At 38.0% G+C, this 72089-nt stretch overlaps 2 long non-coding RNA genes across 3 annotated transcripts; one reads left to right on the forward strand and one right to left on the reverse strand.

Moving 5' to 3' along the window:
* Positions 1–5006: 5006 nt before the first annotated feature.
* Positions 5007–59579, forward strand: LOC129058473 (uncharacterized). 2 transcript variants are annotated; one of them, XR_008523596.2, is made up of 5 exons: positions 5007–5367; positions 8076–8215; positions 57431–57533; positions 58024–58212; positions 59482–59579. It is a non-coding gene; the product is annotated as an uncharacterized LOC129058473 (long non-coding RNA). The 2 variants fall into 2 exon arrangements; XR_008523597.2 differs by lacking the exons at positions 5007–5367; positions 8076–8215 and adding an exon at positions 54387–55435.
* Positions 40636–42114, reverse strand: LOC129058472 (uncharacterized). Its single transcript, XR_008523594.2, has 3 exons — positions 41508–42114; positions 41288–41372; positions 40636–41131 (listed from the first exon to the last, which is right to left on the reverse strand). It is a non-coding gene; the product is annotated as an uncharacterized LOC129058472 (long non-coding RNA).
* Positions 59580–72089: the final 12510 nt, after the last annotated feature.

The raw sequence follows: 72089 nt of genomic DNA on the forward strand, positions 1-72089 counted from the left end.
CTTTTCATGTGTTTGCTTGTCCTTTGTCTATCTTTTCTTTAAGAAATGTCTATTCAAGTTCTTTGTCCGTTTTTGAACTGGGTTTTTTGTTGTTGTTGTGTCTTATGAGTTATCTGGTAGTTCATTCCTTTATTGCAGAGTAGTATTCCATTGTATAGATTTATCACATTTTGTTCTCCATTTCTAGTCTTTTTAAATTAGAATGGCTTTTATAGTGTTAGTGTTAACAAAAAAAGATGGTCACTGAACATCCTCATGTGACCACTACTGCAAGAAAACCACTCATTCATTCAACAAACATCTGTCAAACATCTATAATATGTCGAGAACTGTGCTAGGCATACAATTTTCATAAGGACATGGATTTTAGGCCATAATATACACAAACATTCGAACATCTCATGCTTCTCAGGACTTAATACCTGCAAGGAAATAGTTTAAACACATCTTAGATTGATATTATCACAGACTCTTTGAGTAAAACTTTTCTAAAATCTAGAGAAGAAAGTGACTACATTTACCTAGATTTCAAAAGAAATGGCATGTTCAGGACTTGTGATGCAAATACAGGGCACCTTAAAGGTACTGGTCTCTGCACAAAATAAACTCTGTCTCTTCTGCTCCTCATTTACCATAGAGTCTTCTATCTTAGTTAGGCCAGGGAAGAGACTGGTCTATTTTGTGATGATACCCGAAATTGAGAAAAATATGTTGAATGATTGAGGAAGGCTGACTTTTCAGAACTCAATAAGGCTATATAATTAAGATTGGACAGAAGCACCAACTAAAGAGAATGACCAACCCTAGAATGGGACTGACTTCTCTATATTTCATGGGTTTTAATCAATAAATTTAGGCATTTTGTTTTTATTCTTTTTTTCTAACTCTTTTACTGTGAATTACTTACCAGCCTACTAAGAGATGCTCATTAGCTTAGAGATTGTCACTTCATAATTCTATTTATAATAAAAATGGAAAACTAACAAAAATAAACTCAATTAGTGAGCTTGTAATTATAAAAATAACTTTTTCTCTTAAAGTTATGCTTGAAAATATTTTAGAAGCTAACGAAGGGGAGTGTGTATTTAGATCTGTATCTTATGTTCCTAAACAATTTAAATGACCTGTAAGTGACAGTGAATAGAAGCCACAGAAGGAGTCTTGCATTCCATATTTCTCCATATTTCAATATTTTCCCAAAACTACACACATTTCATGACTCCAGGACTTTTATACTGATCTCTACTTGTTGTTATTAGCAATTGAGACTGAATTGTGTCATGATCCTTCTTACTTTTCAACCAGTGAAGACTTTAAGTTTCCTCACACAAATTATAGAATGACTTCTAGATATATACCACAAGGAAGAGAAGGTCATCTTTTTATTTAAAAAAAAAAAAAAGACAGCAAAATCTTACTGACTCCAAGTGTCCAGGGGAAAGAGAACATGAATTAATATACATTGGTGAATTGTACCATATAAAGAAACTAAGCTTTATTGATTTCAATTGTCCAGTGAATCTGAAATTTAGGAACATATTGCCAAGCACTGGCCCCACTGAGATGAATAAATTAAAATTGAAGAATGCTTTATGATGAACATATCAAACCCCTGCACACACAGCTTTGGTTCTCTTTATTTCTCAATTACATTTATTTATAAGTAAGCTGCCTTCTCAGTTCTCTTAAATGGGTAAATCATCTTTTCAGCTAAGTGTTTACTTTTGTCACTTTACTCCCTAGCTTACTCTCTTTATGAAGAAGAAAGACAAATTTTCCTAGCTGCAGTCCAGTTCATAGAGAGTTAGACTTAATGACTTCTAAGAGCCCTCCTAACACTGAGACACTGTAAGTACGGTGCAGCAAAAATTAAAGAATTTCTACTGGTACTCACAATCTGAGTTAAAACATTCTTCCGTATTTGCTGACTAAACATTTCTTCAGCACCTATTTGTGCCCTTTAGGGCAAAGATTGGGAAAATTTTAAAATAAAAGTTGTTAAAGCAAACTAAATATGGCCTGAGAAGGACTCTGTACTTCTATATTTGATGCCTTGTGGATGAACTGCAACCTAATTTAACAAGTAGACAAGATTGAAAACCTAACTCAGGAGTATGTGCCTGTAACAATAGCGGAGTGTTGGCCAATCCCAGCAGCGGTACTTCAACCGCTGATACACTGCTGAGTGTTCAAACTGTGTTCAAATAAGCCAAATGCCAACTTCTGACCAATCCAGCTGTTCCTGCACCTCACTTCCGAGTTCTGTATGTCACTTCCCGTTTTTTGTCCATAAATTTGTTCTGACCATAAGGCATCCCTGGAGTCTCTCTGAATCTGCTGTGATTCTGGGGGCTGCCTGATTCGTGAATAATTCATTGCTCAGTTAAACTCCTTTAAATTTAATTGGGCTGAATTAACTTTTCTTTTGCAAGGCCCAGAGAGTAAATATTTTAGGCTTTGTGTGCCATATAGTCTCTGCACAACCACTCAACTCTGGTTGGAGATCTGTTGCCCTTTTATACACCGTTCTTTACCTGGATAAAGGCACCAGGATAAGCTTGCTTCCACATTATTATTCTTTAAAATTAGGACTAGTTAGCAGTTTATAACAGTCCTTCCAGGGTTTGAAATCTGTTTCCTTGTTTTATTTTCAAAGTTCAAAACAATTTAAAGTTTTAGTTTCTTTGGGACGTTTGAGGTTTCTTCTTAAATGTGATGAAATGGACACATTGTAGAGGCTGACTTTGGAATCTTAGTAATAGCATTGTATGAGTAAACTGGACCTATTAGTTTTCATTAGAACTCAACCTATTCAGTTCTCCCCATATTTTCCATAACGTCAAAGTTCTCCTAACAACTCCCAAATGCTTGTGTCCTTTACTCTTTGTTCGTGATCATTTCCTTGAAGCTGACTAGACTAGCCTCTGTAAAACCTGTATGTTACAATTCAGTGTAATCATACTAGAGTTGTTGCAAAGGAAGTCCATCTAGGGCAAATATTTTTGTCAGTAATGAGAATCTAAAACTATTTTCTAGAAGACAAAATAACAGCAGAGGGAGAGGCCACAACTGAGAAAACAGCCTTTTAAAAAAATTTTTACCTTAGAATAATAGACGTCTTCATTAATTAAGAATGTTTGCAATGCAATGTGGTAACGTCATTAGCCAAGAGTATACAGAACGAGACTGCTATGCTAGCCCTCAGTGGCTAAGAGAGAATGAAGCCATAAAGCACGTATGTATATATAAATAAGTGCACTATGCTGAGTGAACTATTATATATGTGCCAATTTTATTGGAAATTATTTCAGAAATACGTAGTGTTAGATCAGCGCTGTGCAGAGGTAAAAGGAACATATATATTATATTTTGTGAAAGTCATCTGAGAACAAAATCTTTATACTCATGGAACTTGTAACACAGCAGCCTTTAAAAGTGGGGATAACATATTCAAATATATATAAACATATATTTAATACTTCAGCAATTTGTGGTCAGCCTGAATATAACCTTTTTTGAAAGAACCAACCTTAGAACGTGTAAGACTTCATTTGTCAGGCCTTTTTTTCCACGGCTTTGCTTATATTTGCTCTCATTTAGCTCTTTGTACTGTTTTGGAAACATAATAGTTATTCACTGAATATGTATTCAACATCTGTCTTGGCATTTCCCTCCATACCAACTTCCTCTCTCTTTCTCCCTCTTCCTCATTTTCCTTAATTTCCCCTTTCCATTTCTACTTTCTTTCTGGGTATTATTTTGTTTAGTTTGAGACTGGAGTGCAGTGGCATGATCAGGACCCACTGCAGCCTTAACCTTCTGGGCTCAAGCAATTTTCCCACCTCAGCTGGAACTATAGCTGCTCGTTTTTCCATCTCCCTTGCTCTTACCTGTATGTCTTTCTTTTTTTTCCTAACTTTAAGGCTAAACAAAGAAACTGAACTATATTTCTAATTACTTCTTGAAGGTACTGAATTTACTGTCTGAACTCTGTTTCTAATTTTGAAGTAAATGATGATGTTATATATGTGTATATGCACATATATACATACATACAGACACAACCACATATATAGTCATTACCTATATCACTTAATCTATGTGTTCACATTATATGTGTTGCTTAGCAACAGGGACACATTCTGAAGGATGCATCATTAGATGATTTTGTCATTTTATGAACATCATGGAGTGTACTTATACAGACCTAGATGGCATACTCTACTGTACACCTAGGCTATATGGTATGACCTATTGCTCCTAGTCTACAGACATACACAGCATGTTACTGTACTGAATACTGTAAGGAACTGTAACACTGTTACAATTCTATGTTTACATTCTATGTATCTAAACATAGAAAAGGTATAGGGAAAATACCATATTGTAATCTTATAAGACCATCATATATGCAGTCTGTCATTGACTGAAGCATCATTATGCAGTGCATGACTGTGTATATAAAATGTTTTGTTTTTCTTTAAAAACAAAGGCAACTAAATGGAGTTAATTTTATGTATGGGGCATTCCTTTGTGTTTTTTTTCTTTTTCATATTGTTTCTTCCTGTGGTCCCTCCCCTAACATAGCGTCTTAGCTATTCAGAAATAACACCTTGACCTATGAATCTGCTCCTGACCTTTCAAAGATCAATACATCTCTACATTAGCCATTTTTTATCCTTTGAAATCAATGGAAACTAATGCCAAACTTTCCCTTTGCAAACATAAGCATTTTGGAAAGGTGAGAGGAAAGAACTGTTCAGTCTTAAATTTTACACAATTAAACAATCTGCCACCTTGGCACAGTACACCAGGAAAATATATCATACCTCTGAATGGTTCTTTTCTAATGTCATTATCTACTCCAGCCACACAGCATCCAAATACCTCCTCCATCAGGAGAGCCCAGGCCCCTTCACGTAGTATAGAGCTCTATGACATTACAATACTTCTTATCTCACAACCTATTTCTGGGCTCATTTATATGCATGCAAAAGAGGGTTTCTGTCCTCTGGAGAGCTGGCAGCCACCCTGCGGTCTGATTCCTCTTGTCCCTGAACATTAGACACTCTGTTGCCAAGAAAAGCCACCAGAGAAATCATGTAGATCGACAGTCTTAGAATTTCCACTTTTATCTCAGTCGATTAGCATGTTTTTTTTCTTCCTACTGTCAGCACAGAAAGATGACAAGTTAAGGAAAATGTAAAGTTAATGCTGATGGAAAGGCAACTTAGAAACAGAGAATTATACAGCTCAGTTTTCAGGAGCGAAAAGACACATTTCTACCACTAGTTTCTCTCCCACAGAAGATTATAGAAGTTCCAGCAACATCTCATCTTTCTATTGTCTTTGATTATGAAATAGGAGGTGTGTTATACTACAACACTTTAATTTCTCTTTTCAGTGCCAAAGTTATTAAGCTAGGGATCCATGTTAATTGCCCTCACATTCCTGCCTGAATACTCCCTGCTGTGTTCTTACCCCTTCTGCGTTATTGAATTCTTTCTCAAGTGTCACCAGTGACCTCCTATTTATCTGATGCAGTCTCTCCTCAGTTTTCATCCTCCTGGCCTCTTTATGGTTTTTGACACTGTCGAGCACCTGCTCCTTCTTTCTTAGTCTTCTCTTGGTTTCCATGACACTGTACTCCTTTGTTCTCCAATCTTGGCGAATGATTCTGCCTTGTCTTTGTTGCTGGCTCTTCTCCCTCCTCCCACAACTATAGATTTCCTCCAAAGCTATGATCTCAGTCTTCTACTCTTCTTCATCTTCTCATCTTCAAAAACCATTCATATATATATATATATAGATAGATAGATAGTGTGATGTTGGGCAAGTTCCATAACCTCTCTAGGCATATATATATATATGTATTACATATATAGTTGTATTTTATATCTAGATATATAATATATATATATTATATATCTAGATATATAATATATATATATTATATATCTAGATATATAATATATATATATTATATATCTAGATATATAATATATATATATTATATTATATATATATATATATATATATATATATATATTATATATATATATATATATTATATATCTAGATATATAATATATATATATTATATATCTAGATATAATATATATATATTATATATCTAGATATATAATATATATATATTATATATCTATATTGCACTCCTGTCGGTGATTGGGTGTATAGATAGAGAGAGAGTATGTATATGTGTGTGTGTGCGTGTACGTATATATACCCGCACTGGAGTATATAGACCCCACCAATCACCAGTTCCAGTGCTGCTCATACAAACTACAATATCTTAATTCAAACTATGTAACAGAGCATATTTACTTGGATATAGAGCCACTAACATCTTAAATTCAACTTAATGTCAATGTGCTTAAAGTTTCCCTGCTTATTTTCCCTTCTCTTCTCCCATTTGGTGCACTGTAATGTTTAATTTCATGTTTTACATTGACTGGGCTTAGGAACACCCAGACAGCATGTAAAATATTATTTTGCAGTATGTCTGTGAGAATGTTTCAGAAGAGATTATCATTTGAATCAGCACACTGAGTGAAGAAGATCAGCCTCACCAAATATGAGTGGGCATTGTCCAATCTGTTGAGGAACTGAATAGAACAAAAAGGCAGAGGAAGAGTGAATTTGCTCTCTTCTGGAGCTAGGATATCCATCTTCTCCTTCCCCTGGGATATGGATCTTCCTGGCTCTTGGGGCTTAGGACTTGGACTCGGATTTGCTCTATTGGCTTCCCTGGTTTTCAGGTCTTCAGGCTTGCTCTGGAATTATCCCCAGCTTTACTGATCCTCCAGTTTCAGGCAGCAGAGAGTGGGACTTCTCAGGCTCTATCATCACATGAGCCAATCTCTCATAATAAATCTCTTCCTGTATATCTATATAGCTCTTATTGGCTCTGTTTCTCTGGAGAACGCTGAGTGACACATGCACTCTACGTCTTCCCCAAACACCATCCGCCAAAGGCAACCTACTAAATAATCTCTACTACATCCTGCAAACTGCTGCCTTAGTTTAAGGAATTCTATGACACTTTAATGCCAGCTTCATAAATTCAAACTCTTTAGGGTGACTTCTAAGGCTTTCAGCATATGATGTTAATCTATCTAATCTTGATTTCCATGACTCTTCAATATGGGCCATAATTGTTGATGAAGAAAGTCTCTTCAATAGGCATATTGAAGAGACTTCTACATCAACCTCTACATCAGTTCTGATTCTCCAGCTTTTGCTCTTTCCTTCTAGATGAAACTACTTTGCCTAGTTAATTTATCTATTGACTGATTCTAATTTCTCATAAGACAGACAGTTGTGTGATAACCAAGTATCACCTGGCAATAATCAGCGGTTTTCTGGAGAGTCATTGTTTACTAGTGTTAAGAACTTAGCCTTAAGAGTCAGTCAGGGTTGTGTTGAAACCCCTGTTCTGTTATTTACTTGTGATGTGATGTTGGGCAAGTTACTTAACCTCTCTAGGCCCCTGTTTTCTCATTTGTAAAATGAGAATAATATACTACCTACCACACAGGTTATTGGGAAGAATACATGAAATAATGCATATATTCCCCTTAGAAATAATCCTTTAGCACAGGGCCACCCCTCAGTAAGTGCTCAATAAAGTTAGCAATTATCATATTTTTTTAAAATTATACTTTAAGTTCTGGGGTACATGTGCAGAATGTGCAGGTTTGTTACATAGGTATACATGTGCCCTGGTGGTTTGCTGCACCCATCAACCCATGATCTACATTAGGTATTCTCCTAATGCTATCCCTCCCCTAGCCTGCCAGCCCCCGACAGGCCCCTGTGTGCCATGTTCCCCTCCGTGTGTCCATGTGTTCTCATTGATCAGCTCCCACTTATGAGTGAGAACATGCGGTATTTGGTTTTCTGTTCTTGTATTAGTTTGCTAAGAATGATGGTTTCCAACGTCATCCATGTCCCTGCAAAGGACACAAACTCATTCTTTTTTATAGCAATTATCATCTTAAATGTATCTGTCTTCACCCTGCTTCACCCAATTTTATAATTTGTTTATTTCACAGATCAATTCTATGTGGGACTGAACGTAACAATAAGCATTCTTTGGAGACTGAAAATGTACAAATGCTGGATGTTAATGAGTTGCTAGAGACTGAAAGGTCATACAGGCGCAGGATGGCGGGCAGATGCTGGCACCATAAGGGTAGGCTCTGTCTCTGTTTTGCTGGTCACTGTATCTAAGTTGGGCACAGTGATTCAAAAACGGTTAGCTCCTCATACATATGTATTGAATGAACTACAAAGAATCCCCAAATCTGAAATTTGAATTTAAAACAATGAATTCCTCAAGTTACGGCTTCTAATTAATGCATTTCTGCTAAGCCAAGGGGAGCCCCTTGAGAAACTGGTCCAGAGTTCTTTCTCATTGTGGATCATAAAGAGCTTCTCCCATTGGGTGACTGAGTGGATGGGAGGAGTCACTGGGTTTATGTTTGGGATCTTCATTCACTAGCTTGGCTTCTGACTTCCACTGCATATTGTTAAAAGGTACTGCTTGAAAATAGTCCAGCAGTAATGTTTTATAAATGATTACTAGTTTCAAGTAGTTTCTTAGGAAAGAACATGATGCAACCACAGAAATGTACGTGATAAATCTTAAATGATTCTGAAACATTTATTTTCATCAAAGTATCTTCAACATCAAAATTAAGATAACAAGATATTCTCATTGCTTTTCTAATTATGTGGAAGCAGCACTTTGTTAGTATCCTTTACATATCTTTCTGGATGCTTCTTCCACATCTTAAAGGTAACTATTTTTTTTTATCTGTCTCACACTTAAACACAGCTCTCAGGCTGACAGAAATAAAAGCCACACATGGTATTGCCCTTGTCCATCGTTTTTTAGGGTTCAATATCACACTTTCTTTTTTACTGTCCTATTCTTCCTTTGCTGACATCTCCTATGTTCAGCAAGAGCTGAACAAAAAGACTTATCTGATTATCATAGTAAAAACTATTGAGGTATAAATGACTGAGAGGCTCAGCATTCTCCGAGAGGCTTTTAAAATATGAGCCAATGAACACACTTGAATCTCTAACTTCTGAGGAGTTAGAATCTTAGATTTGGATATTTCACATAATCCTCAATAGTCAAATGACTCTTTGAAACTTTATTACAAGGAGGGGATTTATCACTGACAATGCTATGAAGGGCAAGCTGATTAATTGTTCTCAGAGTCATTGTAGCAATCCATTTAGTGATAGCTCACTATCAGTAAGCTACTCCTCCTCCTACATGCCATCCTATTTTTGTCGGTTCGGTTTCCTAGGTGCTTCCATTTACAGAGAATTTTTCGAGGTACTGTCATACATGATTATTAAAAATAATAATAAGACACAATCTCTTCTTTCAAGAAAGATTAGTCAGTTTTCCATTCTAATTGTTCTAGGATGGGGATTAGAAAACACAGTTTGAAAAGGTCCAGATTACAAATACTTCAGGCATTGTTGGCCAAGAGGCAAAATCAAGGATTTTGTATGTAGGTACTTACATAACAAGAGAGAAAACAAATTTTTGCACATATTCTATTCATGAAACTAAAAACTTTATGAACACTGAAATGTGAATTTCAGTGACGATATTATGTGTCACAAAATATTCTCCTTTTTATTTTTTTCCCAATCATGTAAAAAGGTAAAACCCATTCTTAGCTTGTGCACTGTACAAAATCAGACTGGAAAGGGTGAATGGGAGTAGTGCTAGGAGTGGTGAATTTGGCCACAGTTTGTCAAAGTCTGCTTTAGGAAATGCTTAGGTTGCCCAAATTTATTAATCCAGGTTCCAAAGGAAATACAATTTACCACCAAATATCTTAGAATTGGGCATCTGTGATATGCTAGGTTCAGTAAGTAATTTACATGGTATATTGGTCAGGGTTCTCTCTTTAATGGTTGCAAATCACAAAAGGCTAAATTAAATCAGCAGAAGCAAAAAAGGGGACGTATACTGGCTAAAGTAAAAGGAGCAGTGGTGGAGCTGATGTTAGGGACGATTTCAAGTGAAACTGAGGCACTCATTGTCAGGATTTTCTATCCCTGTCTCCTCTCAGCTTTTCTCTGAGTACAGATTTCATTCTCCGCCACTGCAAAAAGGTCTCCTCCATACAGTGGAGAATACAGCTACGGGCAGCTTTAGGCTCACATTATGCCAACTCAACCCATGTCAGGAGGATGGTTTTTCCATCCCTGCTTCAGTATATCAAGTCCCATGCAGGATAGCTGTAGCAAGCACTGTCAGCACTTCACCCATATTTCCTCGAGGTTAGGTCCATTTTCAATGCACATGTCTCCCACTGAACCATCACTCCCAACAGCCAGCACCTGCATCACTTTGTTGGAGGACTTGCCCTCAGGCAGCTGGAACCAGCTGAGCCTGAACATACAGATTGCTAGAAGTGCCTGAAAATCTATGTCCCTGGCAGGTAGCCTTTAAACAATGACTGACAGTTAGGGAAATATATTCCACCTCCTGCATCCAAAAGTGAGGGATAAGCTATACAGTTTTCAGAGCTTTCCTATGGTATTGAGCCAAAAGTACCTGTGCAGAAAAGAGTTAACATAGCAAGGCTGAAAATGCTAGCCTTAGAAAGGTCTGCTTGCAAGGTTAGCCCTTGGCTGGCATCTGGGAATTTTATTTCAGGAGGATTTCCACCGTTCTCTGACAAAAGTCACTTTTCCTAAATTATTTGTACAAATAATGTGATTTATGCTAACACCTGCTTTCTTTTAGGGAGCTTGAAATTTTTGTATGTGCTTGACAAAGCGGCCCCTATGTGACCTCAATAAAGGCCTTGACTCTCAACCTCTAATGAGCTTCCCTTTTTTGGCAACATTTCATAAGTAGTCACAATTTGTTTACTGGAAAAATTAAGCGTGTCCTGTGTGACTCCACAGGAAGAGAACCCTTGAAAGCTTATGCCTTGTTTCCTGTGAGCTTCACTCTATGCGCCCATTCTCTTTGCTGATTTTGCTTTGTATCCTTTCATTTTAATAATCATAGTTGTAAGTACAATTGTATGCTGAATCCTGTGAGTCCTCCTAGTGAATCATTGAACCTAGGGGTAGTTTGAGGGACTCCCCCAATGCAGCACCCATCATGGGCCACTTCTTAACACTGCACCTTTGCATGGCTTTCCTAGGACCACTTCCTTCCTCCCCAACTTTTCTCTAGATTTTTCTTGAGAACATTTCCTATTAAGTCACTTTTACATGACTCCCATCTTAACATACACTTTCTGGAAACCACGCCTAAGATTAATTCTGATTGTCCCAAGTCTTAACTAATTACTGTGATCAGGAAAATGAGGTCCTATGACTGCCCAAATCTTTGCCATATGCTCATAACCATTGCCAGGAAGAAAAGGACTTTTCACCAGAAGGTGGGGGAAGGAAGGGCAAGTGCTGGACTAACATAAATAATAGCTAAACCACAGGCAATATGGTCATGTTCCAAAATATAATGGCTTATTGGCTTACATAACATAATATTCTCAAGTGAATAGTCTCACATGATAATTAATGCCTTTCTTCTCCCTTATTGGCTTTTTTTCCCCCACAAAGTGGGATTGTACTATTTCACAAAGACTACCTTATATGAAATTTTTTAAAAAACTAAAGCTTTATTGAAATGAAATCAAGTCCTCTTGCAAACCTTGCTAATAGCTAAGTGACTTGCTTCCCATATACCAGCTTTTTAGCACCTAACTCAACTGGGAAAATGATCAATTATTTGCATCACAAAATTTCAAAGAAAACTCTGAATGTTAAACCCATAAAACACAAAGATAGAAAGCTAAAATTTCATTATGAGTTTACTAATATTTGCGTTAAGAAAAAAAAATCGTCAGGAGGTGGAGTTTCACACATGCCCCGTGCATCCCAAATCCATAAGCATTTTCTCAGTAGGTGTTTCTCTCCTATCCTTCAACAATTCACTCCTGGAGCATCTGCCTCTTGTTTTGCTTTTTCTTAACTAGGATTTCTTTTATCCTTTTTTGAAAAAATCTAATTACAAAAGAGATACATTCACATTGAAAACATTTCAAAAGATACAGCTATGTGCAAATGAAAAATAAAAGTCCTTCATAATCTCACCTACCAGAGATAAGCATTGTTAAGGCTTTTTAATGAATATGTATTTGCTTAGAAAGAAAGGATCATACTACTAACACCATCTTGTGATTCACTTTTTTACACTTAAAAATATGTCACAAGTACCCGCCTAGGTCATACTACTTACATAGAAATCCACCTCATTTTTTATGATAACCACATAGTATTCCATGTTATGACCATCATCATCATTCATTTAACTATTTCTCTATTATTCGTGGCATTTAAGTTGTTTCAGATTTTTAACCATTCAAACAACCACGCAGTAAAACATCATGGCACATATTTATTTATAAATTTGTGAGAGGTTACTGTAGGGCAATTTCTGCAAGTTGATTGGCTAAATCAAAACATGTACTTTTAAATTTTTAAAAATAGTTTTTAAATTGATTCAAAAGAGACCAGACTTATTTGAATCCCCTGAGTAGTATATCAGAGTACCAGTTTCCCTGTACTTTTAGCAACGTTAAACATATTTTAGGTCTCTAAAAACGTTTTCAACCGTGTAAGAAAAATATAGTTCTAATTTGCATGTTTTGATAATTAGTGACTTTGAGCATCTTTTCAACTGTTTGTTGGTCATTAATATGTCTAACTTAATGTTATTTTTCATGTAATTTTTCTATTTAAAATTATGCTGAGCACTTTTTTCTAATAGAAGGACTTTATACATTTTGGATATTAACACTTTATTGTTCATATATGATAGAACATTTTTCTATTTTTATTTCTCCTTTAGTGTTTTTAATGCAAAACATTTAAATTTAAAACTCTAAAATGTTTCTGTTATCTAATTTGTTCATTTTACTCTTATGGCTTCTCATTTTGTTGCCATGTTAATAAAGTTCTATCCCATTTCCATATTACAAAAATATTTTCCTGTTTTTATAATAAAACTTGTACAACACATGCGTCTTTCTCTTTGTATCGCTTTACTTCTTTGAAGCTTCACCTTTAAAATATTGTCCCTTATCATCAAATTCCACTTAATCATCACTTAGTCTAGCTAAGTACATTTCTTTCCTTTCATCTTTACTCAAAGCCTATCCTCCATTCTCATAAATTCCTTATCTGAATTTCACCCAATTTACCTAATTGGTTCCTCTCTATCCATCTAAAGCTTAAGGGAGTGAGTGTGCTTTTCAAGTACAGATTCATTAGCTACAAGCAGAGGATAAGTTCTCCCCTTTTTACATAATGCTTTCCTTTCCAACTAAATTAATGGGGACAATGTTCCCTGCTATATCACACAAAAATTTCAATTTGCACACATGTCTCTTATGCTTCCCTTTTAATGAATCAGTTATGCCAAAAATTGAAGCACTGTCTTCTGTCTCTCCTCTTCTCTTCACATCAATTGGGTTCCCACTCTTGGCTTCCTTACATTTATTGATGGCATTTAGTTGCCTAGTGTATTAGTTTCCCGAGTCTGCCATAACAAAGTATCACAAACTAGGTGGCTTAAACAATAGAAATTTATTTTCTCATCATTATAGAAGCTAGCATCCAAGATCAAGGTGTCAGCAGTGTTGGTTCCTTCTGAGGGCTATGAGGGAGAAATCTGTTCCATGCTTGTCTCCTGGCTTTTGGTGGCTGGCTAACAATCTGTAGTATTCCTACATCTTGGAAATGTATTGATCCTCCTAAATTACAACCGGTAAACTTTCAGTTACTCTTCATTACCTATAAATAAAATGAAAGTGGTTTACCTTGTATTCAGAGGTTGATTGGCCTTGGCTCCCCTGAAAAGCAAAGCCTGAGACAAGGACTAGAATTCATTTAAATTATTTTTGGAAGATATCTTAAAGAACATAACTGTGATCTAAGAAGGATGAAACCAGAAAGGAAGAAATGCCAATTCAAATTGTGTTATCGAGCAGGTTACTTACTGCTGTGGGCAACTGGGGCTTGGTCCAGGCCTCTTGAGGACTCTGAGAACGTCCAGGGAGAACAGGCCCTAGAAATGTCTACCTTATAGGCAAAATAAATGAGCATTTATTCATAAGCTCCCAACCCCCCATTCCCTATTTGTCAAAGGTTGCCCTGTATACTTGTGTCAGAATGGCTGAGCAGGTTCTGTAGAAGTCCTGTAAAGCCTAGGACCCCAGATCAGGAAGTGAGAGAAATGTGGTGCAGCTAATTTAAGGTGTCTTCAGGTTATAACTTTGTGTAGCTGGTTGCCGTAGCAATGGCTGGAGTACCTAGGTGGACCACTAAGATGTGAAGTGGGGTATTAGGGGTATGCAGCACAAGTGGGAAGAAATACAGGCTTTGCCTTGAAATCAAGTTATGTGTCTCCACAGCCCATGTTTGTAATCTGCACAGAGACCACAGATGAAGTCACCGGAGAGGTCCTTTCCAGCTCAGAAAAATGATTGCCAGTTTCCTGGAGCAAAATTTGAAAAGTTTTCTTGCCTATTGACAAAACGGAACATACAAAACACAGAACATGTTCCGTATGTTCAGATTTGTCAATAGGCAAGAGAATAAAAAATTTGATATTCACGTTATTGATGCTGGTGGGGTCCTAATAAAAAATAGGGAGCACAAAACAAGAAAGAGATATGGGTAATGAGAGGAGAAAAGATGATAAGTTATGTTTGGGGACTGTTGAGTTAGAAGTGCCACAGAGAAGTTAAGATGGCAATATTCATTAGACAGAAATAAAAGCTTAGGAGCTTAGATGTGGCTTGGAACTGAAAATGAAAGGCCATTTGCAAACTTGTCTTAATTTTAAGAATTCAGCATTATGGTTGAGATTATCAATGAAATTAGATAGAAGAAAAAGGAAGAAGCCAAATAAAATAATTTAAGTAATATTTATATATAGAGTTTGGAAAGATGAAGTATCAGAGAATGAGTCACACGATAGATGAAAGAACTAGGGGAATCAAAAAAGTATTTTGTCCCAGAAGCCAAGGGAAATAGGAAATTTTAAGGAAAAATAAGAGGCCAATAATATCAAATGCTGCAGAGCTGCGAAAACACTAAAGGAATTGAAAGTAAATAAGTCTGCTGTTGTAGGTTTTTTATGCTGATACACCAAGAGGCGTTGTTGGAGCAAACATCTGGATAATTTACAAAACATTTATTGAATGCCTACCAAGGACTCAGTATTGTGCTACTCACAACTTCATGTATCCTCTCAAAAAGCATACATTATGATTGGGACTGGAAGACTAGAACCTATTATATCAGGTAACAACATAATCAAAATAAGCTCTGTGTACTTAACATTTTAGGGATTTAGAGAGAAAGTTGGCTATGTAGTATCCCACGTATTAAAGCTATAATTTTTTAAAGAAAACTTTTTCGATTTTGAGATAATTATGAATTCAAAGACAGTTGTAACAAGTAATTCAGAGAGATTCTGTGTGCTCTTTACCTGGTTTTTCCCAATGTTAACGTATTGCAAAACTGTAGTAAAATATTACAACCAAGGTATTGACAGTGATATGGTTAAGATACAGACATCTCAATTCTTTTTTATTGCTGAGTAGTATTCCATGATATGAATTTACCACAGTTTGTTTAACCATTCACTATCTGGGTTGTCTCCAATTTTGACTATGATGAATAAGGCTACAATAAACATTGGTATACAGGTTTTTATATGAACATATCTTCATTTCTCTAGGATACTCAGGTGGACAATTGCTGGGTCATATTTAGTTGGATGTTTAGTTTTCTGACCATTCTTCCTTTAAATTCTTTTATTTATTTATTTATTATTATACTTTAAGTTTTAGGGTACATGTGCACAATGTGTATGTTAGTTACATATGTATACATATGCCATGCTGGTGTGCTGCACCCAGTAACTTGTCATTTAACAGTAAGTATACCTCCAAATGCTATCCCTCCCCCCTCCCCCCACCCCACAACAGGCCCCAGTGTGTGATGTTCCCCTTCTTGTGTCCATGTGTTCTCATTGTTCAATTCCCACCTATGAGTGAGAACATGCGGTGTTTGGTTTTTCGTCCTTGCGATAGTTTGCTGAGAATGATGGTTTCCAGCTTCATCCATGTCCCTACAAAGGACATGAACTCATCATTTTTTATGGCTGCATAGTATTCCATGGTGTATATGTGCCACATTTTCTTAATCCAGTCTATCATTGTTGGACATTTGGCTTGGTTCCAAGTGTTTGCTATTGTGAATAGTGCTGCAATAAACATACGTGTGCATGTGTCTTTATAGCAGCATGATTTATAATCCTTTGGGTGTATACCCAGTAATGGGATGGCTGAGTCAAATGGTATTTCTAGTTCTAGATCCCTGAGGAATCGCCACACTGACTTCCACAATGGTTGAACTAGTTTACAGTCCCACCAACTGTGTAAAAGTGTTCCTATTTCTCCACATCCTCTCCAGCACCTGTTGTTTCCTGACTTTTTAATGATTGCCATTCTAACTGGTGTGAGATGGTATCTCATTGTGGTTTTGATTTGCACTTCTCTGATGGCCAGTGATGATGAGCATTTTTTCATGTGTCTTTTGGCTGCATAAATGTCTTCTTTTGAGAAGTGTCTGTTCATATCCTTCGCCCACTTTTTGATGGGGTTGTTTTTTTTCTTGTAAATTTGTTGGAGTTCATTGTAGATTCTGGATATTAGCCCTTTGTCAGATGAGTAGATTGCAAAAATTTTCTCCCATTCTTGGAAAAAACTACTTTAAAGTTCACATGGAACCAAAAAAGAGCCTGCATTGCCAAGTCAATCCTAAGCCAAAAGAACAAAGCTGGAGGCATCACGCTACCAGACTTCAAATTATACTACAAGGCTACGGTAACCAAAACAGCATGGTACTGGTACCAAAACAGAGATATAGACCAATGGAACAGAACAGAGCCCTCAGAAATAATGCCACATATCTACAACTATCTGATCTTTGACAAACCTGACAAAAACAAGAAATGGGGAAACAATTCCCTATTTAATAAATGGTGCTGGGAAAACTGGCTAGACATATGCAGAAAGCTGAAACTGGATCCCTTCCTTACACCTTATACAAAAATTAATTCAAGATGGATTAAAGACTTAAATGTTAGACCTAAAACCATAAAAACCCTAGAAGAAAACCTAGACAATACCATTCAGGACATTGGCATGGGCAAGGACTTCATGTCCAAAACACCAAAAGCAATGGCAACAAAAGCCAAAATTGACAAATGGGATCTAATTAAACTAAAGAGCTTCTGCACAGCAAAAGAAACTACTGTCAGAGTGAACAGGCAACCTAACTTCTTCATTAAAATGATCACTTTCTGCAATTACTTTATATATTCCCTTATTTGTTTTCATTATTTGTATCTCCCAGTGGTCTATAAGGTCTGTAAAGGTAGGAACTTTGCCTTGCTCACTGCTGCATTCCTAGCACCTAGAACAATAGTGGTATATAATACACATACAATAAATATTTGACAAGTGAAAGAGTAAAGGAGACTTGTATGTAATGACATGGAAATATTTTGAAAAAAAATTTATTCTTAAAATCTGATCTAGTTTTTACCTGGTGTAATAGTTTTCTAATTCAGATCACACAAAATAAGTTTTGAAAATAATAGATAACTATAGTTATTCTATGTTCTTTTACATTTTTAATTTTTGTCGGTATGTAATAGGTTATATATTTATAGGATACGTGAGATATTTTGATACAGGCATATAATGTATACACTTCAGGGTAAATGGGGTACTCATAACCTCAAGCATTTCTCCTTTCTTTGTGTTATTTTATCCACTAACTTACACATTCAACAAACCCTTGCTAACACTTGACACTGTGCTGAAGTCTTGGAGAGATACCAAATGGAGTAAAGCTCTGACACATAAGTAGCTTCAAAATTGTTACTTCTGTCCTTGCAACATGAGAAAAGCTGAAACAGCTGAAAATCAATAACTGTTCTTGGGCAGGCCTATCAAAGAATTGAAGTATAGGAGCCAAGACTTGGCCCTGTGAAGGATGGTTATACAATCAATTCATGAAAGTGGAGAAAAGGCATACAAATTTATTTAAAGTGCATATGTGGGAGCCTTCAGAATGACAACCTAAAGATACAGTAGAAATTGTCCATTTTTATGCTTAGGTTCAACAAAGTATAGACAGCATGTAGAAATATGATTGGACAAAAAGGATGTGCTGTAATGCTAATAGACTGAGTGGGGACACTCAGCAAGGCCTGCCTATCCTGATTCTTCCCGGCCTCTTTGAGTTATGTGTTCCTTCCTTCTGGGTATGAGGCAAGACTCTCTCTGGAATGAGGGTCTTAGACCTATAGTCAAACAAGATAGGTCAGATAATTTCTTTATGGCCAGTTTTTACACAGAAAGGCAGAGGAAAAATTAGAGTAATATTTTTAGGTTTTATGGCTGGCCATAGGGAAAGGGGGTTCTGGTTTCTATGATCTGTCTTGGAGAAGAGGATTCTAGTTTCTATGGCTAGCCTTGGAGGAGAACATGACCTAAAGACAGCAGGGCAGGAGAAGGTCAGAGAAAAATTTTTGCTTCTGAGGCTGCTTCTGAGGCCTTTATTATGGGGTATTATCTTCTTAGCCCCAACACAAGTCACTGGGCAAGCTGTCATCCTGAAATCTGGGGAGACAGGAAATTACAGAGAATTACAGCCAAGAGTATTTTATATGAAGTAGGAGCCACTGGAGCCAGTCACCGGTAGAAATGCTTAAATTGTAATTTTGATGAATTGCTGGAGGCTGAGAGTAGACTATCATGAAAATGAGAAATTCCTAGAAGCTTCAGTCTTAGGGAGGCCCCCATACTTTAATGGGCTTATACCTCAAGGAACCTTATCATGTTCTCATGGTGATGAGCCAAGAAAAAAAAAATTACCATTTCCCTGGTAAGGGGAAGGGAAAAGGGCATTCTCCATCACAGAACCTACTTTGTAGTGAAAAAGACTTTATCAGAAGCCTATCTCAGCTGAAAGGGAGACTTTTCCCCAAAATTCAATTTCATCTAGACTTCTTGTCTTATATAAAGGGTTGAGGGTGAAAAAATACATTTTTGAAGGTTACAGCCCATTGGCAGAGGCACCCTATAAGACTGAAATTTAATAATAACATGTAGAATAATTCCTCTTCCTCACTCCTTACCACCTCATCAACAGGGCTCTAGTGTAATAAAATGGATTATAGCTGAAAGAGCTGCAAGGCTCAGACTATGATTAAGAGGGAATTCCTGGCAAATCTAAAGACAACAGGAAAGAAAAAATAAGGACACTAGAAAAATTTGAATCTCCTAAAACCTACAGCTATGGCAGATATTAAAACAGGCTACCTGCTGACCAAATTAACATAAAGCTTCACACTATGGGCCTATTTACTTCAGTTCCTGTCCTATTACCCTGTATTTCATGTCTGCCTTTAAACAAAAAATTATACAGCATACTAAAAAGCAAGAAAAAGTACAGTCTGAAGAGAGAAAGAGAGCATCAGAATCAGACCCAGATTCATGCAGGTTTTGTAATGATCAGACAGGAAATTTAATATAAGTATGATTAACATGTTAAGGGCTTAAATGGAAAAAGCAGACAACATGCAGAAACAGATTGGTAATACCATAATGGAGATGGAAATTTTAAGAAAGTATCAAAAGGAAACACTAGAAATCATCATAATAATAAGAAGAAGGTGGAGTAGGAGGAGGGAGAAGAAGAAGAGGAGGAAGAGGAGGGGGAGGAAGAGGAGGGGGAGGAAGAGGAGGGGGAGGAAGAGGAGGGGGAGGAAGAGGAGGGGGAGGAAGAGGAGGAGGAGGAAGAGAAAGCTTTGTAACACAAATGAAGAATGCCTTTGATGGGATCATTAGTAGCCTGGAATAGCCTGGTAATGAATCAGTGAACTAGAAGATATATTGATAGAAACTTCTGAAGCTAAAATACAAAAGGAAAAAGTAATTTTACAAAAATAGAATAGAATATCCAAGAACCATGGGACAATTTCAAAAGATATAAAATTGCATAATTAGAATACCAGTGGAAAAGAGGAAATATTGAAGTAATAATGGCTTAGAACTTTAGCAAACTAATGACAGACATCAAACCACAGATCCAGGAAGCTCAAAGAACACAGAGAATGTATACCAAAAAGTCTACACCCAGACATATAGCAGACTGCAGACAAATCAAAGAAAAAGAGGCTATCTTAAAAGAAACCAAGATAATAGGGAGAACACTTCCCTTCTAGAGGGAAAGAAGTTAAATATTACATCAGACTTCTCATCAGAAACCATGCAAGCAAGAAGAGAGTGGCATAAATTTAAAGAGTTAAAAGAATCAAACCAATAACTTAAAATTCTGTATCCAGTGAAACTATCCCTTAAAAGTGAAAGAGAAATAAAGACTTTCTCAAACAAATAAAAACTGAGGGAATTCACTGATAGCATACCTACCCTGAATGAAATGTTTAAGAAGCTTTTTGGGGAGAAGGAAAATGATATAGATCGGGAACCTGGATCAATATTAAAAAAAAAAAAAGCCTCAGAGAAGAAATAAAGTAGATTAAAAGCTTTTATTTTTCTTATCTTTCATTAATCTAATGGATAGCTGTTAAAAATAATAACAACATATTGTCTAATTATAGTACATTGATAAGCAAAAATAATTGTAGTAATTTCTTAAGGGATGGGAGAGAGGAAATGAGACTACTTCATTAAAAGGTACCTGCATAATCTGTGAAGCAGGATAGTGTTATTGTAAGGTTTATTTAGAGTAGTTATAAATGTACATTACAAACTCTCAGGCAACACTAAATTTTTTTTCTTTTTTTTTTTTTTTTTTTTTGAGGTGGAGCCTCGCTCTGTTGCCCAGGCTGGAGTGCAGTGGTGTGATCTCAGCTCACTGCAACCTCTGCCTCTCGGCTTCAGCCTCCTGAGTAGCTGGGATTAAAGGCATGCTCCACCACAGTTGGCTAATTATTTTTGTATATTTAGTAGAGACGGGGTTTCACCATGTTGGTCAGGCTGGTCTCAAACTCCCAGCCTCAGATGATCTGCCGCCTCGACCTCCCAAAGCGCTGGGATTACAGGCATGAGCCACTGCGGCTGGCCCTAAAATTTTTTGAAAGAAATATAATTCATATGCTAAGAGAAAGAGGAAAATGGAATAATATAAAATGCTTAATTAAAATGAGAGAAGGCAGAAAAACAGGAAAAAATCAAAAGAAACAAAAAAGTGCAAACAATAGAGAATAGTATAAACATGGCAAATATTAATCTAAATATATCAATAATCAGTATAAATGTGAATGGTCTAAGTATATCACTTAAAGACAGAGATTGTCAGAGTGGATAAAAAACAAGCTACAACTATACATGCTGTCTACAAGAAATTCTCTTTAAATATAAACACACAAATAGGTTAAAAATAAAGGGGTGGAGAAAGACTAAGACAATGAGATTACCTATATTAATTTTAGATGAAGCAGACTTCAGGAAAAGGAAAACTATCATAAAGAGAGGCATTACTTATGATAAAGGGGTCAATTCCCGAATAAGGCATACAATCTTTAATGTGTATATACCCAACAGAACATCAAAATACACGAGGAAAATACAGACAGAACTACAAGGAGAAATAGACAAATCCACTATCATAGCTAGAGAGTCAACACTCCTCTTATAGTAATTAGTAGATCAAGCAGGCAGAAAATCAGTAAAGATAGAGTTAACCCAAACAGCACTATCAATCAACTTGATCTAACAGACGTTTTTATAGAGTTCTCCATCCAACAACAGAATACGCATTCTTCTTAAGCTCACATAGAAAATTCACCAAGATAGACCACATTCTGCGCTATAAAACACACCTTAACAAATTAAAAAGAATAGAAATCATACAAGTATGCTCTCAGACCTTAATTGAATTAACATAGAAATCAATAATAGAAAGATAGCTGAAAAATCCCAAAATGTTTGGAAATTATATTATATACTTTTAAATAACACATAGATCAATGGAAAAAACCTCAAAAGAGACTTATAAAACATTTTGAAGTAAATGAAAATAAAACATTAAGATGTGTGGGATGTGATGAAGGCAGTACATAGAGGAAAATTTATAGCATTAAATGAAAACATTTGAAAAGAAATAACAAATTAACAGTCTAAGTTTCCATTTTAAGAACAAAGAAAGAAGAGTATCTCAAGCCCAAAACAATCAGAAGAAAAAATTAGAGCAGAAATCAAGGAAATTGAAAACAGAAAAACAGTAGACAAAATCAACAAAATAAAATTTCTTTTTTAACATCTAGTAAGGCTAACCAAGAGAAAAGGAGAGAAGACATAAATTATTACTGTCAGAAATTAAAGAGTGGCCATCACTATTGATCCCATGGACATTAAAAGGATTGAAAATAAATACTATGAATAATTTTACATCCATACATTTGATACCTTAGATGAAATGGACCAATTCCTTGAAAGACACAAACTACAAAACTGAAAGAAGGAAAAATAGACCATCGTAAGAAGATATCTATTAAAAATATTGAATCAATAAATAATTATCTCCCTAAACAGAAAGGACTAGGCCCAGATGTCTTCAGTGGTGGATTCTACCAAATGTTTAAGGAAGAAATGATACCAAATCTCTACAATCTATCTCAGAAATTAGAAACAGAGGGAACATTCCTATTTCATGCTATGAGGCAAGCATTACATTAACACTCAAACCAAATAAAGACATGACACAAATAGAAAACTATAGACCTATATAGATGTAAAAGTCCTCAACAAAATGTTAGCAAATCAAATTCAACAATGAATAAAAAAATTTTACACTATCACCAAGAGAAGTTTACTTTAGGTATGAAATGCTGGTCAGCATCTGAAAATTGTATATTGATAAAATTACATGGAAAATTAGTGTGATCTGCCACATCAACATGCTACAGAAAAAAACACATATGATCACATTGATTCACCTAGAAAAAGCATTTGACAAAAATTCAACATCTATTCATTATGTAAACTCTTAGCAAACTAGGAATAGACAAGAACTTCCTCAACTTGATACAGAACATCTACCAAAAATCTACAGGTAATGTCACACTTAATGATGACGTGATTTTCTATGTAGAAAATTAAGTTTATGTGGAGAGGGAAAAGACCCATAATACCCAACAGAATCAGAAGAACAAAGTTGGAGGGCTGACACTAACCGATGTCAAGACTCAATATAAAAGTTATAGTGATTAATACAGTTTAGACCATTGAAAGAATAGGGGCATAGATCAGTGGAAAAGAATACAGATTACAGAATTAGACCCCTACAAATATAGTCAACTGATCTTTGACAAAGCCAGGAAGCTATTTTAATTGAGAAAATAAGGCCTATTCAATAAATGGTGCTGAACAATTAAATGTCCATTTGCAAATATATATATAGTAATCTACACAGAGTTTATACCTTTCATAAAAATTAACTCAAAGTGGATCATACACCTAAATGTAAAATGCAGACTTGTAAAACTTCTAGAAGAAACATATAAACAATGTAGGTAACTCTGGGCTTGGTGATGAATTTTTAGACACAATATCAAAAGCATGATCCACTGAAGAAAAACAAATAGTAAGTTGGACTTCATTAAAACCAAAAACTTCTACTCCATGAAAGATACTGTTAAAAGAATGAAAAGACAAGCCACGTACTAGAAGAAAATGTTCATAAAACACATATCTGGTAAAGGTCTTATATCCAAAATAAAAATAGAAATACTAAAATTCAACAATAAAAAAACAAATAACCCAATTAAATATGGGCAAAAGATCTGAACAGACACTTTACAAAAGAACAGATGTAGATAGCAAATAAGCATGTAGAAAGATGTTCAACATCGTATATGAGAGAATTGCGAATTAAAACATTAATGAATCACTGCTACACACTTATTAGAATGGCTAAAATAACAAAACACTGACAACATCAAATGCTAGTGAGGATGTGCAGCAACAGGAACTTTTATTCATTTGCTGATGGAAATGCAAAATGACACAGCCACTTTAAAAGGTAGTTTGGCAGTTTCTTACAAAGTTTAACTTAATCTTACCATAAGATCCAACGATTACACTCCTAGCTATTTACTCAACTGATTTGAAAACTTGTGGTCACACAAAAATCTGCCTGCAAATATTTATGGCAACTTTATTCATAAGTACCAGAACCCATTAGTAACTAAGATGTCCTTCAATTGGTGAATCGACACAAAAGCAAACTATGGTATATCTGTACAACAGAATATTATAGATTCAGCAATAAAAAGGAGTGAGCTATGAAGACATAAAAAGACATGGGGAAACCCTAAATATATATGACTAAGTGAAGACAGCCAGTTTGAAAAGGTTACATATTTAAGATTCCAATTGTATAGCATTCTTTAAAAGGCAAAACCGTAGAGACGGTAAAAAGACCATTGGTTTTCAGGAGTTTGGGGGAAGGAGGAAAGGACTGAATAGATAAAGGAGAGGGGATTTTTACAGCATGAAACTATTCTGTATGATGCCAGACACTCTCTTTCAAAACCTTCATAACTTTATAGCACAAAAAGTGAATGTTATGCAAATTAAACACTATTTACAAGGTCAGAAGATCTCATAAAGCAATGCAGACTGTGAAAGAGGACCTAACTGTACAAATGTATGAAAGTATCATACTGAAGGAGAAAGGGTAGGGATTGGCAGGGGGGGAAGCAACTTTGAAAATGAGTGGAGTCTCTAAGACTATAGGCAAAAGAAACTGCACATAAGCACTATACTCTAGTTAATTAAGTTGTGCCCATGGAGGTATGAGTTAATAATTCTAGAAACATTGTCTGCATAAGCGGATGGTGGGTGGTGGCAACCAGGTTTCTTTTTGTTGTCGTTGTTTTCATTTTTCTTTTGTTACTCAACTGAAGTAGCAACCAGGTTTCATACTAATGAAATGGGAATTTGCGAATAGATAAACAAGAGGAGGCTAGAATGATTCATGCGATAATGGGTCAGAGCTGGAGACATAACTATGAACTCATGTTTTTGCTTAATAAAGATACAGATGGTTATGTAGAGAAATATTCATAGATATGTGTATATACATAAGATAATATATACATGTCTATATTTCTTTGCTATGACAGCTGACAGGGCCTAGGAGCAGCAATATCCTGGTAACAATGAGTATATCTACCACCAAGATCTTGGATTCTAATACCATTTTTCAATAAGAGGAACCAGGACCCTTTGGAGAAAAGGCTGATTTTATTACTGGGACAGGAAATGTGTACGATGAGCCTGGAGCATCTTATAGTGCCAGGAAGTGCTCAAAAAACAAAACAAAACAAACAAAAAATCCATACAATGATGAGGGTGTGTCAAAGAGACAACTTAGGAGCCGACTGAAAGCTCCCAACAGCCAAAGCTGGAACAATTTGAAGAATAAAATAAACTAATATTGGACTATAACACAAAGTGTAGAACAAATATCCATAAGTCCTTAGTGATATGAATACATTATTGAATAACTTAATAATTAGGGGAGAAGGAGCAAATATCCCTTGTAAAATAACTCAAAATAATTAATGTCAACACTCTGCCCTCCAGGAGGGGCCCCATAAATCCTCACTCCCTAAGTGTGGGCTGCACATGGTGACTTCTTTCCAAATAGCACAGTATGGGAAGGAAGTGGGGGCAACTTTACAGTAGACAAACCTGAAAAACAGTACCTCAGCTAGGAGAACAAGGTCAATGTCAACAACCATAAATCATACTGATTCTATAAACCTTTGATATGATGCAATGAAAATGGTACTTTTTCTCCGAGGTTTTTTCCCGAAGACCAGTAACCCCAGTCTAACCATTAATAAAACACCAGACAAATTCCAGTAGAGGGGAATCCCATGAAACACCCAGTTCTCAAAAACTGTCAATGTCAAAAAAAAAAAAAAAAAAAACGAAGAAAATCTGGGAAACTGTTGCAGCCAAGAGGAGCCTAAGGAGACATGAAAACTGTGATATGGAATCGTGGATGTGATCCTGGAACAGAAAAAGACATTCAGTAAAAACTAAGGAAAGCTGAGTAAACTATAGACTTTAGGTAATAATAATGTATCAGTGCTGGTTTATTAATTGTGACAAAAGTGTCATACTAATCATGTGAAATGTTAATAAGAGAAATCTGAGTGCAGGATACATGGGAAATCTTTGTACTATCTTCTTAATTTCTCTGTACATCTAAAACTGTTCTTCAAACTAAAATCCACTCTAAAAATCTGGTTTCAGAACTAAATCTATTCCAATGTGGATGACATAGAATGGGAAAAAAATGATGGATAAAACATTTTTTGGGGGGAAAAAAGGAGGAAATCTAGTTTTGCTAAAGATGTTTATAACCACTGACAAAAAAGATGTTGGACAGTGATAGAACAAGATAGTTATATATATGGAGAGCCAAAAACAACACAGGAAGATGTGAAGAACGGAAGGGAATTAGCAGGAGAAAAGACATTTCAGATGGAATACAACACAGAAAACTGATCTGGAGACCAATTTGACTGAAAAACAGTGCTACGTAATAGGAAAAAGGAAATAAATTTGGACCCAACTACACAAATCTTTGAGTAACTAATTTAGAAGTTTGCTACTTTATCAAAAGGTACTGTATTTATACTGCATATCAATGCTATTTGTGACTAACGGTTTCAACCATTTTATTTTTTACTCAAATTTGGGACTTATGTAAGAACTTACTGAGCAGAGAGTTACATCTTGGATTAGACAAGATAAATAAAATATTTTTGAGTAATTTACAGAGATTTCTTCCATATCCATAGTTATAGGTAAAAAATTGCTTCTTAAGCTTTACAGCTAAAAAATAAATTTTGCATGCTAATATAAAAGTGTGTAAGGTGTTTGGTTAGTAATATTTCTCTTATTTATGTTATTACTCTGTTGCAAGAGCATGATGCTTTTTTTAATGAAAAATCAAGCATAGCAAAGTGTTATCCAGATTTCTCCTACTCCAACAAAAATCAGAAAATAAAAAAGCAAACAATTTTGAAATGTTTACATAATATTTTTAAAAAGTTATCACAGAGGTAACTACATAGTGACTCAACACAGGACATTCAAAATTACATTTGGATAAAACATTTATTTGGAGTCAAAAAGTGCAAAGTTTCAAACTTGGCCCTGTCAGTTACTAACTGTGTGGCCTCGAGTGAGTTATATCACATATTTGAACTCCATTTTCTCTTCTGTAAATTGGTAACAACAGCTTTTTCTCAGTTTTCTCATTACATTTAAATAAGAAAATAGGTATGGAATACATCTCAACCTCTTGCACATAGGAAGCCCCAATAAATGGAAGGTATTATTATTTTAAAATAATAAATAACAAGGCACTTCATTAATGTTCTAAAATAGTATTCATCGTTTTCCACCATACTCTTCTGTATATAAGTATAAACAACCTTCTTGAAAATTGAATGGATAAAGACAGGTTTAGGTTTTGAAAGCCTCCCTTAGTAAAGCTCTAAATTTCTAAAGTCTTTAGCCAGCATTCTTGGAAAACCTCATTTTCAGTTGTTCATTATGATAAATAAAAGCATACAAACACTATTCTTTCCCATCTCATCCTAAAACTAAGATGCTGCTGCTGCCTCTGAATTGCAGGATATTGGGTGGTGTGAAGTACAATTAATGAAGGAAAGTTTAAAAGCACATTGATTCCAAAAATATAGGGTGATAATGCAAGCCCAAACTTGTTTTCAAACTGTGGCATCTCAGAAATAATGAAATCATGAGCAGTGCAAATGAGAGGAATGTCATATCAGATGATCCCCACAGTCTTTGTCTTTTTAAAAAATGTCCAGTGAAAGACCAAGTTTCCAGAACCTGTGAACAATAATGACTAATTAATAAGAGGAGCAGCTATGAGACCAGAAGTTTATCTAAGCCCTCTCAACCCGCATGCGTTTTTTGGAGCATTTGAAATTCAGATTCTGTTTATCAAATACTCAGAAGACTTTTCTCCATCTATAGCAATGACAATGCTGTGTGAGCATCACTGGAAATGGACATTTAAATTTTTAGTTGCAGAGTACCAGTCATACATTAATCTTAGAAATTGATGGGATCATGGCTATACAGGTGATAATTCCAGAATACAAACATAGAAAGGGAAGAAAGCTTAAACATAATAGAAGAATGAGTTCTATGTTAACTAAAGGAATATTAGGAGGGAAAGAAATAAAGAAAAAAATGCAAACATAAAATAATTATTTTTAGAGCCAATTTTTAAAATGCCACAATAAGAATATGTAACAGAAGACTTGACATTGTCTGAGTGCATGAGCCCATGCATGTTGTGCTTGAGGCATAAAATACCAGAGGGAAAAAAGAGAGAGTAAGAAAAGAGCATGCGTGAAGGGAGAATACATTTTTAAAATTGAAGCAATAAATTACCTGAGATTTCCCTAGAGACCTGTAAATAGGAAACTGAAAGCATTTCCTTCTATTTATTTTATAAGTACAATAAACTTTATCAGCTTTTAGTATTGGAAACTTGTGCAATATTTATAGGCTGCTTACATTCAATGTTATTCAGGCGATAGTATCAGGAGACTAATGAAAAAGAAATTTGGGGTAAGGTTAGGGGTCTTTTTCCCTCTTGTCCAACAATCAGGATTTATCATAAAGATTTATCATATTGCTTCCTGGCCCATTCGCCAGGGCCAACATAAAGTGCCCTGTCCAGCCTGTGATATAATTGGGCTAGCCACAGACATACAGCTTCCTGGCTCTATAGAAGGTCATTAGAGACAGATTTCTTGCACCAACACAGTAACAGATGTCCTCTATGTCTCTGAGGAAGAGAAATGAATAAAGGAAAGACTGAACAGGCAAGAGACTTCTGGTGGCTCTGTGTCACACATAGCCAGATCAATAGAGAAAGGTTCTTTGTAAAGCCATCGTCTAACAGAAACCTTCAATCACTTGTCAATGACATCAGCTGATGTGGCACACACTGGACCTTAACAGCAGGCAGGGTGTAGAGTTAGAAGTGGTTAAGGACAGTTCATCCAGGATTTAAATTTCTTTATATCATACAAATTTCAAGTTTGTTGATCAAGGTCCATAAACTTAAAACTTAGGCACTCTCAAACTTTACAAAATTCTTTCCAGTGTCCTTCCATTTCTGATGTGTCAAAAATGTTATTCCCATTTATGGCTTTCATAGATTCCTCAGACCTTCCATGGGTTAAAGGGTGGTGGCTGCTTTCATTCCTGAATCTTTATAGAAGTTTGTACAGATTGGTCTGCTTTCATCTTTTCATCCATCGGCACTAGCTTGATATTGCCATCAATTTAGCAAATTATGCTCACAATTTTGTCTCAAGCCGTTTCTAAATCTCTTTTAATATGCCTGTTTCTCATATTTTTATAGGTAAAGATTAATCTTTTAATAAATTTAGAATATTAAGAACCAATAAAAGCAAACCTTGCTATAACATTTTATATAATTGCTAGGAATTTATAAAAATAATTCAAAACTGCCAGGCTCAGTGGCTCGTACTTATAATCCCAGCATATTGGGAGGCCGAGGTGGGTGGATCACTTGAGATCAGGAGCTCAAGAACAGCCTGGCCAACATGTTGAAATCCTGTCTCTACTAAAAATACAAAAATCAGCTGGGCATGGTGACGGGCTCCTGTAATCCCAGCTGCTCTGGAGGCTGAGGCAGAAGAATCGCTTGGACCTGGGAAACAGAGCTTGCAGTGAGCTGAGATGGCGCCACTGCATTCCAGCCTTTTTAAAATCTCAAATCCTTTGACAGTCTGCTTTGCAATATTAAAATAAAACATAAACTCTTATCCGCATAAATAATGAATATTTTCTATGAATTCAAACCAGAGACAATTACAGAGGGAAATCTAGACAGAAGCCTTACTTGATATTATTATACAAACATCTGACAAGGGCACCAAGTACAAAAAGCCTACAAGCAATGATCAACTTTAGCCAGCTGATCTGTGTAGGGATAAAGATTGCACATGAAAATTGCATAAGTCATTGTATTTCATAACCAAATCTCTTTATAGTTTTCTAAATCTCACATCCCTAAGTAAAGAAGGTCTGTGCTGTCAGCCAAACTATAATAATAATTCCTAAGATCCTGGAAGGCAAGGACAAAGTCTACACAATATTCTTGTATGGCACCTAGAACTGTAATGAGAAATAGATATTTAACAAAGTTTGTTTTGATTTTGTTTCTGCTTTTTTGTTGTTTTTATTATTTTATCTTGGATAGACAATTCCACACATCCCTCAGGGCCCACTTCAACAACCTGAGTGACAGTGAGATTGGGAGACTATATTATGTCTTCCACTCTGCGGTCCCATTGAAAGATAAGATTTCCAATCTCTAGTCCATTCCAGATTTCCAAGTCTCTAAGAAAATAGAATCTGAATCGGAATTTGGATCAGCTGTTTTGCAGATTATTGAACTTGGTGGAGAATTTTGTTTAGGCCTCTGCAGGATGCTGTCAGTCCTGGAAAGTCCATGGAGTCTGGTTTCATTCAAATTCCCACTAGGACGAATGCTCCAGGAGAGCAGGGAATTTTATACTTTGTTCAGTACTGTATTGCCAATGTCTTATGCTCAATGAATATTTGTTCAACAAATGAATAAACCCTGTGAACTTTCTTGGAGTCTACAAGAATATTTCATTACATCTCAGGTTTTCTGGGAATTCTGAAAAGGCCCCAACACCCTGCAATGGCTGAACTGGAAAGGGAATGGTGGTGGGTGCAACACTATTTCATAGGGTCAGTTGTAGCCATTATTAAGAATACTGCACCAATATTACAGGTCCTTGGAAATAATAAACTGTACATTTAACACATTATGAAATTGTAGTCCATATAACATTTCTGTTCTCTGTCTTTTAGCTAGGCCCAAGAAAAAGGAGGGTAAAATTTAGCAAGTAATGAGGAAGAGCAAGACATATGAAAATTAATTCAATTTTTTTACTTGACAAACATTATCAAATATAAACAGTAGAGATTGTTGCAATGAAGGATTTTTTTTTGAGTGCCTGTCCAAAGTTCCCCTGTAAAGAATTTTTTAAACCATTGTTAGAGACCACTTTTACTAAAATTGCAACAGGCTGGGTCAAATTCAAACAAAATCAAATGTCACTAACACAGAACATACAGCTGTGTAACTGAACGGAGAAAATTTGTTTGGGACTGATTTTCCAAATATAACTATTATTATAGTTAGCCATTTTGTCTATCTGATGTTCTTTTTCTATTGAAATGACAGCTAGTCACTGAGTTCTTCTCAATATTACCTTGTGGCTGTTCTCAACCTGAGAGGCTGTCATGTTTTTATTTAGAAACAGATGCACTATTCCAATGACGACCTTTGATTGTCCATAAACCACATGTGAAGAACCTTAAAGCATCCTCAAAACAAACTTTTGTGACCTGAAATATACCAGCTCATCGTAATCTAGACAAGTGACACAAAAACACCATGTTAAATCACTAACAATCACAATCTTAAATCACACCTTATTTCAAGGAGAACTGATCTTCCAGACATTTGTTCTTTCCAGCATAACCTGTGACTCATGAGGGTTCCATACTGCTGGGGACATCCTGGTGGAAAATGAACCCTCAGTACTATGTAGGTCTGCATGTGCTCTCTTGCGCCAGTTTCAAATGTTATGCCACAAACTGAATTGGTGGCAGTCTAAATGCTTTCTTGCCAAACCAATATGCACAAATTTCTTTGTTATCATTACTGATGGCCTGTATATCTACGCTCTATTTACTCTGTACAAATTACTATACATAAATAAGGAGTATATGTAATAGAGTTATGGCTTTATGACCTTCAAAATCAACATAAAATATCACCAGATCTGAATATTATCTGATAATCTAATATGGAAACAAGAATTGTTTTTAAAAGTCCATCATTTTTCTATTTATATATTAAGTTGGTCAAAAAGTTTAGATATGGGCCTGTTTAGGTTTACAAAGTTTAAGATAGTTAAATTTCCAGCAACAGAAAAAAACAGATTAAGGAGGAGTCCTAATGTAAACAGTGTTTAATTGTAATGAGGCTGACTAAATAAAACTAATAAATTCACTGAAGAAGTTAAATACTTGTTTATTTTATGCCAAACAGCAATTTAGAGGCAACTAGATATTCGTCTAAATTTTTTCTGATAACTTAAAATTTTCATCTATGAATCCAAACATTTGGCTTCCTGACTGCCTATTAGCATTTTAATAGCCAATGTGGAAATGGTCTTGGTCTAAGCAAGAGTGAAGACTCCAAAATGAAGGAACCATAATATTAAGGCCCAAGTGATTCAGAGGAAACGGATTACAGGGTATAGGTTTATCCTTATTCAGCCCACCCGATGAGATCTCAGTACAGTTTCTCCCATCAGAGCTCCCAAGCCACATGTGACATTTTGTCATGAAACCTGTAGTGCTTTAAGCATTCTCATTTCAATCTCAGGGAAATAGATGAGATCCTATCGAGGGTTTGGGAATCTGAGGTCATATTGACTGAGAAAAATTGCAAATGCAGCTCCTAAGTCATGTTCTGGAAGAGAAAGCCCAAGGGCCAACTGTGTATGACTCAGTCCATTTTATTAAGCAAAATTTCCCTTTCATCTATATTTGATTAAATAAGAATCCAAACAGCTGTACCCTTCACTGGCTCAGATAAGGTGCCATATTTCTTTATACTCAATCTCCACAGTCCCAGGAAATCACTTTACCTAATCATTGATTCCATCTACTTTCATTCAGCCTTTTAAAAATGTTGGTTAGAACTGCCAAACTAACTTTTTCAATTGCTCTAAGAAGTATTTGCAATATTCTCTAGCAGAAGAAAGATGTATTTTACAAGCTGGTGAGTAGATCATGAAGACTCAGGCAGTCATCACCATTTTTTATTTATTATTTGTGAAATAGCTGGTGCTTAGTGCAGGGACAGACTTTAAAAAAGGCATAGATCTTAGTCAAGAAGCTAATAACCTATGTCAGACAGACAGAGCAATTTAGTCATAAAATACATCTGCAAAAAGATGGATCTTAAAACTTAGGTTGGAATTGTGCCTTGGATTCCTTTCAATTTGGAAAGGGTAGTGGAGGAAAAATTTTAATGATAAAGAATCAATGAGGCTATTTGCCAAGGAAGTGAGAAATTGAGTTCTCCAGAATAATTGGAAATTATTTTATGACTTTATGCATTTATTTGATTTGAAGTATTTATGACATATGGTGATTATATCATATCTCCCTACCCTGCTTCAAGAAAACACATTATATGTGGATTTTCTTAAAATCAAGGACCAGTGCTTATTCCTATCAGAGTACATTGTACATAGCGTATGCTCAGTAAATTCTTGTTAAGTGAATAAATAAATGAAAGCTTAGTAAATTTGAGGATAATACATATTCAGAGAGATATTGCAAGTCCTGAAAAATCAAAAAACATTTTGGTAAGGAGATGAGTTTGAGCAAGAGGAGTTAGATAGCCTATGAAAAGAAAGTTAACAAACAGAGCCCCATAAAGCAAAGTGTAACAATATGTTGCCAACACTATTTATAAAATAGGGAATCCTTTCCCATTGCTTGTTTTTGTCAGTTTTGTCAAAGATCAGATGGTTGTAGATGTGTGGCATTATTTCTGAGGCCTCTGTTCCATTCCATTGGTCCATATATCTGTTTTGGTACCAGTACTATGCTGTTTGGGTTACTATAGCCTTGTAGTATAGTTTGAAGTCAGGTAGCATGATGCCTCCAGCTTTGTTTTTTGTTTGTTTGTTTTTTTGTTTTGTTTTTTTTTTTTTGCTTAGGATTGTCTTGGCTATACGGGCTCTTCTTGGTTCCATATGAAATTTAAAGTAGTTTTTTCTAATTCTGTGAAGAAAGTCAATGGTAGATTGATGGGAAAACTGGCTAGCCATATGCAGAAAACTGAAACTGGACCTCTTCCTTACACCTTATACAAAAATTAACTCAAAATGGATTAAAGACTTAAACATAAGACCTAAAACCATAAAAACCCTAGAAGAAAACCTAGGCAATACCATTCAGGATATAGGCATGGACAAATACTTCATGGCTAAAACACCAAAAGCAATGACAACAAAAGCCAAAATTAACAAATGGGATCTCATTAAACTAAAGAACTTCTGCACAGCCAAAGAAACTATCAACAGAGTGAACAGACAACCTACAGAATGGGAGAAAATTTTTGCAATCTATCCATCTGACAAAGGGCTAACATCCAGAATCTACAAAGAACTTAAACAAATTTACAAGAAAAAAAAATAACCCCACCAAAAAGTGGGTGAAGGATATGAAAAGACACTTCTCAAAAGAAGACATTTATGCAGCCAATAAACGTATGAAAAAAAGCTCATAATCACTGGTCATTACAGAAATGCAAATCAAAACCACAATGAGATACCATCTCACACCAGTTAGAATGGCCATCATTAAAAAGTCTGGAAACAACAGATGCTGGAGAGGATGTGGAGAAACAGGAACGCTTTTACACTGTTGGTGGGAGTGCAAATTAGTTCAACCATTGTGGAAGACAGTGTGGTGATTCCTCAAGGATCTAGAACCAGAAATACCATTTGACCCAGCAATCCCATTACTGGGTATATACCCGAAAGATTATAAATCATTCTACTATAAAGGCACATGCACACGTATGTTTATTGCAGCACTGTTCGCAATAGCAAAGACTTGGAACAAACCTAAATGCCCATCAATGATAGACTGGATAAAGAAAATGTGGCACATATACACCACGGAATACTATGCAGCCATAAAAAATGATGAATTCATGTCCTTTGCAGGGACATGGTTGAAGCTGGAAACCATCATTCTCAGCAAACTAACACAGGAACAGAAAACCAACCACCTGTTCTCACTCATAAGTGGGAGTTGAACAGTGAGAACACATGGACACAGGGAGGGGAACATCACATGCTGGGGTCTTCGGGGGGTGGAGGGGTAGGGGAGGGATAGCATTAGGAGAAATACCTAATGTAGATGATGGGTTGATGGGTGCAGCAAACCACTATGGCACATTTATACCTATGTAACAAACCTGCACGTTCTGCAGATGTACCCCAGAACTTAAAGTATAATTAAAAAAAAAAAAAATTACACTAAAAAAAGAGTATGTTGCTCTATGCCTTAAAATCGTAACTTCCCTTGCCATATTTTGAAAAATCTAAATTACTTTTTAGTAATTATTTTGACACTGGCTTTGAGTTCCTTACAAAAAGCTGGCATTGGACATAAAAAAGTTGTTTTAATTAGGTCAGATATATGCAAATTAATTTGCATTCTGCAACATTCCTTATTTTAAAGATTATATAAAGATACCTATATAGCTGAAATGTTTCCACATTTTCATTCTTTGATAAGGATAGGACCGTATATGGTTAATCCTGGGAAGATTACGAGCAATAAGAGCCATACTGGAGATGAGTGAGAAGCAGAGGAACCAGGATGGAAGAAGGGACACACACTCACATGGTTTGGATGTTTGTCCTCTACAATTCTCATGTTAAAATGTGACCCCCAATGTTAGAGGTGGGGGCCTAGGGGGAGATGTTTGGGTAATGGAAGAGGGAGGTCCCACATGAATGGCTTGGTACCCGCATCACAGTGATGAGTGAGATCTTGTTCTCTTAGTTTAAGCAAGAACTAGCAGCTTAAAAGAGCCTGGTGGCCAGGCGCAGACTCCCGCCGGTAATCCTAGCCCTTTGGGAGACTGAAGTGAGAGGATCGCTTGAACTTAGGAGTTTAAGACCAGCCTGAACAACATGGCAAAACCCCATTTCTACAAAATATACAAAATTTAGCCAGGTGTGGTGGCACACACCAGGGGACTACTGGTGTACTGATACTCAGGAGGCTGAGATGGGAGGATCTCTTGAGCCTGGGAGGCAGAGGTTGCAGTGAGCTGAGATCATGACACTGCACTCCAACCTGGGCAACAGAGCAAGACCCTATATCAAAAACAAAAACAGAAAATAGTCTGGCACCTCTTCCTCTCTCTCTTCCTCCCTCTCACCCTGTGACATGGTCTGCTACCCCTTTGCTTTCTGCCATGAGCAAAAGCTTCCTGAGGCCTTACCAGAAGCCAAGAAGATGCTGGTGCCATACTTGTACAGCCTGCAGAACTGAGAGCCAAATTAATCTCCTTTCATTATAGTTTCTCCAGTCTCAGGTATTTCTTTACAGCAAAGCAAAATGGATACACACACACACACACACAATGAGACAAACATGGAAATAAATTTTCTATGTTCTCAGTGGTTCTTTACACTAGCTATGCATACAGAAATTGAATGTAAGGAGCTCAGGCGTGTGTCTCAGTCATAAGGTTAACTCCTTTGTGCTGTACTAACACAGCCAGATCCCCCTGTACCCGTTGCATGTCAACATTAGGCATACTTCACTTGTTTTCTGGGGTGAACTCACAAATTAGTCTGTAGAGGTACACTTGCCTATAATTTAATTCCTATCTCCAGAATAGAACAAAAAGAACGAGCAGCCTAAAGAATCCAGCTTGGCTGGATATAAAGAGGAGACCATGATGACAACTAGAATGCCCATTGGTGCAAGGCAAGGTAAAGCTGGATTGATTTCTCTGGGACCATCACTGCTGAGCAAACCTATTGGTAATTCATTTTGTCTATTTCAGGTAGCAACATTTTTCAGAACTCTGGAGTTGGACCCTAAATATGTCTTTCCACCTCTCCAGCTAATTTGCTAAATGAGGCAGGAAGCTGATTTGTGAAAGTCCATATGTATCTTAATACTATGTCAAGGGAATCTTGACTTACTGAAACACCAAATTCAGGTTTCTCCTTAACAGGATTCTGTCTAGAAATAACACTGTAACCATAGAAACACCCATTCAATGAATGGTCATGGGAGAAATGACAGCACAATGCCATTTTAAAAGGAAAAAAAAAGGAGAATTCCTGCCAAATTTGATACGGAGAAGGACTTTTTTCTCAACAAAAAAGCACTACAAAGTGCTCAGAAAGGAGGATTTCGATTTTTTTTTTCTAACTCTCTCTACAAGTACACATTTTCTCTCTTTTATTCATTCATCAAATATTTTTTGAATGCCAGCCACATTCCAGGTACTGTTCTAGGCACTGCAGTAAACAAAGCAGACTGAGTCTCTGTTGTCTAATGGGGAAACACAAATAATAAAAACACCTAATATGTAAAAAAGTGTTAGATGTAAAGGAGAATAAAATGGGGAAAGGAGATAGAGCATGATGATAATAAATGTCAAGAGAATGAAATTTATTATGACCAAGAAAGACCTCCATGAAAAGGTGACAATTGTGCTGAGGAAACAGAACAGATTTCTCATATGGAACAAGGGAACAGCCTGTGCAAAAGGCCTGCAGTGGGAATATGTATTGGGTGATGGAGCAAAAGTGAAGATTACTGAAATAGAGTAAAGGAGGGTGAGAGAGCTGGGTGACAAGTGTTGGGTAGTGGGCTCAGACCATGAAGGGATGCATGGTCTATGGAAGGACTTGTAGTTTGAGTGATAAAGGAATCCTTTGGAGGTCTTGACCAGAGGAATAATAAGGTGTGTCTTGAGTTTTAGAAGGATTACACTAGCTGCAATACGGACATGAAATTGTATTGGGGATTACGTGAAAAGCAGGGAGACCAATTAAGGAGACTATTACGATAATTCAGACGGGAGAAGACAGTGACTTGGGCCAGGATCGTAATAATAAAAATAAGGAAGGAAGAAAGGAAGGAAGGAAGGAAGGAAGGAAGGAAAGAAGGAAGGTTGCTTTTCAATATATTTTGAAGGCAGCCCTGACAGGATTTGCTGATGAGATGAATGAGAGTGGCTAGTATAGTGCATTATTGGCATATGAATATGTAAATATTAATCAAATAAAACAATCAGTCAAATCAAATTTGCTTTTTTTTTCAGAGAAATTTGCAATTTAGAGAAGTAAAAGTACTATTTCTTTTCCTAACAATGATAACATTTTGAATTTACACAGTAGCCCATTCCATGGTGGTTTTGTTGTTGGTTTGTTTGTTCATTTTGTCTTTTGTTTGCTTGTTTTTGAGACAAGGTCTTCCTCTGTCACTCAGGCTGGGGTGCAGTGGCACAATCACAGCTCACTGCTGCCTCAACCTTCCGGGCTCAAGCCACCCTCTCACCTTGACCTGCCAAAATGCTGGTATTACAGGCATGAGCCACCACACTTGGCCCCATGGTGTTTTTGATGATCTTTTGATATGTCAACCTGTCTAGGCTGCAGTCTCCAATTATTCCGTTAAACAATAATCTAAGTGTTGCTGTGAAGGTATCTTGCAGATGTGATTAAAGCCCATAATAAATTGACTTTAAATAAGGGAGATTATCCCAGGTAATATGGGTAGGCCTGACTCTATTAGTTTTTGGTTTGCTTTTGGTTTGTTTGGAGACAGAGTCTAGCTCTCTCGCCCGGGCTGGAGTGCAATGGCACAATCTCTGCTCACTGTAACCTCTGCCTCCCAGGTTCAAGCGATTCTCATGCTCCGGACTCATGCTCTCTTCAGCCTCCCGAGTAGCTGGGACTACAGGCACATGCGACCACACCCAGCTAATTTTTGTATTTTTTTTGTAGAGACAGGGTTTTGCTATGTTGAACAGGCTGGTCTCTAACTCGTGACCTCAGGTGATCCGCCTGCCTCGGCCTCCCAAAGTGCTGCGATTACAGGCATGAGCCATCATGCCTAACCATGACTCTATTAGTTGAAATGTCTCAAGAGCAAAGCTGAGCGTCTTCCCCGATGAAGAAGGTATTCTGCCTGTGGACAGCAGCTTCAACACATGCCTGAGAGTTCTCAGCCTGTCCTTCCTAATGTCCTGCCCTATAGATTTCAGACTTGCTGAGCCAGCCTCCACAATCACATAAGCCAATTCTTTTTGCAATAAATCTCTTAATGTAATATCCTACTGGTTCTACTCCTCTGCTTGAACCCTGTCTGATGCGGAGCTGAGTTAAATTCTTCCAGTTTAAGCTACCAAAAGGAAACAAGTTATTAGTCACCTATTAGAGCTCTCACTCACTCTTGTGGTCTACTCCTTTATTTAGACATATATAAAACATATAGTTGGAAAGAAAATTCAGCCCTACCCATACAAATACGATGATTGCTAATATGTTTATTCAGTAACAGAGTCATCATAGGATTAGAATACTTTTAAAAAACTAGCAATGACTTAGGCAATGAGTTAGTCTGGTTGTGTTTGAGACAGTCACCTTATGGCATAATTAGTATAGATTTTATGAATTATATCTCATGGACCATTTGCGTCCCTCCTCCCACAATGTAGGCTGTAAAGGGAATATTGGTCAGGAGGTAGAGGAGGAGGCCTATGCAGGTACAATGCCCAGAGGATTCAGTAGAGAGAGCTTTGATTGAGAGAAAGAAAACGTGTTCTTCCCCTGGCTTCTATTTTAGTTAGGTTCCTTAATCAAAAAGAATAATGTCTTTTTCAGGTTATCTGAAGAAGAAAGTTTGTTATAACAACCGAGATATTAATTGGAGCTGGAAGCAGAACTAGAGAGAGGGTAGCTTCAGGGAGACCCCGCTTCATACCTGCTACATTTTCATGGACTATATGAATCTCTCTCCCACTTGGCCTCCACTTCTTTGCCCATCCACTTCAACCTCCTCTCCAAGCCACTTGCATTTGTTGGACATGAGTTTAAATTACAGTCTCTGCTTTCATTGCCTAGGCTCAACCTCATGCACGGTTGCACGGTTGACTACATAGTCTCTTCCAACTCTTCTTCCACTGCTAACTCTGCCATTTTCACATTTCCTAAATCAAATTCTTAAGAAAAGGAAGAGAGAGAATCTGATTATTCCAACTACAAAGAGAGTGGTTGTTAAAGGTTAGGTGTGAAAGGTCATAACATAGGTTATTGGCCACCCACAAAGGCTGTGGTTGAAGTAGAGGAAGGAGGACAGCTAAAATTTGACACCCATAGTCAAAAGCTACTGTTTAACCTTTTGGCACATCAGCAATTTGACATGCCTGCATTCTTGGTTCTGCAACATTTTAAGGGGACTTTTCTCATCTCCAGCCTATCTTTCCCTCTATCCTTGTACCTACTTCTTTTCCTACCTCCTCTTATGTATCAATGTTCCAAGGGTTACATCCTGGTTTTATTGCCTTTTAGAGACTCCTGGGAAGAATTCTGTGTAATCAAAAGAAGTCACTGGATTAGGTAAAGCTCAGGAGGATGGATGAGGATACTCCAAGTAGTTAGCATGTTCAAAAGCCTGGAAGCAGGGAGAGTTTTCCTTCTACCTTAGGAGAAGTCTGTTTAGAAAACAAACTCTGAGGCAGATATTTGCATGCAGTTGGTTTATTAGGAAGTTCCAGAACAACACCTATAAAGGAACGAGAGAAGCAGGACTGGGTAAAGACAGAAACTGACACAGACCTATGAGGTCTCTTTAGCTCAGACCTATGCAAGGTCTGGAGCTGGGATATCCCTTTGGATTTGTCCACATCAAAACAAGAAGGCTTGACCTGTGTAGTCCTGCATCAACAAGTCAATGGATTGAACTATTCCTGGAAATAGGTGTAGACTTGGACAAGTTAGGTCCCTTCAACCAGGGATAATTTCCAGTGACTGCATTAGCTATAGACTGCCAGCAGCCAACAATTTGGTAGCTGGGGGATGAATGCATTAGTTCTGAAGAGGAAATCTGAGTAGTATACCAGAGCATCCAATCCAGTGTAGGCCAATCCTTGCATCCCTTGGATTCCCATGATTCACATGGTAAGTTTATTCCATCTGGGAAGAGCTCCTTCAAGTTTCTGGTTGGTGTCTTTTTCTGGGAAACTTTACAAAAGAAAGATGAGTAGCATGAACTATATAGCTTTTGCCAATATAGCTGGTTTTACAGCTGAAACTGAAACTCATTTTCTCCCTCCTCTACAACCTATTCCAGATTGTTTTCACCCTAATTTAGCACCTCTGATGGTCTAGATGGCTTACCTGGTGGGGTTACCCAGACAGTCATCCCTGAGTGCCTAGGCTTCTGGTAACCACACCATACTGTGGCTGCTGTACTTGTCCATTTCTTGAAAAAATCAGGAAAGTATCAAGACATGATCCAGTAGATAACCTGACAACCAAACTTATGCTTTCCAGACCCCAATGAGTACCCCTAGGAGGCCATTAGGAGGATGGCCTCCTAATGGCCAGGATCAATTACCTCTACCAATATTGTTTTCTTTTATTGCTTACTGGACTCTTGACTTGAAGAAACTTAAATGACCCTACAGTAGCCATAGCTTAAAGTTTAATGGGACTCTTACTGGGCCCCCTGGTAAAACAATTTCCACTTTAGAATCCAGAACCTAGTTTAGAATCCACAGAACCAAAACATGCATTATTGAGGAAGCATTTCTCAACTGAGTCATTCACTGGTAGTGATGATAAGTAGAGCCATCCTGGACCCACTGGAGAATAGAACTGTAAAAGGGTCTTTGATTTAGGGTATATATTACATCCTGAAAGATAATGCCTCATCTGCGCAAGGTATCATCTGCAAGCCAGTATCTAAGCTGCTCCTTCAAAAGTCAGTTCCATATTGTGATGTTAGGGTATGTTTATTGCGGCATTATTCACAACAGCAAAGACTTGGAACCAACCCAAATGTCCAACAATGATAGACTGGATTAAGAAAATGTGGCACATATACACCATGGAATACTATGCAGCCATAAAAAATGATGAGTTTATGTCCTTTGTAGGGACATGGATGAAATTGGAAATCATCATTCTCAGTAAACTATCGCAAGAACAAAAAACCAAACACCGCATATTCTCACTCATAGGTGGGAAGTGAACAATGAGAACACATGGACACAGGAAGGGGAACATCACTCTCTGGGGCCTGTTGTGGGGTGGGGGGAGGGGGGAGGGATAGCACTGGGAGATATACCTAATGCTAGATGACGAGTTAGTGGGTGCAGTGCACCAGCATGGCACATGTATACATATGTAACTAACCTGCACATTGCGCACATGTACCCTAAAACCTAAAGTATAATAATAATAAATAAATAAAATAAAAAAATAAAAAAATAAAAAAAAAAGTCAATTCCATCATCTTTCAGACCTGCAACTTCAGAGTGGTGCAGAATGTAACAGGCCCAATAGATACATGGTTATGTGTACACTCCTACAACATCGTTGTTTGGTCTGAGGCTATGTTACACCATATATGGTGTGGGTAGATATTCTGTACTTCTGACGGTGCTAGCTGAGGCCTTGTGGTAGGAAAAGGAAACTCACACCACGATATGTGACTTTTCCAGTCGAGATGAATCACTACCTTTTCCAGGATAGAAAGGTTCCAGTGTAATCAACTTGCCTCTGAGTGGCTGGTTGGTTTCCCTGAGGGATTTTGCTGTATCAGAGACTCAGTAATGATCTCTTTTGCTAGCAAGTTGGGGAATCAGCAGCTAGATGGAGTTGGAGAACAATACCTAAATCAGCCTTGGTTAATGAGGACAAATGCCACTGAGCCCATCCCTCAGCGATGATCAGTTTCTTCATGCATCCATCAGGCCAGCATTGTGGTGGGCAATGAAATGCTGATGACATCAGCTGGCTGAGTCATGCTGTCTACACGGCTGTTTAATGCCTCATTCTTGGTGAATGTTTCCTAGTGGGCAGTGCCATGAGATGCAAAGATATTCAAACTTCCAATCTACAGCCACAGGCAGAGGCACATGCCTCTTTCCCAGATCTTTTTTTCTATGATCTTTCTATCTCTCTTCTTCCAAGCCCCCATCCAATCAGCCAAACAAGAGGTTACTTCCTGTAAGTTCCTATTTATTCTTACCTCAAGCCATAAAAATGGCTATGACCATCTGATCCTCTAAACATTGAGAGTGTTACTCCTCATTTCTGTCTCTCAGGGACACCATCAGAAGGTTTACAGAAATATTATGGAATATCTATTTACACCAAAAGTGGAACTGTAGAGTAGCAGCAATGCTTTCTCAGCTTGGACCCCCATAGAGAGCCAACCCATTCATGACCCAGGCGTAACTTTTTATTCCTTAGTCAGTCAAAAGGGATGCCTATGTGGCTATAGGGAAAGGCAACAGTATAACAGTGAGCTTAGGGAAAGGTGACAGTATAACAGGGGTGAGCTTAGGGAAAGGTGATAGCATAACAATGGTAGGTTATCTGGAGGTCCGTGCCCTCTGAAACTTGTGTCTTTTGGCTCTGCCGATTCCCAATTCCAGATATATCACTTCAATCTTACGGTGGATTGCTATTGGTTTAGCTCAACCTTATGATTTGATGGAGGTTGGAAATACCTAAGTTAGGATAGGCAGTTCCGGCTGCACGGTCAATTGAGGTCCCATATTTTCCATCTACCAAGTTCCGGTGGCAAATCACGTAGCAGAGCTCTTTTTTGCTCGAACTCTCAAACGAAGTTGGTAATCTTTTGTGTCACTTGGTGAATGAGTTGGAACAGTATTTCCAAGTATGAAATATGCTGTCCCTAGAACCCAAAGAAGCCTTTAAAAAGCTGTGCTTCTTTCTTAGGGGTGGACAATATCAGATGCATTAGACTGTCTTTTTCTTTCAAAAAGCTGTTTTGGCATGTCCCAAATGGCTATATTCTTAAAAACAGATATGTCATGTCCTTGAATCTTCATTAGATGCATCTCCTGTTCTTTGGAGCACATGTATGTGTCTTACCAAAACCTCCAGTGTACTTGCCATTTCTTCCTCATCCAGTCCAATTAACATGATGTCATTGAGACAGTGGACCAAGATAATGTTCTACAGGAAAAAGAGCCTTTGTTAACATAGCACAGGGCAAAACCATTATATACTGCCCATTCCATATGAACACACACTGCTTCTGATTCCTCTTTCTGAAAAGGATGGAAATGAAAACACATTTTTCAGATCAATGACCACATATCATGGATATGAGGCTGTGTTAATGTGTTCTAGTGAAGGCAACTCAGCACAGCAGTTGTAATTAGGGATACTACCCCGTTAGTATCTGCAAAAGTCTACCTGTTTTTTTATTATTGTTTGTTTTGTAGAATCTAGACTGGTGATTTGAATGGAGGATATGGTACCACTAATTAATCCATTCGATTGCTCCCAGATATGACTGTCATCTGTACCAGTTGGTAGAGGTTTATGCCAGTCCAAAGGCCAAAGAACAAATACAGCAGTTCTCCCAACTACCAAGTATGCTTATTTCAATTTTACATTTAAGGACCAGAGAAATGATCATCTAATGAGTCCATAGACCTAGTGAACTCACTGTGAAATAGAACTGGGCCAGGCCTTCATTTATCAATTGGTCCCTATATCCTGCTTTGAGGGCTCAATGGTGTTTTAGGTCCCTGGATACCAACATCAGCTTAGACCCAGTGTACAACACTACTCAAAATGACTGGATGTTTCCACTTTCCCAGGGCACAACTATCCAAGTAGTCATAGGTACCTTGAGGAAGGACTGAGGGAATCATTATCACATATGTTTAACATGGAGTTACAAGTGTCTTTTTCCTAGAAAACTGACCTCTCCACCAAGTAGTACAATCTGAGACTGAGAACTGAGGTTCCAGAAATTAGACAAGGGATTTTGACTTTTTATTGAGGTAAGTGCCCTCAACCTCCTTTTATCCACCTCTGAGTTATTTGATTGCATTCATGAGGCATATTCTTGTTGTCTGCCCATAGGCACACTAAGTTCCATTAACCACCTCCATGGACTGTTACTCAGACTGATCATTTATTATCGTAATGGTGATCACCTTGCAACCAATAGTTAAATGCTACTACCTGACCTCTGTTATTTTGGCATCCTTTTTATTGCTATCAGGATTCCCAGTTCTATAACAGCATCTTCTACTGTCAGCTCTGGTCTACAGAGAATGGCCACCACTGAGTTTCTCATTTATGCTAGTTCCCCTCTCAGCAGTACACTTTTTTTTTTTTTCTTGAGACAGAGTCTCACTCTGTTACCCATGCTGGAGTGCAGTGGTGCAATTATGGCTCACCGAAGTCTCACTGAAGTCTTGAACTCTTAGGCTCAAGTGATCCTCCTGCCTCAGTCTCCCAACTAGCTAGGACTATAGGCATGCACCACTACACCCGGCTAATTTTTGTTTTTTGTTTTGTTTTTTGTTTTTGTTTTGTTTTGTTTGTAGAGATGGGGTCTCCCTATGTTTCCCAGGCTGGTCTCAAACTCCTGGCCTCAAGTGATCCTCCTACCTCAGCCCCCAAAAGCACTAGATTACAGGTGTGAATTCACTGTGCTTAGCCTCATCTCTACATTCTTTATCACTCTGATAATACCATGTGGACCCTTAAGTGAAACATGGTTAGCAGATGGGTTTACTGCTTTACATAGTTGAGCCACTCTAGCATAACCATTCCCCTGAACATTTTGATTCTTTCTTTTACTGTGTGCTATGGAAGTTCTGACAGTTTTAGTTAGTATGTACTTAGTATGAGCCATATCTTTTTCCAAGCTTCTAAGAGTCACTCCAACAGCCTGTTAGCACTTCCATTGGATCCTTGACAAGGTATTAAAATGCTCTGTCAATAGAGACAGTTATCATATGAATTTGTTCTCCTTTATCAAAAGTTATGTTGTAACCCCACCCCACCTTGATCCAGGACCTCAGGATCAATTCTTACATATTCTCTCCCAGTTTCTGCTGATACATGTTGGCTAGGTCCTGAAGCTTTAAGATGTAGTTCCTTTCCTCCCCTAGGAGACAACCAAACACTTAGCCAATTATATGGTGACTAGTTATTGGTCTGATAGCCAGGAGGAAAAATGGAGATAGGTAGTGGGTAAAGGGAAAGGGAAATGTAGCATATGTTATCGAATAATATTGCAAGAAAAGGGGAAGAGAGAGCTTTTAACAAGAAGGAATAAGGTACTCCTGTGAGTTCAGAGGAAACTAAGGATTCAAGATTTTTAAGTGCACAAACCCAGTCGACCCCATCCCAAGTCTCAGAGCTTCACAGCCTTCCAATTAAGGTCCTGACCTTGATGAAGCAGATTTGTCAGGGCTGACATATCGTTCTTCTCTGGAGCTCTGCTATACTTTAAAACCATTTCTGGGTTTGGTCCTCAGGGTTTCTATGCTCAGGCCTTCTGGCTTTCACTCCTTGCTCTACATGGCAGATTAATCAATCTCAGTTCTTCATTGCCATTCTCTAATGACGTGACAGCACTCAGCCAAAGCCATATGAATCCACAGTCTTAATTACTTCTTTCCTAGAATTTTTCAAATGTCTGAGGCAGTACACCCATCGGTATATTCCCTTTCAGTATTCCATCTCAGTTTGCTACTGATGAAAGATTTAACATTTGCTACAGCATTCCATGAGCTATCAAAATTCACCTACCACCAGTAATGAGGTCCTCACCACCAGCCAGCCAAAGAGTAATATAGCTCCAAAATCTCATTTTAGAGCCACTGCCTAGCACCACTCTGGTACCAACTGTTTTAGGTCAGACTTCTCAGGAAACAGACTGTGGGGTATATATTTGAATGCATATTTATGGAGAGGGCTCTTGGAAAGAAAACCACTTGTCAGAGAGTGAAGGGAGCATGATAAGGTGGAGGAAGAAGTTAAAACAGCAGTGGAGTTCCAACAGAGGACTCAGCCAATCCTATGGGAGAAGCTCTTGAGCTGCAGTGGCCTCAGAGTTGTCCCTCTTGGATGAAAAAGGACTGGGCCTTATACTCCTACACCAATCAGTCATGTAATACAGGCTGCTCACATGGGTTGAGGGTGTAACTTTGTGCCTGGTACCTCCTTCTGGTGGAGGGCAATTCTCCCAGAAATTCTCAGCTATAAGTGGGCAACAATCAACAATCCTGGCATCTGTGGAAATGTATGCCTTGATCTCAAAGGATGGATATATGTGGGGTACCATGAGATCGATTACTGTATGTGTTTTTGCTCGGCTGCCAGTAGTTCAGCAGAGCCCAAGTGTAGAGTGTGAGAAGGAGAGAGGTACAAGATAAGACCAGATGGGTAAGGCCAGATCAGGAAGGGGTTTTGCTTACAATGGCAACCGCCAAAGGGTAGTAATGCCCAATAAGAACTTCAACACACAAATATGGAGTTTAAGAGAAGCACTTGATACAGAATTACCTTAGGCCTAAGACGTAAAGTTGAGAGTCATTAGGGAATGCCAAGTCACCTGAGTTTGAATTCCAGCTCCACCCATACCAGAGATGGGACCATGCCAAACTACTCTGAGTTCTCTGAACCTCAGTTTCTTCATCTGTAAAACCCTGTAAAGTGCTGTTATGAGGAATAAGTGAGATGATTCATACAATACACTTAAATACAGCATGGCACATTGGAAGCATCCAATAAATTTTATGAATTATTATTACTGGTATTTAAATGGGGATTGAAAGGCAAATGAAAGAATCATGGATAACTTGTAAGATAAAAAGGAAAAAGATGGCAGAGTATCATTAGTAATATGTCAGGGAATGAGAGTGGACTATAGGTCTGGAAAAATGAATGAAAAATGAACAATAACAACAAAAAGTAGAGACAAGACTTCTTCCTGGTCTCCTGACCCATTTTTATCCTTTTCCTGAATGTGTCCACCTCAATGTCTAAGAGGCACCTGAACCTCACTCATCATAAATCTGAATTCATTGCCTTTCCCCAGAAATGTATTACTTCCCTGGCATTCCCATGCTTGGTGAATGAACACACCACTACCCTCCTGGCACTCAGGCCAGCTCCAAACTTACCTTTAGTGCTTTCCCTAGAACCTAAGAATTATAAGTTACTTTTTTCTCTCTCAATTAAACACCAGTGCATGGTATCCCACCTCCACAATATCTTACTTTCTGTCACCTTTAACATGGGACATTAACTAGTTTCTTTGCCTCTACCTTTCCACCATTATCCTGACCAGTACTGTCAATATTATATCTTTTTTAAAAATGTGCATGTTATATATATGTATGCATAATCATGTCATGCCCATGCTCAAAGCCCTTCAGTGGCTTTCCATTGAGTCAAATTTCCTTGTGACTTGCAAGGTCCTTGATGATTTGCCACACATGTCTATGAAGCTTCATTCTTGCCATCACTTCATCACCAAATGTTCCAGACACATGGAACTACTGCAGGTCCCCAAACAAGTGGCAATTCCTCAATCTTGATCTCATCTCTGTAGCCTTGAAGAAGCTACATTCCCTATACATGCAACACTCTTTTTACCCTCTTATCTATTTGGCAAAATCTCACTCATCTTTTCAATCTCTGCTTCAACTTAACTTCCAAACAGACAGATAGACTTTCATTTCCCCTCTTATTACACACATAGTACTTTTGTCATTTAATTCTTTCCTTTTCCAACAGCAGTTTTTAAAAAACTGTTTGTTTTTCCTTATAACAAATGGAATGCGAGTTCATTGTAGAACATTTAGAACTTTCTGTCTAAACAATAGCCATTAGCCATTTGTGGCTACTGAGCCCTTAAAGTGCAGCTACTCTGAATTGAAAATACATATCTGAATTTTTTAAAAATTTTACTCTAAGTTCTTGGATACATGTGCAGAACATGCAAGTTTGTTACATAGGTATACATGTGCCATTGTGGTTTGCTGCACCTATCAACCTGCCAACTAGATTTTAAGCCCCACATGCATTAGGTATTTGTCCTAATGCTCTCCCTCCCCTTGCCCTCCATCCCCCGACAGGCCCCAGTGCATGATGTTTCCCTTCCTGTGTCCATGTGTTCTCATTGTTCAACTCCCACTTAAGAGTGAGAACATGTGGTGTTTGGTTTTCTCTTCCTGGGTTAGTTTGCTGAGAATGATGGCTTCCAGCTTCATCCATGTTTATGGCTGCACAGTATTCCATGGTGTAGATGTGCCACATTTTCTTTATCCAATCTATCACTGATGGGCATGTGGGTTGGTTCCAAGTCTTTGCTATTGTAAATAGTGCTACAATGAACATACATGTGCATGTATCTTTATAGTAGAATGATTTATAATCCTTTGGGTATATATCCAGTAATGGGATTGCCGGGTCAAATGGTATTTCTGGTTCTAGATCCTTGAGGAATCGCCACACTGACTTCCACAATGGTTGAACCACACTCTCACCAACAGCGTAAAAGCATTCCTATTTCTCCACAGCCTCGCCAGCATCTGTTGTTTCCTGACATTTTAATAATCACCACTCTGACTGGTGCAAGATGGTATCTCACTTGTGAGATCATAAGTGATCTCATATGATATCAAATGATCATAACCATTGATTATGGTTCATAAGTGGTATGGTATCTGATTTCAAAGACTAATGAACAAAAGAAATGTAAACACCTCATTACTAGAGTTTATACTGACTACATGTTTAATATTTTTTGACATATTGGGTTAAATAAAATATAAAAATTAATATATTTTTACTTTTAAAATGTAGCTACTAGAAAATGTTAACTTATTTTATATAGCTTACATTATATTTCTATTGGACAGTGCTGATCTAGAAGATTAAAATTTTCAAGATGAATATAATTTACAATTCTATCACTTAGGAATAATTACTATTGATATTGTGGTATATGTATTTCCAGTAGTTTTTTGGTTGTTGTTATATTGTACATACTATTTTATACTTTTTTACTTCATGCATGATTTAATGTCTATGTCATTACAAAATCTTGTGTAACAATAGTGTGTCACTGCATGCTTAGTATTTAACCAGTAACTATAGTTCCTAAAAATGTTTCTATGCAGTCACTTATTATACTGTATATGCTTCATTTTCTATCTTTCTGACTAGACTATGAGACCCAGTGGGCAGGAATTGTCTTGTTTACTTGCATATCTGAAGTGTATTCCAATAAATATACAACAAATGAAAGAATGAACAAATCAATGACTACATTGCAAGAATATTATGTAATTACAATTTTATCATATATGTTAAATATTATTATTATAACTGTTATGAAAAGAGGCTTCCAATCCTGTGTGTTGTGATTAAGATAACTTTTTTATTTAAAGAATAATGTTTCCCTTAAGCATATTGCTGTATTGTGTAAGTATAGTTATCACAGCTATACCAGTAATTGTCTGACAAACAGTAGAAGCTTACAGGAAAAGTAAATTGATAGGTGCCGAACTGGAAAACAATGTATATCATCTCTATTGGAACTGAGCAATGGCATGAAATTAGGAGAAAAGTAATTTCATTGAGAATTGAGTTCCTGGGGAGATGACCCCCCCACCCCTCCCCTACCAAAAAAAAAAAAAAAAGAGCCCACAGCATATCCCAGGGAGAACAAAGAGGTCTGGGTGATGAAAAGAAGAGACTTTCAATAGGAAATCAAGAGCCTGTGCCTGGGACATTTCAAGGGCAATTGACTGGTGACTCAGCGCTGTGACCCCAGTGACTGCTAAGATCCCAAAACAGAGTGGGTGCGACATGAGTATGCATTGCTTGAATGAATAAATAAGTATATCATTAAGTGGATTTTAAGTCCCATGTGACAGGGAACAAGTCTTCCTTGCTCAGCACAGGATCCCAGTACTTTGCACAGTTGCATAACATATTATAGATGCTTAATATAATTGGTAAAAAAGTGAATGAATGAAGGAAACAAGTAAAGATAAAGAGAGGAAGAGGGAAGAGGGAGGAAGGACATGAAAGAGAGGAAGAAAGAGAGATGGTTTTGGATTAAGCCATGATACCCTGGATTAAAGTTTGAGATACAAACCTGTAATTTAACTAGCTGTATTCTGTTTTTACCATGGCATTATCTCAGTGTGGTGGAGTAACTTGCACTCTAAAAAAGAATTGAATGAGTGTGCATGCAGGGTGAGCTTATCTGAGAAGGGCTGGTATAGTGGTGTAGAGGAATAATTACACAAGGCCAAACTTGTGCAGTCTGATAATAAGTCAATTTGTTCATCATACAAGGTGATTACTATGTTAGTAAATATTCTTTTTAAAAAAAGACTTCTTTTGAGTTGTTTTAGATTCACACATAAAATTGACAGGAAGATAAAGAGACATCCTGTATAACCTCTGCCCCCATACACGTATAGCCTCCCACATTATTAACATGAATATTTTTTTATTTGTCACTTTATTTGACATCAGTTAGCCTCACAGTTTCCTAACTATGTGGTGAGCTTCTCTGGGGGCACACTCATAAACTCATATCAGCACTGAGAGACATTTTATCTTTTCAATGATATCATTGCTTTGCAAAGCTAGGTGATGAAAAGCAAGACCATGTAAAAATCAATGTGGAATAGGACACGAGGGTGTTAATGTCCAATCTGAATGCCAGGATTGCAAAGCTGTGCGGCAGAATCACACATCTCATTGGTAAGCAATTGTGTTTACTTAAGAAATACATTTTTAAAAACTTTTTTTATTTCAATTTATGTGTATTAATTTTTAAGCAGCCACTAAGTTGCTAGGACATAAAGACTTTTTAAGTTGTTTTGGTCCAACTAGTTAATAAATAAATTTTTATTGGCAAGGGGCATCATGAAAAACATTCTAATATTGGCAAGGGTATCATGAAAGACATATTAAGACACAAGAGAGTTTGGGAACTCTGGGTTAAGCTCTTTCTCTGGTACCAGATTCGAAGGAGAGCTCCTCAACAAAAATGATATGGATGCAATTTGAAAAGATTTTAAGAGAGACATGCATTGAATCTACAAATTACCTTGGGCAGTATGGCCATTTTCATGATATTGTTTCTTCCTACCCATGAGCATGGAATGTTCTTCCATCCTTACACCTTATACAAAAATTAATTCAAGATGGATTAAAGACTTAAATGTTAGACCTAAAACCATAAAAACCCTAGAAGAAAACCTAGGCAATACCATTCAGGACATAGGCATAGGCAAGGACTTCATGTCTAAAACACCAAAAGCAATGACAACAAAAGCCAAAATTGACAAATGGGATCTAATTAAACTAAAGAGCTTCTGCACAGCAAAAGGAACTACCATCATAATGAAAAGGCAACCTACACAATGGGAGAAAATTTTTGCAATCTACTCATCTGACAAAGGGCTAATATCCAGAATCTACAATGAACTCCAACAAATTTACAAGAAAAAAACAACCCCATCAAAAAGTGAGTGAAGGATATGAACAGACACTTCTCAAAAGAAGACATTTATGCAGCCAAAAGACACAAGAAAAAATGCTCATCATCACTGGCCATCAGAGAAGTGCAAATCAAAACCACAATGAGATACCATCTCACACCAGTTAGAATGGCGATCATTAAAAAGTCAGGAAACAACAGGTGCTGGAGAGGGTGTGGAGAAATAGGAACACTTTTACACTGTTGGTGGGACTGTAAACTCGTTCAACCATTATGAAAGTCAGTGTGGCAATTCCTCAGGGATCTAGAACTAGAAATACCATTTGACCCAGCCATCCCATTACTGGGTATATACCCAAAGGATTATTAATCATGCTGCTATAAAGACACATGCACACGTATGTTTATTGTGGCACTATTCACAATAGCAGAGACTCAGAACCAAGCCAAATGTCCAACAATGATAGACTGGATTAAGAAAATGTGGCACATATACACCATGGAATACTATGCAGCCGTAACAAATGATGAGTTCATGTTCTTTGTAGGGACATGGATGAAGCTGGAAACCATCATTCTCAGCAAACTATCACAAGGACAGAAAACCAAACACGACATGTTCTCACTCATAGGTGGGAATTGAACAATGAGAACACATGGACACAGGAAGGGGAACATCACACACTGGGGCCTGTTGCGGGGTGGGGAGAGCGGGGAGGGATAGCATTTGGAGATATACCTAATGTTAAATGATGAGTTACTGGGTGCAGCACACCAACATGGCACATGTATACATATGTAACTAACCTGCACGTTGTGCACATGTACCCTAAAACTTAAAGTATAATAAAAAAAAAAATAAGAGAGAGAGAGAGAGAGAGACATGCTTTGATTATTAAGCTATCTGGTAAAAAAATGCAAAAGAAAAAGAGGAACTTTTTGGTTGGGCACAGTGGTTAACACCTGTAATCCCAGCACTTTGGAAGGCCAAGGCAGGTGGATCACTTGAAGCCAGGAGTTCAAGACCAGCCTGGCCAACATGGTGAAACCCCATCTCTACTAAAAATACATAAAATTAGCTGGGTATGGTGGTGCATGCCTGTAATCCCAGCTACTCAGGAAGCTGAGGCATGAGAAACGCTTGAACCAAGGAGGCAGAGGTTGCAGTGAGCCGAGATCGTACCACCATACTGCACTGCAGCCCGGGCAACAAGAGCAAGACTCTCTCTTTAAAAAAAAAAAAAAAAAAAAAAAAAAGGAATTTTTATGCTACTCCATTACATGCATTCCCATCTTGGCATCCATCTTCTTCTTTCTTATAATTTTCCACTCCATGTTTTACCTATTTTGGTGCTTGTATTATTATTCTTGTGGGTAGAGTTTTGCTTTATTCACATGAGTATTCACTTGGCATTCAGTACTTAGGCCATGCTCATGGAATGGGAAAAGACCAAGGAATAACTTAATGACGGTCTCTGGCCTATGAGACAGACATTTATACCAGAAATCATGGCCAACTGTCCTTCATCTATTGTGAGGACAAACCAAGAAAACATGGGATTAGTTGAAGAATTTGGTTGGGATAAAACTATGTCCTCACTGCAAGAACAGTGTACTTGAGAAGATTTTGTTTTGGACAGTTTCAGCAGTCACCATCTCCTTCTGGTGGTGAAAAGACCAGGTGCCCATTCTAAGCTCTCTGAAAAATCCTACACCTTTACAAGGCATGCCAAACAATTCCAACATTGTTATCCAGCCAACTAAAGGATTGGTCCAGGACTGACAACACGAATATACCTATTTATCTTTTAAATATGCCCATGAAATGGTTGTGTGTGTGTGTGTGTGTGTGTCTCTGGGTGGGAGCTTTTATGACATCACTATTTGTCTTTTATGGGTGGAAAATGGAAGGCTGCACTGTGAACACCTCAACTGAAGTTTCACAGCAGGATAAGCCAGGGCATGTGATTCAGATCCTTACACTCTTCATGCCACAGGGCTCTGTAGCCACCAAACTGATTACCTACTGGGAAAAGAAAAGCCCACTGATGTATAATGATAATCCTGCAACAGACGAAAGAAACTTCAGGGTCATCTTTCTGAGATCGTTGCTCATGGGTCAGGCCCCAGGTGTTGAGAAGAGCAGGCATTACAAGGTTTATTGAGAAGAATATGACAGGGATGCATTACCTGGTGACAGCATGATGAGGTGGAAGACAGGACTGCACCTGGCTCTGAGGTCAACCTCAGGGTGAAGGAGGCAATATGTTTGACTCTGTGGTTGGGGTGGAGAACTTTGGGTCACTTCTCTCTGGCGTGAAGAGACGACAGCTAATCAGCTTCCAGTCTAAGGCAGCAGCCTTCCTTTCCCAGATCTGATCAGTTCCTCAAGTTTCCTTTATTCTTGTAGCCTCTTTTTACATAATTGTTATTTCAGAAGAAAAGGTGGAGAAGCTGCACTGGAAATTCCGGCTTTGCTAGCCACATGCAAAATGAAGCTACATGTAGAACACAAATGAGAACTAGTGGACATCCCCCTAGTGCTGTGGGAGGAAGGAATACACTCACCAAAAAGAGGAGAATTGGCTGCAGGGAGAAGGGGAGAAGGGAAGGAGGAGAGGTGTGACTGGCAGCAACTATCAAAAAGAAAGATTTAACTGTTCGCTGGAAAGGAGGCGAGGTAAACCAGAGCTTGCTAAATATAAATGTTAGCTGCAAGCTTGAACTATAGAGTAGTGAAAATAGTCCCTGATAAAAACTGGTAAATGCTGTAAGTCAGGGTTTTCTTCCCTCCCCCAAGAGCCAAATGCTAAACATTTAGGAGCATACCACTGATAAGAAACCTTTGGAGAGTTTATCGATTTGTGGGCCTATCTAAGATTCTATCAAAGATTCTAATCCAATAGGTCTGAAGTGAGATCCAGGACTACACATTTTCAGCGAACTCCCTGTGTGATACTATTGTGAGTGGTCCAAGGATTCTACTTTGAGAAACACCATTCTACATGGTCAGTCCTCATGGCAACTTTAATCTAGCACCCAGGGGTATCTGCAGGGCAAATACTAGGCTGATGCAAAAGTGATTGTGGTTTTTGCCATTACTTTCAATGCCAAAAACCACAATCACTTTTGTACCAATTTAATAAGTAGATGTTTGTTTGTGAATCCAAATAAGAAACTGAGATAACAACAGTATTATTAGTATAGACACTCCTTTTCCCTGGAGAGTTTCTTCTGACCTAGGAATCTACAGAAGACAGCAAAAGAGTTATTTAAAAAGTGTTGCACATTGTAGAATTAATTAGATATAGTTTACTGGCTGTTAAGTATAAATGTCAGTTACAAATACTATATCAAATTCAACTACTATATGGTTTATGTGCTTACTACTCATATTCCACTTATTAAGAATACTTGAATCCTTAAAGAGAGGTGGTTGGGGCAGTATCTTCTGAAGGTTCTTGTACAAAATCTCTTTTAATCTTATGATATTTCTTTATATCAAATCTTATCTCTGACCTTGTTATTGAAGTCTGGAGCCAAGTGCTATAGGGAGTATAGACTAAGGAGCCAGACTGACATGATATTGAATTCTGCCTTCACAGCTTAATAATCATGTAATTTTAGGAAAGCTACGTAATGTCTTACAGCCTTAGTTTCTTCTTAAGATGGTAACATTTTTGAAGAAATGATCTAAGGATAATAATTATTAATAAATATTAAGTTATTGGCCCAGGCTATAAGCACTCAATAAATGCTGGTTATTATTCTGCCACCTAGTAGCAGAGCTGATAGACTTATTGCAGGCCACTTACATTCTAGACACAATTTCTCAAAATCGAGTCCCTGATGTACACAATATCTGCCTCAATCATGCAAAGTGAAGTAATCCTTTCTGTTGCACTTGCTGTATCTATTTCTGTTCCTCATGCCTATTGCACAAATCCAAGCAATATGGAAATTTCAAGAGGTGTGACTCACACACCCAACCTCAACCCACCCCAACCAATGGATGCCTATTTCACACTGTGGTGAGAGGGTTCTAAGCAGAAAAAATATCTTAGGAGCCAACTGCTTCCTGGAAGATTTACACTTATTACTGTAAAGCCTTTCTTTCTCTGATTGCCCCTATCTGTAGATCCCTGTTCTGCCAAGCACCTGTCTGCTTTAGGTTCTGAATTCACCTTAACTGAAGATTATCTATCTCAATGTCTTAATAAGTATCAAGGGATTATACTTCTTTTTTCCATAGCCAGATATATTTATACTTATTTTAACAGAACAGTATTGAACATCTATTAGGTATAAAGAGAGCTTTCTAAATATAAATGCTAGCTGCAAGCTTGACAGCTTGTCTCTATCCACTGATAGAGACAGATGTGAAGAGTGCTAGCATAAAGGAATAAACCAAATTTAACGACTGAGAGAATTGGACTGAGTGTGGGCTGAGAATGAAGTCATTGACCTAAAGCCAGCCATCACCTGGATTATTGCAGAAACTACCCAACTGGTCTCCCTGCTTTGCTATTATTCTCTAGAGTCCATTTTCCACTCCTTAGCCAGAGTTACCCTTTTAAAATGTAAGTTAGATTATGTCAGTTCTGTTAAAAGCACTCTGAGACCTTTCCATCTTATTCAGAGAAATACCTAAAGTATTTGTGATGACCTAAAATACTCCTTACTTTGCTGATTTCCTCTCCTACTAGCCTCCGCTTAACTGACTGTGCTCTTGGTCTTTTGGATTTATTACTGAGGTTCCTCAAACAAAGCACTATGATTTGAATGATTTGAATGCATGTGTGTCTCCAAAATTAATATGCTGGAACTTAAACCCCAATATGATAGTATTAAGAGGTGGGGCCTTTAGTAGCTAATTAAGTCACAAGGGCAGAGCCCTCATGAATGGGATTAGTGCCCTTATAGGAGGGCCAGAGAGGACTAGCTAGGCCCCTTTGCCCTTCTCTCCATCCTGATGTGTAAGGACACAGCTTTCATTCCCTCAGGAGGATGCAGCAACAAGGCACCATCTTAGGAGCAGAGACCAGACCCTCACTAGACACCGAACCGGCCAATACCTTGATCTTGGACTTCACAGACTCCAGAACTGTGAGAAGTAATTTTCTATTATTTATAAATTATACAGTTTGTGATATTTTCTTATAGCAGCATGAATGAACTGAGACACACAATAACAGTGCCTCTACTTTAGGGTCTTAGCAATTGCTGGCCTCTGCCTGAGATACTCTCCATCAGATATCCACCTGGCTTGCTCCCTTACTTCCTTCAGAGCTCCAGTTACAAATCACTCATTCAAGGACCTTCCATACTCACCAATCACTCTCTATCCCTCACCCTCCTTTGTTATTTTTTTCTCTGTACTTATCTCATGGAACATGCAATCTAATAAATGAAGACATTTATTATAATAAACAAATAATATATAAGGTGACAATAAGGGGCTTTTTCAAGTTTGTTGAAACTTGAAAGTTTGTTCATTTCTAGTGCATAGGAGCATGTCCAGATCATAATAGGTACTCTATAATTAATAAAGGAATGGTAACTCCTCCATCCCACTCTATTGTCCTTTCACCCATAGCATAGCTGAGACCGACTCTTGTAACTTTTAACAAGACTTCACTGAAGACCTGGGGATAATGAAGAGACCATAAACTTGCTACAGCAGTGGATTCTCTTAGCACCAGACACTCACACCCAACCTCAGTGTCCCTTCTGCCTATGTCCAGGCTAATCTCTATGTTACATGGCCCAACTGACCACAACCCAGGTATTTCCATCTTTCAAGCTCATGGCCAACTCTCTAGACTCAGAAATAGTAGAAAATTAGTTCATCACCCAATTGCAAGGTTTCCTCTCTAAATCCATCTCTAGATCAGCTTTGCCCCAAGATGACTGAAAAAGTTCATATCCATTTCTCTCAGGGAAACACCTTCTTCTAACTCTAGGGATAGAGTCCAACTTCTTATTCCCCAAAGAAAAAAAATGCCTCAATAATCTGATAATATGTTTCTTGTCTGGATCATTTAGTATTAGATAAAATAATGCTAAGGCACTAATAATATAGTCCAGGGTTTATATACCAACCACAATCCTCTTCTTTCACAGTATTTCCTTAGGGAGTGTGGGAGAAGTGATGGATAGTCAGGCCACATGTCCCTCTAGTCCTCCTGTTCTTCTAAGCAACTACTGAAGGACAGACACATGCAATTCCATGAGATGATGTGATAATGTATAGGCATAGGAAAGTTTAAGGAAAATTTCTGTAATGGAAATTATCTGGAGGAGTAAATTCTATTAAAAGATGTCCTCAGTTTACCTTACTCTACAGAAATCTTATCATTTCAGATTTTCCCTTGTTACACAAAATATTCACATTGACATAAACCAGAAAGGCATGCTAAACGGCTCTTCTCGAAACAGACGATAGTCTACTTCAAAGTTAATTACCATTTTTACCCTAGAAGGCAGAACTGCTGGTAACTTTTTTTTTTTTTTTTTTTGAGACAGAGTCTCTCTCTGTCACCCAGGCTGGAGTGCAGTGGTGCTATCTTTTTTTAATGTGAGGTTTTATTTTTTTAACTTTCAAAAATACTAAAATTTAATCTATACCCTATTATAGGTATAATACGAAATCCTAGCCCTAGACCACTTTTCTCACTTTCCAGAAGTACCTGGAATTGCCACACCCCTGAACTCATTCTTGAATCAATTACCATGGTCAGAGGGAAGTTGCTCTGATAATAAGCTGAGTCCTAGGTGCTCCACATCTAGAGGTCATGGCTGGGCACCCTCTAAACTAAGATTGGGAACAATGAGGTGACCATTGCCCAGAAAGTTAAAGTGATTTTTTTCTCATTGATTCATCATCATTCACTGAGCACTTACCATTTTCCTGGTGCTCTTCTAGGTGCTGAAAATACCATAGTAAACAATGTATATAAAATCCCTTTAATTATAACAAAAATGCCCAGATTTCAAAGCCACTTAATTAATTTATGACTCTATTTTGAGTAACATACCTGTCTTCTGGAAATAGGGGATGTACCCAGGTTGACTCCTTTTCATACCACAGAAGAGAAGAACCACTCATCACAACTGCCAGTTCTCTTCATTCGTAAGTTTTGCATGATATGACTCTTCTGCTGCAAAAAGCTACAATCACCAAGAATAATCATAACTTTTCCCCTGAACTCAGAGGATGTCAGCTGCTGAAACTGTTTGTCTATGTCCCATACCCAAGCATATGCATGCATAAAAAGGAGACTGAGAGCAGAAGCATGGATGACGGGGTCATAGCTTTCCCCAGACACCAGAAAATCTCAGCTCATGGCCTTCTGACAGAGGAGTGTTCATTGCATTTTAATATAGTGCTCTTTGCAGATATTTCATTTTCAGGCTACAGTAGACAAATGAGGCATCAGAAGAAAGAATGCTGATGGGGTTTGGGGGTTGATTAAAAGTAAGAGAAAGGTAGCTAATAAACATTTCCCTTCCAAGGCAATATAAAAACACCCACATTAAAGATAAGTCACTTGCTTGAGAAAACACAAAGTCAAAATGAAGTATGAATAATTGATTTTTAGTAAGGCAAGAACTAACATTCTGCTTTTACCCCCATCCCATGCTCTCTAATTTCCACTATAATTTAATAGTCTCTTTCATGCCCATAAGTCTGCCCTTCAAATACCATCTAATACTTTCATTTTATCTTCCCCACTCTCATTCTCTCCCTTCTTATTTTCTCTTTTCTTTCATCTTTTCTCCCCTTCTCGTTCTCTTTCTCTCATTCTCTTGCTTCCTCTTTTTCCTCTCCATTTAGCTTTAGGCTGTATCCTAGCAACAACCATTTCAATTAAAAGAGGATGGGAAGGGCCACCAATGTTGCCAAGGTTACCAGTATTTCCTGCTGCCACTAAAGGAAGTAACCTGTGAGTTGATCACAATGCAATCACATGCTATGAGAGACACTATCCTTAGCTACTTTTCTGCTCAGCATCAGGAGGTAATGAGCCTTTCACATCAAAAAGTTCTACTGAACTGTCTCATGGTGTCATAGAGTTATCATTAAGTGAGAAACAACTCTGTAGCCCAGATGCTTATGGAAAAATGTAGGGAAATAAGAAATGGCAATCATGACAATAATTGGATGTTGACATCATTTCAATGGGCAGTGATTCTATTCATTTTGATATACTATCAGATTTCCAATAACAATAGATAAACAGCCATGTGGTTGACCAGCACAACCCATACATACTATCATAATGACTCAATATCAGATACATTTGCCCTTTAAATATACAATAGCCATAAAAATTTGTACTGTTAAAGTAAACTAAATATGGACTGAGAAGGACTTCATACTTCCATATTTGAGTCCTTGTGGATGAACTGTCACCTAACTTAATAGGCAGACAAGATTGAAAACCTAACTTAGAAATATGCCCCTGTAACAATAACTGAGTCTTGGCCAATCCCAGCAGCTGTACTTGAACCACTTAGACACTACCGAGTGTTCAAATTGTGTTCAAATAAGGCAAACGCCAAGCTGTAACCAATCCAGTTGTTTCTGTACCTCACTTCTGACTTCTGTATGTCGCTTCCCTTTTTTTGGTCTATAAATTTCTTCAGACCAAAAGGCATCCCTGGAGTCTCTCTGAATCTGCTGTGATTATGGGAGCTACCCAATTCACGAATCGTTCATTGCTCAATTAAACTCCTTTAAATTTAATTTGGCTGAAATTTTTCTTTTAACAGTACCTATATTGCCTTCATCACTTAGCTGCGATGCCTAATTTAAAAGGTGAACATATTTTACAAAATTTCTCTACATTATTCTTATCATCATACAAAACTAAAACTTCATTTAGCAAATCTGTTTTTTCACCATAAAAATACAGCCATTAGTATTCAGGAATTAATTCAAAGACTGCCTGACTGCAGGCTAAGAGCACACACATGAGGCCCAGAGGGCCTACGGCCAGCCTTCATGCATGGCCCTAGTTCTGCACTCATTCCCCAGACAAGTCAGTTTCAAAAGTTTACAGTTTTCCTAATATCCTAGAACCTTACATTAGCATAATACCTTAAAAACCCCTCATATCTCCTTATTTCATCCCCACAATGGTTCTGTAAAAGTGTATTTTCCACATTTTATAGATGATCAAACTGAAACCCAGGGAGTTTGGGTGACTTAGGTGGGACAGGACCCGGCTCCAGGGCTTCTGACTCCCAGTAATCCCTAGCTCATTGCACAGCGCCTTCCTTTCACCAGGCACTGATGCAGTGGTACTCACTCATGGCTTCTTTCCTTTCCCTGTTTCCCCTACGTCTTTACAAGTTTCTCCTGGGGACATTTCCTAAAGAAACCACTTGCCCATGAATCATTCTCTCAGTTTGCTTCTGGAAAACCTGACTTAAGAAAGGATACAGCATCAGGGAGCTCTTTCTTTCTGGCCCCAGCTTTCACTATTTCCTCCCCTTAACCCTCCTTGCCTGGGATTGGTAACAATTCCCACTGTTGCTCTTTTCCAGCTGTGTTAGCAGTCTTGATGTTTCCCTTTACCCTGCTCACACTTACTTTGTAAGTAGTTCTTTAATTAAAGTCTCATGAGATACTTTAGTTGGTTTTTATTGCATGTAGATACCATGACTGAGAAGGCCCTCTACATGGCATCCCCAATTTTACTTTTGCTTCCCATCAACCCATTCTTCATAAGGTAGCTGTAGTGATATTTTTAAAATCTTAGATCACTTCACTCTCTACTTAAAAACCATCAGTGAATTCCCATCATGCACAGATAATGTCCACGTTCTCTACCATGAGATAGGTCTTTCATGCTATAGCTGGTATTTCAGCCTCAATTCTGACTACTTTCTTTCTGATATATTGCAGCAGTACCAAACTACATTTAATTCCCAATACAGACCAGACTGCATCTCACTTCTGTGCTTTAGCTCAACTCATGCTGCTGTCAAAGTGTGGTATGCACTGTGCTCCTCCAAATGTCACTCACTTATTCCTCCAGTTCAAGCAAGTGTCATCTCTCCAGGAAGCTCCTGGAGGATGGGAATTGCTCATTTCTTAATTGTTAATACTTTCAGTTTCAGATGACACAGAATATAAAAGTTGTTGAATGAATGGCCTTTCAAGGAGTGGAAATAGCTACTACTGTGCTAAAGCACCTTGACATACCCTTATTATTGGAGATATATTTGAAAAATGAACCCATAACGTTAACAACTGCCATTTACTCGTGCCAACTCTACACCAGGCACTTGGTACTTAATATATGTTATTATTTAATGTTCACAACAAAAAAAAGTATTATACTGTTTTTAAAAGAGGGGAAAATAAGGCTCTAAAAAATAAGAAATATTCCTGGGTTACACAGTTAATAAGGAGTGGATTTGAATCCTGTCATGCCTGTTTTCATTTCAAGGACCGGGCTCTCTTCTTTATGGGGAGGCTGCTGTGTCATAATGGAAAACAGCATTTCTAACCTCACGTGGGCAAAGCCCTCACTCAACTTCGATTTCCAGGCTCCTGGTCATAAGAAGGATTTCACTGGTTTCGTATATCCATGTTTATATTACATTCACAAAAATTTAGCTACATAATCAATACTTTATGTATGTAACAATTCCTGTCTTTTTTTTTTTTTTTTTTTTTTTACAGGAGGAGGCATTTTGTTCTGGGGCATTTCATCTGAAAAGATGTTAAAACTAGAGGTAGCCAGGTATTTACACAGGAAAAACAAATCCTTAATATATACTATATATAATAAAATACTCATGGAACATTACTTCCCTGCAAGAGCTACTATTGCAGCCTGGATTCCTGTGAATGTGCTTCAACAGTTCTCTTTACACTCAGCAAGACCCTGATCACATGCTAATCACACACACACAGCCAGATTCAGACAATTAAAGCTGTGATTTGCTTTTGCTAGCATCAGAACTTGATAAGCCAATGGTAGCATTCACTAATGTAGTATATTATAAGCAACAGTAAATTACCCACAGTTAGTGACTAATAATAAATTAGCATGGTTATACTGATCACAAAAAGAAGGTCTACAAATATTAGATCATTTTATAGCATGAAAAACAGAAAGTTTGAATCAGGTTACACAAAATCACTAAATGGACAACTCAAGAAGACACGTTTGCCTCCCTTTGACTTATGCTCAGTTCTGAAGCTTTTTTCCAGAGTCTCTTTCACTACTGCAGGATGTGGCCTCCACCACATCAATACTGCTCTTCTCTGTACATTTCCACCTCAATTAAGGAACCAACTTGTCTCTGTTTCACCCAGAACTTTGCTAGTTTTAGTACAGGAAGTCCCACATGGTAACTGTAATAGGCAGTTATGGTAACTGTAGTAGGCAGAACAATGGCTCCCCAAAGATGTCCACATCCTAATCTCAGGACCAGCATATTTATTACCTTAAATGGCAAAAGAGATTTTGCAAATGCCATATTAAGAATGTTGAGATGGAAAGATTATCCTGGATTATCCTGGGTCCTATATAATCACATGGGTCCTTAAAATTGGAGAACCTTTGGTCAGGTGCATTGGCTCATGCCTGTGATCCCAGCACTTTTGGAGGCCAAGGCGGGTGTATCACCTGAGGTCGGAAGTTCGAGGCCAGCCTGACAAACAGGGAGAGACCCCGTCTCTACTAAAAACACAAAAATTAGCCAGGTGTGGTGGCACATGCCTATAATACCAGCTACTCAGGAGGCTGAGGCGGGAGAGTCGTTTGAACCCTGGAGGCAGAGGTTGCAGTGAGCCAAGATCATGCCATTGCACTCCAGCCTGGGCAACAAGAGCAAAACTCCATCTCAAATAAATAAATAAATAAATAAATAAATAAATAAATAAAAATTGGAGAACCTTTTCCAAGTATGGTCAGAGGTAAATGTGACTCCAAAAGAATGTTCACAGAAATGGAGGAAGGTGGCCTTTGGAAGTCAAAGAAATGGATTATTCTCTAGAGTTTCCTAGAAGCAATGCAGCCCTACTGACAGCAGCCCCATGAGATCTACATTGGATTTTTTACCCACAGAACTGTACTATCATAAAGTGTTTAGTTAGGCAACTGAGTTTGAGGTAATTTTTTATGACAGCAAATGAATGCAATGATCAACTCATCCTGATTAGCTCAGGACTGTCCCACTTTTGAAACTGAAAATCCCACACCCTGGGAACCCTTCCAGTACGGGATAAAAACAATACAATTGATCACCCAACCTCCAATTTTTATCCCCCAACTTCCAATTTTTATCCCCTAGCACTGAGCTCTAGAATTCCCCATTGGCATCTAGGTACTCTTCAACTGAAACTACTGGGCTACTCCGAAGATAATCCAAGCAGTGGCTCTCAAACATTAGGGTCCATCGCAGGCTCTTGGAGGACTTGTTAAAACAGACTGTTGGGGCTGGGCGTGGTGGCTCGGGGCTGGGCGTGGTGGCTCATGCCTGTAATCCCAGCACTTTGGGAGGCTGAGGGAGGCAGATCACCTGAGGCCAGGAGTTAGAGACCAGCCTGGCCAACATGGTGAAACCTTGTCTCTACTAAAGATACAAAAATTAGCCAGGCATAGTGGTGGGTGCCTGTAATCCCAGCCACTCGGGAGGCTGAGGCAGGAGAATTGCTTGAACCTCAGAGGTGGAGGCTGCGGTGAGCCAAGATGGCACCACTGCACTCCAGCCTGGGCAACAGAGTGAGACTCCATCTCAAAAAAAATAATAATAAAAATAAAAACAGATTATTGGGTCTATCCCCAAAGTTTCTCATGCAGGAGGTTAGGAATGAAGCATAAGAATGTGCATTTCTAACATGTCCTCAGGAGATGTTGATGTGCTGTTCTGGGGACCATACTTTTAAACCACTGTCCTAGAGACAAAAACCTCTGGGACAGCATTGAATAGAATTTCACCTGTTCATCTATATCCCAGACATAGGTAAAAATGAGATGGGTTTGTGGCCGTGGCCAAGTCCAATTATCAGACCTCAACAAAATGGTGGTAAAGAACATACTCTGAAATCTCCCCCAAAATCTGCTAGAACATTTGGTAAGGGTTCTGATCCCATTCCTGCCTTCTACAAGCTTTGGGCCCCTGGGCAAGTTCGTCAAGTCTCAGAACTGGAACTAATCCATGTAAACTACCTTGCATGGTATCTGGCATAGGACATATGCTCAATAAATGACAGCCATTCATGAAGCCAGGTCTTTTCAAAATATCACTCACACAGCTCTTACAATCTGATGAAAATGTGGAAGAGAAAGGTGGATGTTTGCCTTTCAACCTTGATGTGAGGTTTTGCATATAACATCCAAGCTCAGCAGTATCTCTGCAGATGCTAATTGTACCAATTTCCTGGATTCTCATTTTTAAAAAATTCATAAACATGTTGGAAGCGCTCCTTATGTACAAATTTCCAAGTTAAATGCCATGTTCTCTTTTAAATCTAGGATTCATTCACTTAATTATTTGTTTCACAAGTGTGTATTAAGGACCTACACAGTGTGCCAGACATTATTGTAGATACTGGCATTTCAGCAGGTAAGAAAACAGAAAAGATGTCTGTTTTCACAAAATGTATGTTTCAGGAATATGAAACAGAAAAGAAGGTATGTGGAGGGGAGAAAAGAGGAGAATGAAAATTTCATACTGACGATTACTATTACAAAATAACACTGGCAGGGGATTACTTTATATTTAAACAGATGGCCAGGTGCAGTGGCACACACCTAGAATCCCAGCACTTTGGGAGGCTGAAGCAAGGGAGGGATTGCTTAAGCCCAGAAGTTCAAGACCAGCCTGAGCAACATAATGAGACCCCATCTCTACCCAAAAAAAAAAAAAAAGCAAATAACCCAGGCATGGCAGTATACATCTGTAGTCCAAGCTACTCCAGAGGCTGAGGTGGCAGTGTTTCTTGGGCCTGGGAGATCGAGGCTGCAGTGAGCCATGATCATGCCACTACACTCCAGCCTGGGCAACAGAACAAGACAGGTGTTCTCGAAAAATTAAAAAAACAGGTGTTCAGAGAAGTCTTCCATAAGGAGGTGACATTTGAGTTGGGATCTGAATAACTGGGAAGGAATTATTGCAAACAGAGGAACAGCTCATATAAGCTAAGAAGGCATAGCTTGGTACATAAAAAGAGTAGTCAAAGGAAGGACAATGGGGCTGGATCATAGAGAGCACTGAGGAGCATGTGAGACAGCAGGATTCTGTGATCTATAATGGTGTAGATCTTGGGTTGGCTTGGTTCCTAGATTCTGGTCCAGTGGAAAGCCTTATAAGGCAGAGAAAAAAAAAACTGATTTTAAGGTGCATTTTTCATGCATGGTTAGTTTCTTAAGTCTGTTATTCTGATATCCAATCTGGCTTCTGCTTATAGTAGACATTTGTTGTTATTGTGAGTCCAACATCCCCTTTTCCTTTTCTTCTAGAAGAGAAAGGAATTCTCTTCTGATTGTCACCATTTGGTTGACTGGTGTGAGGTTCTAATCAGTGCTCCTGTAGCCAAAGAGAGGATAAGTAATCTAGGCAAAACCAATCAGAAACTCTTCCTGGGAGTTTTCTAACTGAAATTTATAGGAAACATCTCTTTTTCATTACAAGTGATGACACTTTAAAGATAAAATTCTCTGTCATCCCAGCACTTTGGGAGGCCGAGGCAGGCAGATCATGAGGTCAGGAGATCGAGACCAGCCTGGCCAACATGGTGAAACCCCGTCTCTACTGAAAAAAAAAAAAAAATACAAAAATTAGCCAGGCATGGTGGCAGACTCCTGTTGTCCCATCTACTTGGGAGACTGAGGCAGGAGAATAACTTGAACCCAGGAGGCAGAGGTTTCAGTGAGCCGAGATCATACCACTGCACTCCAACCTGGGCGATAGAGTGAGACTCTGTCTCAAAAAATTAAAAAAATAATAATAATAAATAAAGATAAAATTCTGAGGCAACTTGTAACCACAGGTTCAGCCTTATGGGGAGAGCAGGTCTCAAATAGTGAAAAAGAAAAAAGAAGCAGCGATAAAAGATTGGGAGACAGAGACAGACAAATAGACCTGAGGCTTTCATTTTCCTAGGTCAAGGCTGTGGGATCATCTCTACCCCTAAAACTCTCACAGTTTGGTTCCCTAACCCAAAAAAATCCTCTGTGGTTTAAGGTAGCTTGAGTTGGACTTCTGTCATTTCACCAAGTCCTCACTGTTACACACTTCACGTCTCCATCTTAAACCTAGGTGCTTCCCAATTCCTGTCTTCCTTCCCTGGTTCTTGCCCACAGTCTCCTCAGATACCTAGCATCTATCTACATACAGTTTCTCTTGGTTCTCCCAGTCTTGGAAAGGGAAATGACATAGTCATTAAGGACCTGAGTTTAAAGAAGCAGATTTATGGCCAAACTCCAGCTCACTTCAGTCTATCTACCAGCCTAAGCCAGATTACTTAGCCAGTCTGAATCCCAGTTTCTTCACCTGGAAAGAAATGGAAATAGTAAGAGTGCTCACCCAAAAGTAAGTGCCATCTTCCTGAGCTGGGAGGGCACTTAAATTAGATCATGAAAGTAAGGCACTCTGCACCATGCTTGGCACATAGTCAGTCTTCCATAAAAGGCAGGCTTCATTACAACTCAGCATTTCAATATTGCCATAACTTCCTTTTAGCATTTGTCTTCTATGGCTGGCCAAATGTAATTAAATTGCTTCATTCTCCAACTCCCTTCCCATCCCAACTTTCACTGCTGCCCCTCTGACTAGCTTCTTAATCCATCATAGATATATAAAAATCATCATACACACACACACACAAAACAAAAACAAAAAACACATTGGGCTATGTGCCCATGAAGATCTAAATAAAACTGAGGTGTGTGACCCCAGTGCAGGTGCTGTGTACTTCAGATCATCAATGCTGATTGCAGTATATTGTGTCACTGCTATGACATGAGAAAGTGTGAGATTGGCTGCACATGGTTTTACAAGCTGATACGTTTTTGGAACTCAGATATGATGCTGTTCTACTATTGGGAGTGTTGACAAGATAATATATGCAAAGCATTTGGTTTCCTTGGAAGACAGGTATGAGCAAAATACAAAGTAGGATTAATTATTGATTATCTGTGAGAATGAGAAATGGGGAAGCAAAGATACATACTTCTCTTTTGGCACATTTTACATTCTGCCTTCTACTGTAATTATTGCAATTGCATTGCAAATGGACTGTAAGCTTCTCAAGAATAGGGACTTTGCCTTATTAATTGTTGTATCTCCTATAATTCCTGGAAAATAGGAGGTTTTCATCAAATGTTGGTTAAATGAATGTTGAATAAATAATTAGAATACATGGTCAATAAGAAAACATTTATTCACATGTGGTAGAATAAAGAATAAGCAAGAAAGAAGGAAGTGTTATTTTGTGAAATGAGAATAGGCTTTGGGTTTAAATATGATGAAGGGGTGGGTCGCCCCTCCACACCTGTGGGTGTTTCTCGTTAGGTGGAATGAGAGACTTGGAAAAGAAAAAGACACAGAGACAAAGTATAGAGAAAGAAATAAGGGGACCCAGGGGACCAGCGTTCAGCATATGGAGGATCCCTCTGGCTTCTGAGTTCCCTTAGTATTTATTGATTATTTGTCGGTGTTTCTCAGAGAGGGGGATGTGTCATGGTCACAAGACAATAGTGGGGATAGGGTCAGCAGACAAACACATGAACAAAGGTCTTTGCATCATAGACAAGGTAAAGAATCAAGTGCTGTGCTTTAGATATGCATACACATAACCATCTCAATGCTTTGCTAAGCAGTATTGCTGCCCGCATGTCTCACCTCCAGCCCTAAGGTGGTTTTTCCCTATCTCAGTAGATGGAACGTACAATCGGGTTTTATACTGAGACATTCCATTGCCCAGAGACGGGCAGGAGACAGATGCCTTCCTTTTGTCTCAACTGCAAGAGGCATGCCTTCCTCTTATACTAATCCTCCTCAGCACAGACCCTTTACGGGTGTCGGGCTGGGGGACGGTCAGGTCTTTCCCTTCCCATGAGGCCATATTTCAGACTATCACATGGGGAGAAACCTTGGACAATACCTGGCTTTCCTAGGCAGAGGTCCCTGTGGCCTTCCGCAGTTTTTGTGTCCCTGGGTACTTGAGATTAGGGAGTGGTGATGACTCTTAAGGAGCATGCTGCCTTCAAGCATTTGTTTAACAAAGCACATCTTGCACAACCCTTAATCCATTTAACCCTGAGTTTGACACAGCACATGTTTCAGAGAGCACGGGGTTGGGGGTAAGGTCACAGATTAACAGAATCTCGAGGCAGAAGAATTTTTCTTAGTACAGAACAAAATGGAGTCTCTTATGTCTACTTCTTTCTACACAGACATAGTAACAATCTGATCTCTCTTGCTTTTCCCCACAATATGATCTCTCCCATTGATCAGTTTTTAAAACCTAGGTTGATACTTGATATATTTAATCTTTTCCTTTTCATCTAAATATTAGGAACCTACTTGACACTTTGTGCAAAAATTAAACATAGCAATGCCTGGAACAGCTCAAAAAATAATAAAATTATTAGTAGAATCCTAGTGCTTCCATTTTTACCCATGGTGATTCTGTTTGTTTCCCTCCAGTGGACCAGGTTACCTCTCTGAATTGCCTTGATCAGATGCTTCCTTAAAATAGCCCGCTTCCCTCAATTACAAGTGGAGAATGTTGCTTCTTAAAGCACTTTTTTTCCTCTTTTTAAAAATGTAATTAAATCAACATCACAGGCCAAGTAAGAAAAAAAGATTTCACACTTACTGTACTACGACTGGGCATATCTCCTACTTTGGTCAGGCTTTCCAGATGGCTGCTGCATTCCCTCGGCTGTTCCTTTGCTTCAGGTTTTTCTGAAATTGAGTTTTTGTTTTTTGCTTTTTTGAGACTATTTTTTAAGAGTCATCAAAGACCCTTGATGCAACATGGCAGGTGTTCTTTAAAACGTTCTTTAAATTTTTCACTTCGTTAAAAAATGCATAGGAGAAAAATAAATCTGCTTGTGGGTACAACTCAAGAAGAAACTTGTTTCTTCTTATAATAACAAGAATTATAGCACAGAAAATTTACCCACAAATTGCTCACTAGGCCCAGCAAACTCCAAACTATTCAACAGTTTTTTTGTTTTGACTTATGAAGGTATACAATTGTTGCCACTCCCACCTTCCATGATGAATGCTCCATACAACCAACAAATCATCTAGTTCTTTACTCAAGGCCAGTTCCAGGGAATTTTTTTTTTTTTATGGCATCTGGATGGAAACTTCAGGGCATGGTTACGTAGGTAGATAAGGGACATAAGGCTTCTAGCAGCCTGGACTCAGTGTATAGCTCATAAAACCCAATCATACATCAGTAGAAGGTCAACCTTTTCAGCAAAATGTATTTTCTTCCTGTCATTATGATAAAAAAAAATTCACTTCCATCAGCCTTGAATTAGCACACAAAAGCCTCCTAACAATCTTAGTGCCCTAGGTACCAGGTAGGCTTCAAGGAAGAAAGGAGCCTAACTATTCTATAAATAAAACACAGAATAGCAGACTCAATCTGGATAAAATGAGAAAGAAGATTGTGGATTCCACCTCTAGATCAATTCTTCAAAAGTCATTCCGCCATAAGCAAATAATTGGCCAACAGACAAGCTAAGAGAATACACTTGTTGCCTGGTTTTCATTTTTTAATAACAATGTTTTATGAAATGTTCAAGTTGTCTGTGACCTAGCTCCCTTCTGCTGTAGCTGGAGGGAGCAGAGAACAGAATTATTTGGAAGACTTCATGGGCTGCTGCAATGATAAAGGGCATTCTCATACTTCAGCAACCTGGCACAATGATCATGGGTACAACTAGTCCAATCTTAGCAATAGGTATCTTTTTCCAGGCAATCTGTGGGCAACACCGCTTTCCAGTTTGGTCACTTGCCCTTCTCAGGCTCTCAAGGCTCCTCTAATGTCCTCTGACTACCCAACACAGGTATCCACCTCCATTCAACCCTCCTGCAATACCTGTCCATTTTTCTAGGCCACTTCCCCCATCCTTCTTTCTTTTTTCCATTCCTCGGAACCTCACTAAGTGGTTTTCAAGGTAAAACTAGTTAAACTGACAAACAAAAGGTATTTCTCCTCCCAGGAGGTATATTCATATTTTTGTGAGTGGTTTATGGAAGAATAGCCTTTGAATACTAAAATAATAAATAGTTCCTACTTACTGTGCCTCTGCTACACAGCAGGCTCCATGAAGCAGTTTATATTCATTATTTGTATTCCTTACCACAATCATACAAGGGATACATTATTTGCAATTTTGCAGGATGAGGAAACTGAAGCGATCTTCCTAAGGTCCTAGATCCAGTAATGGACAAAGCTAGAATATGATACTGGACCTATCTCTAATGACATGATATCACATATCATTAGAGATTGTGCATCTCTAATGCAGGACTAAGTCCTAAACATAATAGAGAACAATCACAGAGCACTTTCAACACCATAACAGGAGAACCATTTGTGTTTAAATGGGGCTGTCAATGACCTTCATGTCACACCTAGTCATAGTTTCCTTTCTCCACCAGTGCATATAG

This window comes from Pongo abelii, chromosome 2 (assembly GCF_028885655.2).
Source record: "Pongo abelii isolate AG06213 chromosome 2, NHGRI_mPonAbe1-v2.0_pri, whole genome shotgun sequence".
Classification (NCBI taxonomy): Eukaryota; Metazoa; Chordata; class Mammalia; order Primates; family Hominidae; genus Pongo; species Pongo abelii.